Below are 71,338 nucleotides of genomic sequence, written 5' to 3' on the forward strand. Positions count from 1 at the left end.
GAGGACAAGGTATGGGGAGGGGAGGGACCTCAGTGGGGTATAATGCTATCCAAAGCAGCCGTTTCCTCCAGGGGCACTGATCTCTGTAGTCTGGAGGTCAGTTGTGATTCCAGGAGATCTCCAAGCCACACTGGCAGGTTGGCAACTTGATTCCTAGCTTAGACCTTGACCTATGCAGCCCTCTCTCCACCACCCTTTGGCACCTGTGCCCAGTTACAGCCACTGCAGAGGGAGGGGGGCTCTGACTCCAGCTCTTGCTTGCCACTCCTCATCTCAATGGCAAGGATTTCATTTGCAGTGGGTGCTGCCAGTTTTTGAACCCTAGTGAGGGAGAATCTTTGCCTTACAGACATTAATTGCTTGAGCCAATATCTAGTGCAGAGTTCCAAGAGCTTCTGGGGTGGGGTTTCTGATGGGGCCTCTGTCACTTTTCCCTAAGTCTGTACTCATTTCCAAGAGCCCTCGTGCTCTGTGTGTGCACTTCTCTCTTCTCTCCTCCAGAGGCCACTGTTGAGCCACTCTTTTGCCACCGCCCTGCTCTTCGCCTCCCTTGAGCTCCTCGGGCTGCTCTTCTCCTGGCAGCCTTCAGGGCCGGCTTGCAAGGCTGGAGAAACCACCGTAAGGGCAGAGCAGAGAGCTGCTCTTCACAGGGGCCTGCCGAAAGTTCAGACAGGAAAAATGTAGGGCGAATCCAAAATCACAATAGTGTGAACTCTCAGGTTTCACAGACCTCTGGATATGAACAGAAAAAACTGAAGGAGAACACCTCTGAAAACCAAGGGCAAGAAGTTCTAGTCCTGTTTTGTTACTTTCTTCAAAATTACCACAAATAACTTGCGGTAAGAATTCAGAAAGCTCCAAAAGTCTACCTGTTCTTTATCTTTGTTTGTTGTAATTTTCTCTTTCCTTGTATAATACTTCATTCAATTAACAAGTTTTATGTTTCATTTGATACAGATTTTTGTTTCATATTTTCTGTTTTCCTTCATAATTGGCTGATACAATTAGTAAGTGATATTTTTCTGTTAATGGTTTATCTTTGTGTTGTATGTTTTGACTTTTGTTTTTTACAGACCTACCACAACACTAGTACAAGGCCAGACTGCAAAAACAAACAATTCTGAAGAAGGTAACAAAACAGGACTTAATTAGGGGACAGCAAACTCTGAGGTGGAGCAGCTGCCGGGCCTTCTGGCAGTGTCCATAGCCATAGTCCTCCCCTGCCACCCTCTGCTCGCGAGCAGGCCTCCACAGCTTCGGGCTGAACATGCTGTCCAGTGCCACTAGCAAAGGGCCTGTAGGTGGTCCACAGTGGCAGGAGCCACGGAGACCCCTCCTTGGAGACCCCCACTTGGAGACCCCAGCCCACACTATCAGGGAGGGGCTGCGGCTGGTGGTGGGCAGAGAAGAGGAGGAGGGCTCGTGGGCCCTCTCTGCTCAGGGCCCCCCAAACCTGGCCCTGGCCGTGTCTAGTTTCTTCAGTGCATAGCACTATAACAAATTCAAAACATAAAAAAAGCTGGTCCTGCCATATTTAGACAAAAAATTAAGTTCAAAGGCATTCTGTGGGGTCCATTAAAAAAGGTAAAGGTAGTCCCCTGTGCAAGCACCAAGTCATTACTGACCCATGGGTGTGTGTGTGTGTCACATCACGTTTTCTTGGCAGACCTTTTGTTACAGGGTGGTTTGCCATTACCTTCCCCAGTCATCTACACTTTACCCCCAGGAAACTGGGTACTCATTTTACTGACCTCAGAAGGATGGAAGACCGAGTCAGCTTTTAGCCAGCTACTTGAACCCGGCTTCCGCCAGAATCAAACTCAGGTCGTGAGCAGAGCTTGGGCTGCAGTACTGCTGCTTACCACTCTGTGCCACGGGGCATTCTGTGGGGTCCATAACATTTATAAAATTGAAATGGAGGTCCTGAGGTTGCTAAAGTTTGAGCATTTCTGTTCTGTAGAATAGAACAGAATTCAGAGGGTGGTTTTGTCATATTTTCAGGCAAATTTATGAATTGTATTTCCTTGAATTCTTTGTTAGTCTGTATTCTGCAGAGTTGGACATTTTGTCCGTAACTTTCTTCTAAAAGCTCAACCACTCGGTGCCAGAGCCCGGCATGAGTATCGACCATAACTCTGTGCTCCTTATTTCTCAGTCTTCAGGAAGCAGCCAAAGGCCACCATCCTTGCCAGGTTCTTGCTTCTGGAGTAGGCAAAGGGCTCTACTACCCTTGGAATCGCGCACCACTTTGGAAGCAGGCACAGGTGCAGCTGGCTCAAGGCCTCTGGGGTCTCAGAATGGCTGACCCCTTTGGTGGAGGCAGAGAGGACAGAATGGTCCATGGAGAGGGGCAGGGGGTGACGATCTTTTCCTCATCTCCCTCTAAGCCCTTTTGGATCTTCAGTAGCTACCATCAGCTAAATAATTTTAATAAAAGGGCCTATTTTGTTTCTGGAGCACTAGGTTCAGAATTCAGCTTCTGGACAATTTTTTTTAGAATAAAAAAAGTTCTACACTTAAATCTGCAAAGAAATACTTAAGAGTATGCAGCAATACGTGTTGAAATCTTGAGAATTCTCAAAGTTTGCTGAGAAAAATTCATGTAGGGACATCCCTGCCTCTACAGCACTTCTTTCCCCTTCCCATAACTAGAAAAACAAAATAGATCATAGAAAGAAAGAGAAGTTATGTATACATGCTCAATTTTGCATAATTTATACAGGTTACTATTATTTTTATTAGACTGGCTCATACATACCCACTCACCCAAGGATATACTCTATTTTTTTAGGCCAATACCAATGTAATAACAATATACAGTATAGAAACATTCCTTAATCTTTTACAATATTAAGAAACTGGTAATTTGTGGGCTTGCCCTAAGATTACATAACCTCGGTTTGTTCTAGAGCAAAAGATGTTTGTGTTGCTTTTTTATATCACAGCTGGTGTCACGAATGTCCCTTTAGCCAATCTTAATAAGAGACAGATGCGGAGTCCTGCGGATGAAGCAATCTATAACCGTTTATTAAACGATGGAGGAACGATGGTTACACAGAGAGTAAAAGGTTTCCTTGTGCCCAACGCTCGTCAAAGCTAAAATAGCAGTACAAAGCAATTAATACCTTTTGGTTAATTATAATATTTGTTATTCTATTGGCTCAGAAAATACAGTGGCCCCCATTGGCTAAAGTGGGCGACCACCTCTCATGATACAAGTGTCTAAGGGTATTCTGACTGGAAGAAACAACTTAGGTTAACAGCATAGTTACAACATCACTTGATTGCCATTTCTTATCTTCTGTCCTTGGTTCTGTCTATGAAAGGAACATCTTTCTTCCTTTCCCACACATCTCTTCCATAGGCTTCTCATTCATGCCCATTCCTTTGGTCTATGTAACATTTAGTAAAGGTGCCCCGTTGTTGCTTCTGGCAACCTTGTGGGCTTCAAGCGGAGAATATTTCTCTGGGTTCCATGGGAGAGAAGCACTCTCTCTTCCCTAGGAATGTGCTTAAAGTTACATTCAGCACCCCTTGTCTGCTTTGTGGTTTTCTCTCAGCCTTGAAAGGTTTTGCTAATCTAGCTAGCTTTGTCGAAGGCTTTCACGGCCGGAGAACGATGGTTGTTGTGGGAAGCTAGCTTTCATTGCAACATTTTGCATAGGAAGTTTCACAAAAAGGTTTCTGTATCAAGTAAGGAACAGGTGTCAAGGAACAAGCAGGTGCTTATTAAGCGCAATCTACCTGGTAGCAAGCTTCGCAGTACTTTGATCTTACTTCTCACGGTGATTTACATATATAACATACATCCTGCTTTGCTCTTTTGTTTCAAGTCTCATTTTCTTGCAAGTTGCGTTACAAATACTACATTAGCTCCTGAGAATAGTAAAAGTGCATAACGGTAATAGAAGGCACATAAAGTTACATAAAATCTCTTTCATTAAATCCATTTCCTACAATATCAAAGTTGCTTTAAGCTGATCCCCATTGCAGTAATTTATCTGTGTACCCAGAAATGTTGCATGGTATCAGAAGTGGGGAATGGGGTTAATCTGAAAGTCCTTTCCTCACTGTATAGCTATAATCAGAAGACATTGGGAGAGTCAAAAAGCAAGAAAGCTTGTGTAACTACTGCCGAGTAATAGGAACATTAGTAAATATGGAAACCTTAAAACCACCACCAAGCTTGTTAAGAGACTTTTCTCCTGCTAAATGGAAAAAATTTAGAGAAAAAGTTTGATCTCTGAGTGGCAGCTATAATAGCAGAGGAGAATAATTATAAAAACAAATTCTCCATTTTCCTACATATTGCTAGAAAGGAGGCTAGAAACATTCCTAATATATTTGAGTTTGCATAAGGCAGAAATATGAAAATAAGGTAATAATTAGGCATGGGCACAAACAGCATTATGAACGCAAAAAATCCACAGCCCATTTGTCTGTTCGCGAACAAGCCGTTCGTGAGGCCCCATTATAAACGAACAAGTGGTCGTCACAAGCCTGGTCTGTTGTGTTCGTTGGCTGTTCATGAAGCCAGGCAGTCAGGCACCTTCAATCAATTCCCTTGGCAATGGAGGCAGGGACAGCCTGAACTCCGTCTGCACTCCTTCTGTCGCCCTGGAAACCCCAATCTAAGCCAATTAGCTTGATGGGCAGGTCTTCCTTCCAAGTGTGGAGCTCCCAATTGGTTACAATTGGTTACATGGGACCAGAGACAAGGGGGGAGGGAGGGGTGTTCTGTGGCCATGGGCACTCCAATCTTATCCCTGCAAACCCTGTTAGGCAGTTCTGACTGCCAACCACTGACCTCCTGCTTTTTTCTATGAGACCTCTGGTTATAAAAGGGCACTGTGCTCCCAGTTCTGGCTTTCAGTTTCAGCAGGCAGTTGTTGCTAGCGTTTTGGGAGAATGACAGGGAGAGTGCATTAGAGCTGGGATTTTTTCTGTGCGTAGTGGGTGGGATATGGATCTATTCCCTCTGGTTCCAGGGCTGCTGCCAGACCTTGGGGCCAAGCTCAGTGGGAACTTCAGCTGAGGGCTCACACTGATTATTATTACTATGAGTGCCTGATCGGGTCAGGTATCTGGGAGTGCTGGGCTAGGGCTCTAGCCCCTCCCTCCGGTTCCAGGGCTGCTGCCAGGCCCTGGGGCCAAGCTCAGTGGGCACCTTCTTTGAGGGCTCATAGTGTTCTCTCCTTTTCTTTCCTCCTTAATTCTTGTTTGCTGGAACAATAAGGCTTTGGCCGGGGGGGAGGGGGGTCATGGGGGGAAGGGAAAAGTCTGTCCTGGTTGCCCTGCAGGAAGCAGTACTGGGCAGGGCTCTGCGGCAGCAGAGACTCCTGCTCCCCAAAAATCACCAGAGGGGCTGTGGAGGAGGCCGAAGAGCTCTTGCCACCAGGGGAAGAGGAACTCTTTAAACTGTTTGAGAAGGAGGAGGGTGAGGGATCCATGGAGGAATGGTTGGGGTTCGATGAAATATGTAAACAAAGCAAAGGGACCTAGAAGACGCACGACAGCCTCTCAAGTCTGTCAGCCCCAGACCGTCCCCATCCCATACTCCTGGTGCTGTCCCTGCCTGCAGTCCACCCCTCACTTCGTCTTTCATTGCCAGCTCTGCAGCGCAGCCAGTAACCCTTCGTCCTCCCTCCCCTGCAACAGTTAGTGGGCCACGGTTCAAACTCTCTGTATGGAGGCCCTTCCGGGCCCTTCCAGATGACCCTCGTGTGGTGCGGTGCCGTGTCTGTGATGGCCTGGTGCACAGGGGCAATGACCTGAAGCACCTGTCATCGACGGTCCTGACTAGGCACCTGAAGATGCGCCACCTGAGCCTGTGGTCTCCGTTCTCAGACAGCGAAATATCCGGCGGGGGAAGACAGAGTGCTAACAGCTCCTCTGAGCGGGGATCAGTGGGAGGGTCACCGGAATCCACCCCAAGCAAGAAGCCTTGTCCCGAGGGTGCTGCTGATGGGCGTGCAACAGTCAGTCAGGCCGCCCTTGGGGAGGTTGTTCCCTCGGGGTCTGGGATACTGCCATTGAAAAGGGTGAAGTCAAGGGCTCAGGAGGCGGGCATTCATGTTGTGGCAGAGATGATTGCCCTGCAAGGATTCCCCCTATCCATAGTGGAGGGCGTGGGCTTCCAAAGGCTGCTTCAGCACTTTGCCCCATGGTTCTCCATGCCGTCACGGTGCACAGTTGGGCTTCGAGTCCTGCCTGCCCTCTACCAGTCTGTGTGAGACATGGTGCTCAGAAAGCTGTTGGCTGCCAAATGCTGTACAGTACACTTCACGGCTGACCTCTGGAGCGGCTGCCATCACAGGTACCTTGCCATCACCGCCCACTGTTAGCTACCATAGGACCTCCGCCACCCCAGGCCAAGAACTAGCACTCGAAAAAAGATGCCCTGCTTGACACCAGGCTACAGGGCAGTTCTTTTCCAGGCTCGGAGGATGGACGAGGTCCATACTGGGAAGAATATTGCCACCACCGTAAAGGTGTCACTAAGGGAGTGGACGGCCAGGGGGGAAGTGTTTGTTCATGGTTTCATGGTGACGGACACAGGAAGCAACATGTTGGCAGCCCTGAAAGAGGCATCCCTCCTGGGCCTGGTGTGCATGGCGCACAAGCTGCACCTGGTGATGAGGGATGTGCTCAGGCTGGGGAGCAAACCAAGGGACAGCTGGGATGAAGGAACGTTGTGGATGCACAATCTGCTGGACAGCTGCCTCCACATTGTTTCCCACTTCTCCCACAGTGTCAACTCTTCCCGTGAGCTGTTCCAGAGGCAGGGGGAGGGGGGACCCCAAGCACCAACTCTTTTAGCACCTGCCAACCCACTGGAACTCCTCCTACGACATGATATGTCATCTGGTGGAGCAGAAGGGCCTGTTGCAGGACATCCTGTCATTCACGGACATTCTGAGGAGGGGAGAGGAGCTGAGCCTCAGCTCCATGGAATGGAGAGTCCTTGCCCAGATTTCCCGGATGCTGAAACCCTTTAAGGAGGCCACCGAGCTCTTGTGCTCCTACAAGGCCAGTCTGGGTCAGGTCATCCCCCTGATCCACGGGCTAGACCAGTTCCTGGCCAAGGAGCTTGAGCACGAGAAAGAGCTGCTCCCCAGGGTCAGGGACTTTGTGAGGAGGATGCAGGCACGCGTGGCCGAGCACTTGCATCCTCTGCGCCATGAGGTGCCGTACCAAATGGCCTCCCTCTGTGACCCCCAGATCAAGGGCAGCATTGCCATGCAGGCGGATCAGATGCAGTGCTGGAAAAAGGAGCTCCGCACAGCAGTGCTCCATTTCCAGAAAGAGAAGGCAGGCCTGAGGGAACCGGGCAGGGGCGAGGGGTGGGTGGTGGAGATGGAGGGGGTGGAGTTGGGAAGAGAGCCACGCTAGGAGAGACCCATCCAAATGGTCTCACTTGATCTCTGGGCATCGTTGGTGGGCTGTGTGGTTGGCCGCAGCACAGTGGGCACATCTCTTGCAGTGGAGGACTCGGCAGGGGCTATGGTGCGAGAGTACCTTGTGGAGCCCCCCGAGCCCCCCATTCCTACCTATTGGAGTATTGGGCAAGTAAATCTGCTGTATGGCCAGACCTGTCCATCATGGCAACCAACATCCTGTCCTGCCCTCCCACCAGTGTGCAGAGCTAGCAGGTGTTCTCCCACCTGGGAGTCCTCTGTCCCTGCTGCGCACATCTGCACCCAGACCTGGTGGACATGTTGACCTTCATCAAGGTCAACCCCAACCTCCTTGGGTATCCCTCCTTGGACCTGGACCTACCTGGGCTCTGAGCCTCCCCAAGTCTACTGTGGTTCTAGGCTAAGCTCCTGTGCAGCAGGCTCCAGCCCTCCTCGGTTCTCGGGGCTGCTTCCATGGCTGGTATCTCATTGTCCTCCTCTCCCAGACAAATTCCTGGACCCTCTTTCAACCTCTCCCTCTCTGGATGGCGCCAATATGACCTTTCCCCATAACTTGTCCTGCCCATCATGTCCTCTCCCTGACAAGTTCCTGGATGATCCCTCTTTCATCTTCTCCTTCTGTGGATGGAACCAGAATAACCCTTCCCAAAAACCTCTCCTGTCCTGCCCCGCCTGTCCTGTCCACGAAGGCAGGAAGGTGGGTCATGTCAGCTGCTGCCGACTCTATGCATGGCAGTCTACCATGGCACTGCCACCACCTTTGGGCCTTCCCAGTCCCGCTCTGCAATGCAGCTGTAACAAACAACCCTTTGTCCTCCTCTCCCCGACAAGGTACTGGACGTTCCCTCTTTCAACTTCTCCCTCTCCGGAACCGCTCAGATGCCTCCCAACCTCTCCTGTCCTGCCCATCCCATCCTTTCCGTGATGGCAGGAAGGTAGGTGATGTCAGCTGCCGCTGCTTTTGGCCACAAGGGACAGCTCTTCTGCTGTTGCACATGTGGTTGTACGGTACTGCACGGTGCCCCTTATCCATGAAGCCTTCTGTCCATGCTGAGCAGGGGGGAATTTGTCCCACGCCGCGACTCACGTTCTTTCCACGAAGGCAGGAAGGTGTGTCATGTCGTCTGTTGCTCCGGTGGGTTTCTTGGCTCATGGCTTGCCAACAAAGGGGTCTTCCCCATCCTGCTCCGTGATGCAGCTGGCAGTAACCCTTTGTCCCTGTCTCCCTGGCATGTTCCCTGATGGTCCCTCTTTCAACCTCTCCCTCTCCGGAACCACTCAGATGCCTCCCAACCTCTCCTGTCCTGTCCATCCCGTCCTTTCCGCAAAGGCAGGAAGGTGGGTGATGTCAGCTGCCGCCGCTTTTGGCCACAAGAGACAGCTCTGCTGCTGTTGCTGCTGATAGGGTTGTACAGCACATGGCCCCCATCTATGGGCTCCTGCTGTCTCCTCTGAGCAGGGGGGAATGGGTCCTTCCCACCCTTTCCATGAAGGCAGGAAGGTGGGTGCTGTCTGCTGCCGCTGCTGCTTTTGGGCACGAGGGGCAGCTCAAGGGCTGTTGCACATATGGTTGTACAGCACAGGGCCCCCTATCCATGGACACCTGCTGTTGCCCCTGTGCATGGGGGGAATGGGTCCTGCGACTCACTTCTTTTCCGCGAAAGCAGGAAGGTGAGTGATGTTGGCGGCAGCCTCCAGTTCGACACAGGAGGGGCGGACAAGCCTCTCCAGCAGCAGCCTGCGCACTCCTTCAGGGTGGATGTTGGGGTCCTCCGTCCAGGTCCTGCTGCACAATGTGGCCAGCAAGCCTCTGTCCTCCACTCCCAGACAATTACCCGGTGCCTGTTCTCCCTCTCCCTCTCTGGAACCGCTCCGACTCCTCCCAACAACCTCTCCGGTCCTGTCCATCCCGTCCTTTCCACAAAGGCAGGAAAGTGAGTGATGCCGGCGACAGCCTCCACTGCAACACAGGAGGGGTGAACAAGCCTCTTCCGGAGCAGTCTGCGCAATCCGACACGGTGGATGTTGGGGTCCTCCTCGTCCTCTTCTCCCTGTCAAGCTCCCCATCCATATTTGAACCTCTCCCTCTCTGGAACCGCTCAGACCCTCCCCAACAACCTCTCCTGCCCTCTCCATCCTGTCCTTTCTATGAAGGCAGGATGGTGGGTGATGGCTGCATCTGCCGCTAAAAAGATCGGTGGGTTTCAAAAATGAAGGCTCACAACTGTTTGGGTGTTTCTTGGTCTTGTTCCGCAAGGTGGCTAGGGAGTGGTAACCCTCTGTCATTCTCTCCCTGACAAGTTCACCATCCCTCTTTGAAGCTCTCCCTCTCTGGAACACTCCAACCCCTCCAAACGATATCTCCTCTCCCTCCCTTCCTTTCCGCAAAAGCAGGAAGGTGGGTGATGTTAGCTGCCGTCGCTGAGTACCTCAGTGGGATCATTAGATGAGGCCTCGCAACTTTTGGGATCTTCTCAGTTCCCTTTCCCTCTTTTGACCTCTTCCCCTCTGGAACACTCTGACCCCTCCAAATGACATCTCCTCTCCCTCCTGTCCTTTCTGTGAAGGCAGGAAGGTGGGTGATGTCAGCTGTCAGCAGCCAGACCGCCCACCCTTAGCGGGGAGGTGGCCAGCTGCCACCTCCCCGAGCCCACCAGGCCCGGTGGCCTCACTCATCGCCCACGTCCCTGTCTGTGCAGGAAAGTGCAGTGCAGTACTCTGAGGCCTGGCGGGCGGGCTCATGGGGGGTGCTGCTCATGAGCAGCCAATCCCCCCGCCCTCTAGAAGGGAGGCAGCCTGCCATTGCCTCCCTGAGCCCACCAGGCTCAGCAGCCGCACTCATCACCCACGTCCCTGTCTACACAGGAAAGTACAGTGCAGTACTCTGAGGCCTGGCGGGTGGGTGGGCACATGGGGGGTGCCGCTGGTGAGCAGCTGAACTCCCCACCCCCTAGAGGAAAGGCGTCCCGACTTTGAGTCCTCCATTTGTAAATGGGGTCAAAGTCAATTGATGGCTCCAATTGTATTGAATGGGAGTTTCCTGGGGGCGTTGGTTTGGGAATCTTGACCAAACTTGAGTGATGGCTGGAGGGGAGGCTGCTGAACACTCCCTGTGAATATGGGCTCTCTAAGTCCAACAGGGGCCATTCTGGCCCCCACGAACGACAAACATGTTCGTTAATGGGACATGTTCATTACTGTTCGTCTGTTTGTGTTCGTCGACGGCAACAAACTATGAACAGCGTATTGTCGAAGGCTTTCACGGCCGGAGAACGATGGTTGTTGGGGGTTTTTCGGGCTGTATTGCCGTGGTCTTGGCATTGTAGTTCCTGACGTTTCGCCAGCAGCTGATCGGTACTTACACAAAAACTCCAATCACCACCCCCGACAGAAAAGAGGCATAATGAAAACATTAGTGGATCGTGCAAGACGGATATGTGAGCCGCGCTTTCTCAATGAGGAAATTAATCATCTAAACCACGCACTTCAGGCAAATGGCTACTCCAGAAATGAAATCCGAAGAGCAATCAAACCCAGGATGAATCAAACAACCAAGGAAAAACAGTCACCTACAGGAAAAGTGTTTTTGCCATATATCAAAGGAATTACTGATCGGATGGGAAAGCTTATGAAAAAGCATAACCTTCAAGCAGTATTCAGACCCACCCGAAAAATACAACAGATGCTACGATCAGCAAAAGACAGCAGAGACCCCCTCACCTCTGCAGGAGTATACCGTATACCCTGCAGCTGTGGACAAGTTTACATCGGGACCACAAAGCGTAGCATCCAGACAAGAATAAAAGAACATGAAAGACACTGCAGACTTGGACAGCCTGAAAAATCAGCAGTGGCTGAACATAGCCTAACTCAAACAGGGCACAGTATCTTATTCCAGGACACCAAAATACTGGACAACACTTCCAACTACTTTGTCAGACTGCACAGGGAAGCCATTGAAATTCACAAGCATAAGCAAAACTTCAACAGGAAAGAAGAAACCTTAAGAATGAACAGAGCATGGGCTCCAGTTCTGAAAAACACCAGGCCAACAAAACACTCCACACCCGACAATAGCCCTGCAGAGAAGATTAGCACATCAAGCACCAATCCATATGCAAAAGAACCTCCTCAGGATACAGTGAAGCCTCCCGCCATTAGCATTCCACACCCTGGGAAACTCTTACAGAATGACTCAGTGAAGCCTCCCGCCATTAGCATTCCACACCCTGGGAAACTCTTACAGAATGACTCAGCTCAACCCCACCCCTCCTGAGTAGATACAAATGACCTACATCTTTTCCACACTGTGACACTGAGAGATCTCTGTCTTTTGGTGCTACACCTCTGAAGATGCCAGCCACAGCTGCTGGCGAAACGTCAGGAACTACAATGCCAAGACCACGGCAATACAGCCCGGAAAACCCCCAACAACCATATGAACAGCGTGTTCGGTTTTTTTCTGTTTGTGCCCATGTCTAGTAATAATGGACAAGTATGAAGAATATTGTTTATTTCTGATCTCTGAAATTTTTGAAAAAAATGAATTGTTAACATTCATGCAAATATGAGCTCAGGCTACAAAAGGCAATACTCTTTATACAGGAAGTGATTAAAAGATTAAAATGAGTGCTTACATCCTCTGGGACGGAAACAGGCAGAGACAGAAAAGGGGATTCGACAGAGTCCTGGGGATACGTTTATCAGCGGCTACTAGCCATGGGGACTAAAGAGAACCTCCACATTCAAAGGCAGCCAACCTCTGACTCCCAGTGCCAGGAGGAAACCTTCAGGGAAGGCCTCAGCCTCTGTGCCCTGTTGTTGGTCCTCCAGATGAACTGGTCAGCCACTATGTGGAACAGGAGACTCGACTAGATGGAGAGCTGGTCTGATCCAGTGGGGCTCCTCTCATGTTCTTAATGTGCTACAGAATTAAGGTGTCTCAGTAAAAATTGTGCTTTGGTGGCTGGAAAATATCTCTGATACCACAGGCAGCTCTAACAGAGATTATGTCCTTAGAGAGTCAGTGGTACACAAGAGGGATTTACCTTCGGGGCTTACCACTAGAACAAAATAGCCTGGCTGGATGAGAAATGTATATAACGTGACACCCCAGCTGACAAAGAGACGCTCCCCCTTGTCCTCCCACAGGAGATAGGATCTCAGCTTCAGAGCAGTTTCTGAATTGTATGAGAGCTGGAATACACAGTAAGTTCTGTACTACAAAGAGGAGCACATCTGTGAGGGTCTAGGCTGACTACAGGTACGTACACCTGATTTGTTCTTACTCCACAGTCCTGGTTGGTTTTTTTTTCATGAGCTGGTGAGGAGAATAAAACATATTTAACTTTTTAATTCACATTCTGAATGTAGCTTCTGCTCTTGTCTGTATTTTTGTTTATCAGTGAAACATTTGTACGAGCAGCTTTAGGATCATGGTGTCCTTTCTGTGCTTATATTTCCTAGGTTTACCAGTAGCAGAAAGCATTTATGCAGGTGTTCAACTAGAGATGTCTTTAGAGAGGGACCTGGCAGGCACTGGGGATGAAAAAATGCAGAGAATGGACCTGGAATGCCCCATTAAATTGACAACCCACTAAGGTGCCTGTCCTTTTGTCTCTGTCAGTGAATTCTTTTTTTTTTCTTTAAGATTGGAGGCAAGCAAATGTCCCCATCTTCAAGAAGGGGAACAAGAAGAATTGTCAGCTTGATGTCCATACTTGGAAAGTTTAGAACAATTCATCAAACACTTCTTGAGCATTTGGAAAAGATTGCTGTCATTACTAAGAGCCAGCACAGGTTTCTCAAGAACAAGTCATGTCAGACTAACCTTCTCTCTCCTTTTTTTTAGAAAGTTACAGCCTTGCTGGATCAGGGAATGCTGTAGACATAGTTTATCTTGATTACAGTTAGGCTTTTGATCAAGTTCCACATGATATTCTTGTTGATGAGTTGGTAAAATGTGGTTCGGATCTTACTACTGTTAGGTAGATTTGTAACTGGTTGACAGACTGCATCCAAAAAGTGCTTGTAAATGGTTCCTCATTCTTGGAGAGGACAAGCGGAGTGCCTCAGGGATCTGTCTTGGGCCCTGTGTTGTTCACATCTTTATAAATGGCTTGGATGAAGGAATAGAGGGGATGCTCATTAAATTTGCAGATGATACTAAATTGGAAGGGGTAGCAAATATGGTCGAAGACAAGAGTAAGGATACAAGATGGTCTTGACAGGCTGGAAAACTGGGCTAAAACAAATAAAATGAATTTCAACAGAGATAAATGTAAAGTTCAATGACAACCAATAAGCTGCGTGGATGAGTGGAGTTAGAATTCGCATCCCCTCCACCTAAGTGCATCCATTTATACCATGCTGGCTTACAGAGCCAAGACTGTGGGGGGCTGAAGGGACAAGGGGCTTCTGTGGCTGTCATGATGAGGTCCGGAGAAAACTCAGACAGCGGTGATGGCTGAATAACTCACTAATAGTGCAGCCTGCTCCAGATAAGCAATAGAGTTAGGTACAATAAATGATAAACTTCTTTGTCCTTCTGCCATAGAGAGCCTTCAAGGGTGGAGCAGCTGGTCTTCCAAGGAGCACAACAAATGTGCGTAAGAAGCTCTGCAGCTGCCTGTCTCCCTGCTCAGGGGAAATTCTAACCAGTCCTTTGGGGGCTTCCTACCAACTAGCATAACTCTTTGTTTACCAGATGCCTCCTCAGCACAGCAATAGTCTCTGCTGAGATCTGCACTTCGACTGGAGCTTTCTTGGCTCAGTAAAGGAAGGGTCACCCAACACTGCTTCCCTGCATCCACTCCAGCACTAATTGTTTCTGTAGGCAAAGGAGGGGGTCATGAATATATAACTCTGTAGCATAAAAGCTAATTTCCTCTTAAGAAACCCCGTTCATGATTTTTTGAGTACAGGAGTATTTATTTTACAGGGGATTGAGGGTTAAGGAGGACAGAGCTCTCCTAAAATGCTTCCATTCCCTTTGGAATCAAAGCCATTTTTAATGTAACTTAAGGGGCTCTTATCCAGGCTAACCAATAATGAATACATCTTAGTGATATAACTCCTAAGTATTTCAGCAGTGAACAATTATTATTCATCTTTGTTCTTCTGTGCATCCCCACATGGGGACTGCGCATGAGCAGGCTGGCCGATGGAGAAACTTATTAGCTTCTTTAGCGCTCCGTTAGGAGCCGCTTCTCCCTGGTCACATAGACGAACCGTTTTTCCTACCAAAAATGGGTCCTGTGACCTAGGAGGAGCGACCCCCCCTCCCTCAGTTCTCTTAGCCATCACGAAGAGAGGAACTTTGCTTCGAGCTCGCTATTATTTCTTGTGCTTTATCGATTGTCTAATGGAAATTTTCAGACAAACTGATCTTTGGACTGGACTTGGATTTTGACTTATGAATTTTGACTCTGTTTTTGGTGACTTTGAACTGCTTGCCTTTCCCTTGAGTTTACCATGTTGAGGGCAGTTGTGGTGAGTTCTCCATGATGTCGGAGAAATTGTTATTTATAAGCAATGTACCCGGTGCAGTACTAAGATGACCAGGTCAGATCAACATGACCTGTGTCTCCTGTGTCTGAGAGAAGGGCATAAAGTGAGTGTGTGCTCCTTTTCCCAACAATTTGCCACCAAGGCTAGAATTGAAAGGGCCCAGCATCTTAAGGCCGCTTTGTGGAATAAAGTTTTTGCGAGAGCCGACCCTGTATCGGGTCAGAACTCGGGCTCTGAGGGGCACTCAGCTGGTTCTGCTAAGAGAGCTGACAAGCCCGTGGCCACTCTGGATTGGTGCTCCAAAGTGGGATCCGTGGCTTCTGTGCGGTCGGCTCCAAGGTTGGATCTGATGGTAGCAAAGATTTCGACTCCACCCACTTCCTCAGAACCGAGGCCCTCTTCGGAGCCACCTGCAAAGAGGCTTAAAAAGACAAAGCATTCATCAAAGCATTCGTCTAGTCGGAGCCGAGAACGGGCCCATGATCATCAAAGTCAATCCAGAGAGCAGCATTGGATTGGAAACATATATGGAATTCCCCTTCCAACAAATTTAGTTGTTGGAATATTAAACTCCAATTTTACAAGCTACTGTCCAATTGGTATTTAACACCACATAAATTGAATCAGATGAACAGGTTGTTGAGCCCTCTGTGTTGGAGATCTTGCAAGCAGGAAGGCACGACCCTACATATGTGGTGGGAAAGCCATTTTGTTCAGGAATTTTGGAGAGTGGTTCACAAAGAGATATTCAACATGATGGGTCTTTCGTTGCCATACTCCCCAGAATTTCTTCTATTGGATTTTTGGCCCAACTCTGTGTTAGATAGGAATACCAGAACTCTTGTCTCAATATTAGTTGCCTCTGCTCGTCCGGTCATTGCTGGGAATTGGAAATCCCTCGAAGGCCCATTGCTAATAAAATGGTATCATAAAATTTGGGAGCAATATCTGATGGATAGGATTATGCATAATCCGTTTTTTGGGAACTTGCATATGGCAGTCCCTTTATTTGAATACGATGAGATCTGGAAACCAATTTTAGATGTTTTAAATGCCAAAGAAGTAATTCCCCCCACGCAACAAAGCTAAAATGCTCATTTATTGTAATTCTTGGGTTTTTAAAAATTTGCCAAGAGTGGTTTTGATAATGTCTTTTATGGCTTAGTTTTAATCCCTTTCTTGTTTGTACAGTATGGTTTTATCATTTCTTGTATTAAAATTTAAAAAAAAATCCAGAGAGCAGCAGTCGGAGGACGATATCATCTGGCTTCCTCCACGGACTCTGTTTCCCCATCTTCATTACCCAGAGCACTTAGCATTGGAAGGGGAGTTGAGAGAACTGGATCTGACTCCAGTGATGATTAACTCTGGTTTGTGGACTGCTGAGCATGGCTTCGAGTCTACATCGTTTACAGAGCCAGCTCCAGTGGGTGAGTCATCAGGACAGGTCCAATAGAGAGATCCCCGACTCTGAGGGCGAAGCTACAAGTGACGAATGACACTTGAACAGCAAGTGTATTTCTCCCTGTTCACTTGCTCTCCACTCAATCCACTTGCCGTTCAAGTGTCATTCGTCACTTGTAGCTTGACCCTGAGTCGTCACAGTGAGCATGGATTCAAGCATGTTTGTGCTTCGAAGCTGAGAGGGTCGATTCAACGTTCATGTCACTTGCCTTGATGTATTCCTCCTCCTTACCACTGTAAGGAGGGGAGGGGACCCTCATGTTTTTGATGCATCGGTTCCGAGACCATCTACATCATCAGGAAAGGCTTGGCTCCCACTGCCGTCTCCTGCTCTGCTCCAGCACTCCTATGATTCTGATGAGGAAGGTGGCAATTACCTTCTGGAACCATCTGATCATGGTTCCAGATGAGAATGTGGCACCATCTTCGGGGTCTCCATACGAAGACCTGAGTTTATATGCTGATCAGATGGCCAGGAAGGCTCAAGCATTAGACCTAGACATCTCTTCGTCAGTGCCCAAGACATCTGGCAAGTTATTGGGTAGACTTTACAGTGATGCCCCAGCCACTGTTGGGTTCCCTATTGTGGAGGGATTGGATGAAGTGATTCTAAAGACTTGGGAGAAACCAGCTGAGCTCCCTGCCACCTCTAAGAGAGTTGGAGCCATGTATAAAGTGAAGCACGATACATGGCTCTCCCTTTTCAAGCATCCGGTTCCCCCGTCTCTAGTTACAGAGAAGTTTCAGAAACAGAGACAAGGCTCCCATTATGTCCCAGCAGACAAGGAAAGGAAGAAGATAGATGCTTATAGGAGAAGACAATACTTGATGTCAGCTCTGAACTTGCGGATCGGCAACCACCAAGTTATGGGTGGCTACCAATTATATCTGTGGGAGAAGCTTGCAGAATATGTCACTACTTTCCCAGAAGACAAGAAAGCAATGTTTGACCTGCTACAGACTGAGGCCATAAGAGTGTCAAAGCAGCAGATGAATGCTGGCCATCATGCAGTGGAAACATCAGCAAAGGGTATGTCTGGTGCCATATTAATCCAACACCACTCATGGCTCAGATCTATGGCCTTACCACCTGAGACCAGAACCAAGGTCAAAGAGATGCCCTTTGAAGAGTCAACCTTGAATAAACATATTGAGCAGAGGTACATCAGTGGCTATTAGCCACTGAAGGTATAGATGGAACTCTCTGTCTAAGGCAGTGATGCTCTGTATTCTTGGTGTTTGGGGGGGGGCAATCAGTGGGAGGGCTTCTAGTGTCCCTTCCCCACTTGCAGACCTCCTGAGGACACCTGGTTTTTGGCCACGGTTTGACACAGAGTGTTGGACTGGATGGGTCATTGGCCTGATCCAACATGGCTTCTCTTATGTTCTTAACCTTGTTTGCTGTGGCCACTGATGAGACATAGCTGCTTCCACACATGTTGGATAATGCACTTTCAGTGCTCTTTAGTGATCATTTGGAACAAGGTTTTCATGTGTGAAAGGATTGCTAAAGTGCATTGAAACTGCATTATTCAACGTGTGTGGAAACAACCCATCTCAAAAGAAGAAAAATGGCTAAACAGCAAAGTCTCTCGGTGTGTTACAAGAAGGGCTTTTTTTGAGGGGGAACGCTCCGGAACAGCGTTCTGGCAGCTCTAGAATCTGCCCACATGATTCCTTCCTCCTTTGGCCCCGCAGGCTCTGCAGAGGAGGCTAAGTTGCTTTGAGTTCATCCTGCTTTCTTTTCATTCCTCGGTGAGAGAGAGAGAGAGAGAGAGAGAGAGAGAGAGAGAGAGAGAGAGAGAGCAGCTGCTGCTTTGAGTTCATTCTGCTTTTTTATTCCTCAGTGAGTGAGTGAGTGAGTGAGAGAGAGAGAGAGCAAGCTGGGGCCCAGCGCAGGCTCTGCAGAGGAGGGTTAAGCTGCTTTGAGTTCATTCTGCTTTCATTCAGGGGTTTCTGTGTATGTGTTTGCTGCTTTGAGTTCATTCTGTTTTATTTTCATTCCGGGGTGGGTGGGTGAGGCTGTGTGTGTATGTATGCTGTTTTGAGTTCATTCTGCTTTCTTTTCATGAGGGGTGGGAGCTGTGTGTGTGTGCTGCTTTGAGTTCATTCTGCTTTCCTTTCATGGGGCTGTGGGGGGCTGTGTGTGTGTGCTGCTTTGAGCTCATTCTGCTTTCTTTTCACAGGGGTGGGTGGGACTGTGCATATATGTTTGTGTGTGTGTGTGTGTTGCTTTCATTCTTTTGTTGACTGTTATGGTTCCCCCAGCTTTTGAATGCAGATTAGTTCTGTGTTAGTTAAGTATCAGTTATGGTTATTTGTATTAGTTAAAATATCAGTTATGGTTATTCCAGTTTTATGCTAGGAATGGATAGCTGTGTCCAAGTCACAGAAGGCTTTCATCAATATATTCATCAGCATAAAGGTGTTCTTATATCTTAACAGCTGTAACTCAAATGGTTCTCCCCACCCTCAGCTGATTAACATCACTGAAATTGCAGTGGACATATGGGTGTTAAGGAAGTTTTTATGAATATTGTTTGTCTGGGACATTGGAATATTTATGAGCATTTCACAATGTCACAACAGCTTAGCCATTAGTAAGGTAGTGTCAGGGCTTGCTGCGGCTTGTGCTGGGTGGGGCGCCAGCATGCCTGGCACTGACAACAAAGGGGTGTCAGGGATACTGCAGGACCCTGCTCTGTGGAAGGAGCGGTGGTATACCTCACCCAGACTCCCTCTCAGTCCTCATGCTGGCCTGCTCAACCTGATCCAGTCCTCCTCCTTGATCTCCTCCTTCATCTACTTTCCTCCTCACCTCCTCTCACTCCATTCCAACTCCACTCCATCACTCCTACTCAACCCACCACACCCTGTGGGTGGACTTCCCTTTTATCCCTTCAGCCTTGCCATGCTCCACCTGCCAACCATGCCCTTCTGCTGCCTTCTAACCATGGCCCTAGCTGGCCTAGGCAGCTGCACCTGTGCTCGTTTGGCTGGAAGCACTGGGCTGGTCCACCTGTGCCTCCTTGGCTGGCTGCCCCTCTTCTCCCACAGAATGCCTCAGGCAGCTCCACCTGGAGTTGCTTAGCTGCTGGCATCCCCTGGGCTAGGTTATTGCTTTCAAGCTGGGCTGCAGGCTGGGGCGTGGCTCTGAGCTGCTGAGGCTGCTTCTCCTCCTTGGCTGGTAAGGCTTCAGTTTGGCCAGTTGCTGTCTGTCCCCACTGTTTTTGCCCTCCCCATCTGCTCTGGTCCCCTCTGGGTTGCCCCCACTCTCTCTGCTTGGCCCCCTGGACTCCCACTGGAGGGTGGGGCTAGCTGGCCTCCACTTCCCCCTTCTAACCCTCTGAGGCTTGGGTGTCTCTTCCCTTCCTTCTGTGGCTGGCTGGTTCTGGGTCTGGCTGTCTGCTGGGAATGCTGGGCCACTGTTTCCCAGAGGTCTCCCGTCCTCTTCTCCAGGTAAGTCTGGGGGCTGGGCTGCGGACCCCAGACAGGTAGATTTGGCAGGCAACAAAAAAAGCCATTTTAAACTAAGTATAAATCTAATGCAGCTAAAGGTGTGTATCTAATTATTTTTTTTTATAAAATTTTTTATTGGAATTAGAAATATTTGGTCATTTATAACAATCAAAATACTCTAATATTCCAGTTCTAACCCCCTCCCTTCCCCCCCCCGTTTGTTGACTTCCAACAGTTTTCCAACCCTTTGTCTATTCTTCCCCTACTCATTTCAACTTATTTTGTCAATTAAACATATACTTTCACACTCTTCTAAGCTAATCTATTATAACACAGTGCTAAGTCAATTTCCCTTCACTTATCAACTAACTAATATATTCCTGGCATATTATTCAATAGTAATAATACTGGTAATATTCTCAATATCCTGTACTCTAACTTATTCATTCTAATGTCATCAATATGGGACAAACAATTTATCCCTCCCTATACATAACTTGAGTACTCATAAGTGATGAATACATTTATAAGTCAACCAATTTAACTTATACTCTATATGTTACTCTTTACTTCCTCTTATATCTCTTATCTTTATAACATAAAGTCAATCAATTTGACTCGTATTCTACACATTTCTAAATATAACTATAAACACAATATACATTCAACATAAGTCCATCAATTTGACCCATGTTCTGCACATTTCTAAATATCGCTATAACCAAAAATACCTTCAGCATAAGTCAATCAATTTAACCTATATTCTATATGCTACTTCTCATTCCCTCCCTTCTTGTATTCATGAATTTTAATTCTGTTAATTCTCAATTACACCCCTATCTGCCAGCAACATAATTAATTAATTGATTTCTATTCTTATATATCACATAATAACTATTACTCAATACTGTATAGAATAATCAAATAGAATAATTGCTTAGTAATTCTTCTTTAACTCTCCTCCCCCCGGTATAGTCACTTCTCTCTTCTTTTGTTTTTCTTCAATAATTTTCAAACTGCCACAGTTCTCCTCCCATCTCCCATTTTTTCACCAAATATTGTTTCAGCTTCTCCCAATCTGTGTTAAACTGTCCTGGATCAAGGTCTCTTAGTTTTCTTGTCAGTTTATCCATCTCCGCCATGTACAGCAATTTGTAAATCCAGTCCTCGATAGTTGGCACTTCTTGTACTTTCCACTTTTGCGCATACAAAAGTCTAGCCGCTGCTGTCATGTAAAAAAGCAATGTCCTATGTTGTGCTGGAATATCTTCCATTCCCAAGTTCAGTAGCAGGAGTTCTGGGTTCTTATTAACATGAAACTGTAAAATCTCACTTATTACTCTTATTATTTCCCCCCAGTACTGCCTGACTACCTCACAAGTCCACCACATATGATACAAAGATCCTTCATGCTTTTTACATTTCCAGCATTTATTAGACGTGTTCACATTCCCTAGCGCAATTTTCTTTGGTGTCAGGTACCAACGATAGATCATTTTATAGACATTCTCTTTAACGTTAGTGCATGTCGTAATCTTCAAAGTATTTTTCCACAAGTGTTCCCACGCCTCCATTGTTATTTCTTTATTAAAATTTATAGCCCACTTCACCATTTGCACCTTAACTACCTCTTCTTCAGTATACCATTTTAACAACACTTTATAGACCTTTGAAATTTCCTTTTTGTCTTCTTGTAAAATTACTTCCTCCAAGTCCGAGTTCTCCATTCTTATCCCTCCCTTGGCACAATCCGATTTATAAAGGTCTCTGAGCTGTCTATATTGAAACCAGTCATAGTTTGGAGACAACTCTTCTTGCGTCTTTATTCTTAATTTAGAAAATTCTATTTGTGTTATCTCCTTATACGTTAAACACTGTTGTTCATTATCAACAGTTCTCGGATCTATCACTTCATAAGGAACCACCCAGGAGGGAATTCCTTCTTGTAGGTAATCTCTGTACTTTTTCCATATTGTGAAGAGGCTTCTCCGAATGTAATGGTGTAAAAACATAGAGTCCGCTTTTACTTTATCATACCATAAATATGCATGCCATCCAAATATTTTTTTATATCCCTCTAAGGCCAGCAATTTGCAATTTTTAAGCATCATCCAGTCCTTCAGCCAAACCAAGCAGATTGCCTCATAGTAAAGTCTTAGGTTGGGCAGTTGCATTCCGCCTCTCTCTTTCGCATCCTGTAACACTTTCATTTTCACTCGAGGCTTTTTGCCTGCCCAAACAAAGTCCGATATCTTTATCTGCCATTTCTCAAACTGCTTGGAGTCCCGAATAACTGGTATTGTCTGTAACAAAAACATCACTCTTGGCAGCACATTCAGCTTGACTGCTGCAATTCTTCCCAACCATGACAAATTCAATCTATTCCATTTAATCAGGTCTCACTCTATTTGAGTCCACAATTTCTCATAGTTATTCTTGAATAGATCTATATTCTTTGCAGTCAGTTCAGTTCCCAAGTATTTCACCTTGTTTGTTACTTCACAGTCTGTTATTTCCATAAGTTGCTGTTGTTTTTGTTTAATCATATTTTTACACAGTATCTTTGACTTCTTTTTATTTACAAAAAAACCTGCCAAATCTCCAAATTCTGTGATTTTTTCTATTACCCTTGGCATGTTTTCAATTGGATCTTCCACAATTAACATTATATCATCTGCAAATGCTCTGACCTTATAGGAAAAGTCTTTTATCTTTATTCCACGGATTGCATTATCTTCTCGGATTTGTATCATCAAAATTTCCAAAACCATTATAAACAACAGTGGAGACAACGGGCAACCTTGTCTTGTACCTTTGCCTATAGTCAATTTCTTAGTCACCTCGTCATTCACCACAATTGCTGCACTCTGGTCTCTGTAGATTTCTTTTACTGCTCTGATAAATCTTTCTCCCAACTGTAGCTGTTCCATAGTGGCGAACATAAAATCCCAGTTCAAATTGTCAAAAGCTTTTTCAGCGTCCACAAAGAAGAACCCAACCTCCTTATCACAACGCCTATCATAATATTCAATAGCATTTATAACTGTCCTTAAATTGTCTCTAATTTGTCTATTTGGTAAAAAACCAGCTTGTTCTTCCCCAATAACTTCGGATAGCCATCCCTTTACTCTTTCCGCTAAGATCTTCGCAAAGATCTTATAGTCATTGTTAAGTAAGGAAATAGGTCTGTAATTTTTGACGTTAGTCAAGTCCTGTCCTTCTTTAGGGATCAATGATATGTTAGCTTCACTCCAAGTATCTGGAATTCTTTGGTCTCTCATAACACCATTGATCACTTCTTTTAGGAATGACACCAGTTCATTAACCATTACCTTGTAAAATTTAGCTGTGAGTCCATCAGGCCCTGGCGCCTTACCCAGATTTGTTGACTGTATTGCCTTCCTTATCTCTTCCTCTGTCACTTCACTATTCAATTTATTTCTCCAATCTTCCGAGATCACTGGGAGCCTCATTTTCCCCAGATATGTCGCTATTGAATCTTTATTCACCTCTTTTTTATTATACAATTTAGCGTAAAATTTGTAAAAGGCTCTACTAATAGCAGTCTGTTCCAGATATACTTTAGTATCCTCACATATTTTATTTATTGTCTTCTTCTCCTTTCTCTTCTTCAATTGCCATGCCAAATATTTCCCAGGTTTATTTGCTCCTTCAAACGACTTTTGATTCATTCTCTTCAGATTCCATTCCAGTTCTTTTTTTTTTTTTTTGAAAAATTTTTATTGGGTTAGAATCCATTATTTCCACATTTACATTCAATTTTCCCCAATTTTTTCATCTCTAACCCCCTCCCTTTCCCCCCCTTTTTGTTGACTTCCAACAGCTTTCCAACCCTTTGTCCCCTTTCCCTTACTTTTATTAGCTTCCTCTATCTAAAACAAATATATATTCTCCATTATTCTAAGCAGTACATCCTTAACTATTTTTAACATTATATGCCCAAACTGTAAGTCTTTGTTTCCATCTTAGATAAACAATTTATCCCAATTTTTCAATTTCAGATATTTCTATATATCATAAACCATATAGATCATACATTCGTTTATATCAAACAATTTGACTTATTCTCTATATATATTACTCATTCTATCTTTTTATAATAGTTCTATATATCTCTCCTCACGTAGTCAATCAATTTGACCCATCTATATCTTCAGACATTCAGTTTGGTACAAAACTTATCAGAAAAAAAGAAAATATTGTTAGTTAATCGCTCCTTATATTTAGTCCTTATAATTAATTATTTTCTCTATGTTCTGTTTGTTAACCTATATATATCTATATATATGTCAATCTATTAATCTGACTGCTTATTAATTCACATTTATCTCTTCTCCCCCCGGTAAAGTCTCCCCCCTCTACTTCAATACTTCAGTAGTTCTCAAACTGCCACAGTTTTCCTCCCACCTCCCATTTCTTCTCCAGGTATTGTTTCAGCTTCTCCCAGTCTGTGTTGAACTGCCCTGAGTCCAGATCTCTCAGTTTTCTTGTCATCTTGTCCATTTCAGCCATATACAGCAATTTGTAAGTCCAATCTTCAATAGTTGGCACTTCTTGTACTTTCCATTTTTGCGCATACAAAAGTCTAGCTGCTGCTGTCATATAAAATATCAACGTCCTGTGTTGGGCTGGAATTCCCTCCATTCCCAAGTTCAGTAGCAGGAGTTCTGGGTTCTTATTAATTTGAAATTGTAAAATTTCACTCATTTCTCTTATTATTTCCCCCCAGTACTGCCTAGCTACCTCACACGACCACCACATATGATAGAGGGAACCCTCATGCTTCTTACATTTCCAGCATTTATTAGAAGTATTCAAATTCCCTAGCGCAATCTTCTTTGGTGTCATGTACCAACGATAGATCATTTTGTAAATGTTCTCTTTGATATTAATACATGTCGTTGTCTTCATTGTAGTTTTCCACAAGTATTCCCATGCCTCCATTGTTATTTCTTTATTAAAGTTTATAGCCCATTTCACCATTTGTGTTTTAACTATCTCATCCTCGGTATACCACTTCAACAGTACTTGGTATACCTTGGATATTCTTTTCTTATCTTCTTTAAGAAGGGTCTGCTCTAGTTCCGAATTCTCTATTCGTATACCTCCCTTTACAGAGTCCGAATTATATAAGTCTCTGATCTGTCTATACTGGAACCAATCGTAGTTAGGTGATAGTTCCTCTTGTGTCTTTATTCTAAGTTTGGATGCTTCAGTTTTAGTTATTTCTTTATACGTTAAACATTGTTGTTCATTATCAACAGCTCTCGGGTCTATCACCTCATATGGAACCACCCACAAAGGGGTTCCTTCTTGTAGATAAATTCTGTACTTCTTCCAGATTATGTATAGACTTCTTCGAACAAAGTGATGCAGGAACATCGAGTTGACCTTTACTTTGTCATGCCATAAATATGCGTGCCATCCAAATATTTTTTTATATCCCTCTAGGGCTAATAGTTTCTTGTTCTTTAATGTCATCCATTCTTTCAACCAAACTAGGCAGATTGCATCATGATAAAGTCTCAGATTGGGCAGTTGCATTCCGCCTCTTTCCTTTGCATCTTGTAAAACTTTCACTTTCACTCGAGGCTTCTTGCCTGCCCAAACAAAATCTGATATTTTCCTCTGCCATTTTTCAAATTGTTTGGAGTCTCTGATGATTGGTATTGTCTGTAGCAAAAACATTACTCTTGGTAACACATTCATCTTAACTGCTGCAATCCTGCCCAACCATGACAAATTCAATCTATTCCATTTAATCAAGTCTCTCTCTATCTGAGTCCATAGTTTTTCATAATTGTTTTTGAATAGATCTATGTTCTTTGCAGTTAATTCGACTCCCAAATATTTCACTTTACTTGTTACTTCACAATCCGTTGTTTCCATTAACAATTGTTGTTTCTGCTTAGTCATATTTTTGCATAATATCTTTGACTTCTTTTTGTTAATGAAGAAACCTGCCAAGTCTCCAAACTCCTTGATCTTATCTATCACTCTTGGCATGTTCTCCAATGGGTCCTCTACAATTAACATTATGTCATCCGCAAATGCTCTGACCTTGTATGAATAGTCCTTTATTTTTATTCCACGAATTTCATCATCTTGACGTATTTGTATCATCAGAATCTCCAATACTAAAATGAACAACAATGGAGATAACGGGCAACCTTGTCTTGTTCCTTTACTTATCGTCAATTTCTTGGTCAATTCATCATTCACCACGATTGCTGCAGTCTGGTCTCTATAAATTTCCTTAATTGCTCTGATGAATCTTTCTCCCAATTGTAGCTTTTCCATAGTGGCAAACATAAAGTCCCAGTTTAAATTGTCAAACGCTTTTTCAGCGTCTACAAAGAAGAAACCAACCTCTTTGTCACAACGCTTGTCATAATATTCAATAGCATTGATCACTGTCCTTAAGTTGTCTCTTATTTGTCTGTCTGGCAAAAAGCCTGCTTGTTCCTCCTCTATGACTTCCGAGAGCCACCCCTTCAATCTCTCCGCCAATATCTTCGCAAAAATTTTATAGTCATTGTTGAGTAGCGATATAGGTCTATAATTTTTCACATTAGTCAGGTCTTGGCCCTCTTTTGGGATCAATGATATATTCGCTTCACTCCAAGTTTCTGGAATCCTTTGATCCCTTAAAACCCCATTCATCACCTCTTTTAGGAATGGTGCCAGTTCATTAGCCATTGTCTTATAGAATTTAGCCGTAAGTCCATCTGGCCCTGGCGCCTTTCCTAGATTTGCAGATTGTATTGCCTTACTTATTTCCTCGTCAGTTACTTCACTATTCAACTTATTTCTCCAAGCTTCCGAGATTTCTGGAAGTTTGGTTTTCTCCAAATATGACGCTATTGATTCTTTGTTTACTTCTTTTTTATTATACAGCTTAGCGTAAAATTTATAAAAGGCTCTACTAATGGTAGCCTGCTCCAAATACGTTTTGTTATCTTCGCAAATTTTATTTATTATCTTCTTTTCCCTTTTCTTCTTCAATTGCCATGCCAGGTACTTCCCAGGTTTATTAGCACCCTCAAACGCTTTTTGATTCAGTCTTTTGAGATTCCACTCCAATTCTTTATTGCTCATTGCTGTTAGCTGTTCTTGAAGTATTTTAATTTCCTGGTATACCTTCTTTTTCCCTGGTCTCTTTTTTAGCTGTATTTCTTTGGCTTTTATTTTCTCCTCAATCTCTTGTCTTTTCTCCTCTTTCTTCTTTCTTGCTCTACCATTTAAGTCCATTAGTATGCCCCTTACAACCGCCTTGTAAGCATCCCAAACTTTATTGGTTGGTACTTCTTTATTCACGTTGTATTGTATAAAAAACTTTGTCTCTCTTCTCAATATTTCCATATTCTCTCTTTCCTGTAACAAGTCCTCATTTATTCTCCATGCTTTCCTTTTTCTCTTTTTTCCAAATTTCCACATAATTGGGTTGTGATCTGAGCCTACCATAGGCATTATTTCTACCTCCTTAGTCCATAATGCTAAGTCTTTTGAGGCCCAGATCATATCAATTCTTGATAATGTAGAATGCCTTGCAGAATAAAAAGTAAACTGTCTGCTTTTAGGATATTCTCTCCTCCATACATCTTCAAGAGTCTCTTGTTGAATCAACTCAAAAAAAAGCTTTGGTAATAGTCCTCTTTTCTTTTGTGCCGTTGTAGTCTTTTTGTCTAGTTCCAAGTCTGTCACTCCATTGAAGTCTCCAGCAAGAATTATCTGGTCATATGCAAGATCGTCTAAATGCTTCCTTAAATCCTCAAAGAAGCTTTCTTTTGCACCGTTAGGTGCATAAAGTCCGACTACCAACACTCTCTTTAAATTCCAAATACATTCCACTGCTACAAATCTAGCTTCCACATCTCTCATAACAAATTTTGGCTGTAGCTCCTCTTTTATGTACAACACCACTCCTCTTTTTTTCTTGTTGGAGGCCGCTACAAATTCTTTGCCCAGTTTTCCAGATTTTAAATATTTTATATCCTGCTTTCTGATATGGGTCTCTTGCAAACAAACAATGTCACATTTTTGTTTTAGTAGCCAGTGAAAAGTATTTTTCCTCTTATTCGGTGAGTTTAGTCCATTTACATTCCAAGATAATACTTTACACTCCATACTCATGATCTTGTTGGTAAGTCTTTTTCATTGTCCTTAATAAATCGCTCCATCTCTCGCTCAGATCTGATGCGTTTTTTGGCCCCTCCAAACTCAAAGGACACTCCTTCCGGTAACTCCCATCTGTACCTGATTTTCATGTCCTTCAAAATCTGAATTAGCACTTTATATTTTTTCCGGTCCAGTAACACTGATCTGGGCAGTTCCTTCATTATAATAATCGTCTTGCCATCAATCTCCAATGGATCTTGAAACTGTTTTGTCACAATCCTCTCTTTCATATTTCGTGTTGTAAACTGCACAATCACATCTCTTGGTAGTTTCCTCTGGGTTGCTATTCTCGAATTCACACGGTATGCCACATCTAGGATAGCCACAACTTCCTCCTCCTCCTTCCCCAGGTACTCAGCCAACACCTCAGTCATCTGTTCTTGCGCTGACTTTCCTTCCACTTCTGGCAAGCCACGAAAACGTAGCTGCTTCTCCATATGTTTAGTTTCTGCAACTGACATTCTCCCCTTCACCAATCTCATCTCTGTTTGTTGCGTGTCTGCTAAATTCTCCATCGCGTCTTCTACTGTTTTAACTCTCTGCTGCGTTCCTTGTAATTCACTTCGTATTGTTTCCATACCTTTTTTCACTTCTGACAGCTCCGATTTTACTGTCTGTGTAACCTCTTTAACCTCTTTTATCAGCTCCAATTTCGTGTCCTTAAGTTCTTTAATCATATCTAAAAGTTTTTTGTCCAGGTTTTTATCCAGGTTTTCTATTGCCGATTGCCACTCTTTTTTTGACATCGTGGGGCTTGCTTTAGCTCGCTCCCACGAATCCGCTCTCTTCCTTAACTCCGTGGCGTAAAATTTAACGTTTTTCTATTTTAAATATCCCGGTCTTCTTATAGAAATTAAATTTTAAAGAGTCCAAAATGTCGGGCGTCTTTTCTCTATGGTTTCTCTATGATTTTGTAATCCAAGATGGCCTACTTCCTCTTCCGCTGAAGCCGCGACCCTTCCCCTTTCAAAAATGGCAATTCCCTACTTCCTGCCCTCCAGCAAGGGCCGCTTCTCTCCAGCCACTCTATTGTTATTACGCACTTCCTGTCTCCCGTCTTCCCACAGCAGATCTCGCGATGGTGTCTTTTTCTCACAGCTCCAAAGCCACAGGTATTCAAAACAATAGTCCCATTTCTTTAATAACTTCTTTAAACTTAGTCTCTTTTTAAATTCAATTCCTGCCGAGTCTTCCCCTCCTTTTCACTAGTCTGTTGCAGTTTAAAAATCTACTTTTTTTCCTCTCTGTTTTTATCAATCTGTCCCGTCTCAGAAGATAATGATCTTTACCTTCTCTTCACTTTTCTCGGGTTGTAATCGCTGTTTCGATTTTAAGTTCTCCTCTCAGCTTCTTCCCCCAATCGAAGCTTGGGTATGTAGGTCTTATGCCAGCCGAATTGGCCCCAAAACTGCCGCAGAGATTATAGCCGACCCGTCGCAAGGTGGGACCTCAAGGATCGGGAGTGGACCCGTTGTGTAGAGCCCCCCCTCGTCCGAGATCTAGCTCACCCTAGGGTCTTGAGCGTTCTTTGCCTGCTCCCCGCCTGAGAGCAGTCGGCCGCGGGCTATTTTCACCCCGCCGGCCGGTTAAAACGGCAGTCCGGTCAGCTCCGCAAGTGGAGCTGCGTTAGACCTCCATGGATCCCAAACAGGAAGTCCAGATTCCATTCCAGTTCTTTATTATTCATTGCTGTCAACTGTTCTTGTAAAATTTTAATGTCTTGGTAAATTTTCTTCTTCCCTGGTCTTTTCTTTAATAGTATTTCTTTGGCTTTTATTTTCTCTGTAATCTCCTGTCTCTTCTCCTCTTGTTTTTTCCTGGCTCTTCCGTTTAAGTCCATTAGTATGCCTCTAATTACTGCCTTATAGGTATCCCATACCTTGTTGGGTGGTACTTCTCGATTCATGTTGTATTGTATGAAGAACTTAGTTTCCCTTCTCAACGTCTCCAAGTTTTCTCCCTCTTGCAACAAGTCCTCATTTATTCTCCATCCTTTCCTCTTAGTTCTTTTCCCAAACTTCCACATAATTGGATTGTGATCTGAGCCTACCATAGGCATTATTTCCACCTCTTTAGTCCATAACACTAAGTCCTTTGAGGCCCAGATCATGTCAATTCGTGATAAAGTAGAGTGTCTTGCGGAAAAAAATGTGAATTGTCTGCTCTTGGGATTCTGTATTCTCCATACATCTTCCAAAGTTTCCTGCTGCATTAATGCAAAAAATTTTTTTGGTAGTAGTCCTCTTTTCTTTTGTGCAGTTGCTGATTTCTTATCCTGCTCCAAATTTGTAACTCCATTGAAGTCTCCTGCAAGAATTATCTGGTCGTAAGAAAGTTCATCTAATTGCTTCCTCAAATCCTCAAAGAAGCTTTCTTTTGCTCCATTAGGTGCATAGATTCCAATCACCAGCACTTTCTTTGAATTCCATGTACATTCCACCGCTAAAAATCTGGCTTCTGGGTCCTTAAACACTAACTTTGGCTGCAGCTCCTCTCTAATATACAGGACCACTCCCCTTTTTTTCTTTTTTGTGGCTGTTGCAAAATGAGTGCCCAATTTGCTCAGTTTTAGATATTTTACATCCTGTTTTCTAATATGAGTCTCTTGTAAACAAACAATATCACATTTCTGTTTTAATAGCCAGTGAAAAGTACTTTTTCTCTTATTGGGTGAATTAAGTCCATTTACATTCCAAGATATAACCTTACATTCCATATTCATAGCCTTGTTGCTGGTAAGTCCTTTTCATTGTCCCTCATAAACTTTTCCATTTCAAATTCAGATCTGATGCGCTTTTTCACTCCTCCAAACTCAAATGCCAGTCCTTCCGGTAATTCCCATCTATACCTTATTTTCATGTCCTTCAAAATTTGGACTAAGGCTTTATATTTTTTCCGATCAAGCAACACCGATCTTGGTAACTCCTTCATAATAATCACCGTCTTGCCATCAACCTCCAATGGGTCTTGGAATTGCTTGCTCACAATCATTTCTTTCATATTTCTGGTTGTAAATTGCACAATCACGTCTCTTGGTAACTTCCTCTGGGTCGCAAATCTTGAGTTTATACGATACACCACATCTAGGATAGCCACGATTTCTTCTTCTTCCTTCCCCAGGTATCCAGCTAACACTTCAGCAACTTGCTCTTGAGCTGTCTTTCCCTCCATCTCCGGCAAACCGCGAAACCTTAGCTGCTTTTCCATATACTTGCTCTCCGCAATAGCCATTCTGCCCCTCATCGTCTTCATATCTGTCCGTTGCGTGTCTGAGAGAATCTCCATCGCCTTCTCCACCACGTTAACTTTTTGCTGTGTTACTTCCATTCCCTTTTTCATTTCTGCCAATTCACTTTTAACTGTCTCTTTAACTTCTTTGATCTCTTTCACCAGCTCCTGCTGGACCTTTAACATTTCCGAAAATCTTTTGTCTAAATTTTCCATAGCCGTCTGCCACTCTTTTTTCGACATCGTGGGGCTTGACTTGCCTCGCTCCCACGAATCTGCTCGTTTCCTTAACTCCGTGGCGCTTGGCTAAGTGTCCCTTTAATTTAATTTAATTCAAATGTCCCGGTTTCAAAAGGAAAAAAAAGAAGCACTTACAAGATCCAAAATGCCGGGCGTCTTTTCTCTATGGTTTTTCTATATTTTTGTAATCCAATATGGCATACTTCCTCTTCTGCTGAAGCCCGTGCCCTTCCCTCTTCCTGTCTGCCTTAGGGCCGTCTCTCTCCAGCAGCTCTATCACAATTACGTACTTCCTGTTTCCCGTCTCCTCACAGCAGCTCTCGCGATGGTAGAAGCTTTCTCCCAGTCTGTTATCTCCTCACAACCACAGGTATGAACAACAATCCTCCGATTTCTCTAATTACTTCTTTTAGCTTAGTCCTTTTACTAATCTGTTTCTTGCCGAGTCTTCCTCTACTTTTAATCAAACTGTTGCAGTTTAAAAGTCCCCTTTAATGCTTCTTTGCTTTAAGTAATTCGTCCCGTTTCAAGAGATAGTGATCTTTACCTTTTCAAACGTCTTTCTGGGTTGTAATCACTGCTTCAAAGGTGTGTATCTAATTTTGAATTGCTCCAGTAAAGCAAAGCCTCCCTGATAAATTGAAAATTCAATATTCATTAGACTAGGAATTTTAGACTCTGTAGAATTTTGAGAAAGAATTTTGGATCTTGTTTTCTATGCTGGCAGAAGGAATCTGTTAGAATTTATATTTGTGAGATGGGTTTTGGATTTTTAGAGGCCCCCTCCTTCTTGCATATTTTAAAATATGATTCCAAAGAAATGAAATGTTTGGGAAAAGGAATGGAAGATTTCACTTTTTGTAGAGGATACAGAAATGGAAAAAACCCTTTCTCATGATAGTGTAATTTCCCAAGCTTACTCACATTTATCTCATCATAATGCATTGTGCTGGGTTCCAGGAAGTGGCATCACTTCCGGGACGTGGTGTCACTTCCGGGAGTGACGTCATCACACATTTCTGGGAGCGCACACACATGTGATAATAGAGAGTTCCACCATCTCTTTTCCCAGAAAAAATGACCTGGTTACAAGAGTAGTAGACAGAAGAACTCGATGAACAATAGTTACACGTATGTACAACCCTGTTTTCTCAATCTCTAATGTGCCACCAGAGATCTGTTTTATTTTTTTGCTACAATACACTAACACAACTCCTTCTCTGGGCTGAAATGATCCTTCTAAACACATGCACACACTTGCCATCTCCTTCTCTCTTCCGGGATTGTGACCCCAGGAGGTCCTGTGTTGCCCTTTTCTAGAGCTCAAACAATTTTGTGGGTGTGTGTCTCACCCTCCACTCTTCCCAGTATGAGTCACATGCTAGGTAGGGACAGCTTAGGCTAGTAATGTGTGTGTGGGGGGGAGGGGGAGTTATTTATTTATTTCAAAATTTATGCCCTGTTATTTCATTGTGTAATGTCTAACAACATTAAAATATACCCAGTGAATTCAAGGAGGTTTAGGAGACTAAGCACTGTGCTTCCCTCATGGTGCCCACCCCCGTGCAGCCCCCTTCTGGTAGCTTTTCTGGTCCAGCCATGCTGGTGGTGGGTTCCCGCCTAGGTAGTATCCATAGGGTGCCATCTGTCAGACTATGGCATTCCAGTTGGCTAGAGTCTGCCTTCCTCCCTTCTGCAAGAAGACAAGGTCTTTTGATTTCAAAAGGTTTTATTTGAAAGACAGCATTCAGGCCCAGATGTCCACATTCCAGGACCAAGCAGATCCTGGCTGAGCAAAGCTTTGTTAGGAATGAGATACAGAACGAAAGTTGTTACACATCAAACCCTCAGAGCCCAGCCTCCCCCCAGAGTTCACATAGCAGGAAACTTCTCGGTGAGAATGCTGGCCAGCCAAGGTCGGCTGAGAACAGGTAAGATGCAGTATCCTCTCCCATGGAATCGGCTCCTGGCATCCAACGGGGCCTAGAGAGAGAGGAAGACTAAACAACTACAGAAATAAGTATGGCGTTACTCAGGTTGCATTTCTCTAGGATAACAGACTCTGACACCATCTCTGCTGGCCATCGGGGGCCTTTCCTCTGGCCAGGAGGCCTTAGAGGACAGAGCGTTACTTTGAGGCTTCGCAGGATGCTGGACAGGGTTCCACTGTGAGTGCTGGCAGACTTCAGGCTACTGCTACTGTATGACTGTATGAATAGTCTCAGTTCAGCTCTGGCTGGCGGTGTTTGCTCTCCCTCCTTGTGAGAAACGGCTGCCTGACCCGGGCTGACTACTGCTTTGTTAGACCCGCCAAGGGTTCTGTTGCTGGCCGTTCTACTGCACCCACTGCACTCGGAGTGGAAGATTCTCAGTCTGAACTTGGGTACATCTTGCATTCTGATCCATTTCCTGATGTCTCAGTGGGTGACCTGCTTCCTCTCTCAGCTACTGAAACCTTGTTTATAACTGAAGCAACTGATGCACGTGGCAAAATCCCTGGAACTTGATGTTTTGGGCTTGGAGCTAATCCTCAAAGCTGTTCAGTCTGATGCTCTGGGACCTATAGCCATCCCAAGTGTTACAGGGACTCCTGGATATTGCTTTAGGACTCTGATCCAAACTTACTCTGGGCCCCTTTTGGTATAGAAGGCTGAGACCCTATACAAGGTGCACCAAGACAGCCATAGTTTCCTTTTTACCACTCAAATCATGCAATCAAAGCCGGAGTTTAGCTCTCACTGCGCCCCTTCCGACGGAGAGGGGGACAGCTAGATGGTCTACCCCTCTGGGGGGGGCATGGCTTTCTGGGTGGCCAACTATCAAGCCATCATGGGATGCGAGAAGACAAGAAATAAGATGGCCATAGTCATTCAAGCATAAGGTTCACTAAACAACAAATGAATTCTGCTAGATAGACTGTTAACCAAAGAAAAGCCGTCCAGTAACTGGATTGTTCCAATTCCTCTTTAGCATCCCAGGTGTCATGTCTGGCTCAGATCAACCACTTTAGCCAACAAGACCAGGTCAAAGATAGAGGTGCTACCATCTTACAGTGAGGACTTATTTAGTAGCCAAACTGATTACACCCTAGATGGGTTAGGCAAAAAGAAAACCACAGCCCAGTCTTTGAGTGCAGGCCCAGCAGCCTCCAAGCCCAGGTAAGTTCCCAGGCATAAATTTCAGTTTCAGTACCGAAGATTTTAACAGGTACCAACCTCTTCTTCTTAGTGGCTACTAGCCATGGTGACTGAAGGGAACCTCAACCAACCTCTGAATGCCCATGCCAGGAGGCCACTTCAGGGGACGGCCTCAGCCTCTTGGCCCACTTGTCCCCCCGCCCCCAGTAGCTGGCTGGCCAAAGTGTGAGACAGGAGGCTGGACTGGATGGGCCACTGGTCTGATCCAGCAGGGCTCCTCTTCTTATGTTATTATTATTAGCAGGGGTTTTTTTCTGGGAAAAGAGGTGGCAGAACACTCAAGAGGGAAATGAGGAAGAAACACACAGGATTCTTTGAAATCATATTAGTTTCAAGCGCTATTGCCGAGTGTTTTCAAAAGGTGCTGGAACTCCGTTCCCCCGCGTTCCCCCTGAAAAAAAGCCCTGATTATTAGTATTTTTCATGCCCCAATATCAGTTTCTGCATACTGCACACTCTACACATGAAAAGAGCACTATTCTTTACTTTAAACAGGACAAGATAATTTTGTAAGGATACACATTGATTTTGTCTGTTTTCAGGGTTCCAGAAAAGGTCTGTGAGACTCAGCCTTGTCCATTCCTTGATGGGGCCTCTCTGCTATCAAGTATGCGTATGAACGGGCGGCTGTCAGTTCCTGCGGCTTCCACCAGGGCCCGGGCTTTGTCTGCCGCCGTCCGCAGGGGGGGTCTCCATGCCCAGCATGACCCACTACCTTCATCAAGCATTACTCCATAGATGTGAACTCCAGGAGGAAGGTGGCTGAGGGGAGGGTTGTCTATAGGCTTCCCAGGTGCCCGCTGGTGGCAGGCAAACTCCTGGGGACTTGCCCCCTCACCCACCCAAGGGGACATGCTCTTGGAGGTTGCCCACCACCCGCAGGGACATCAGGAGCATGTGCCAAGCACGCGCTCCCAACTGGCACAGTGATGTCACTTCCAGAAGTGATGTTGTTGCGCCACCTGCAGGAGCATTTCCACGCTTTGTTGGGGGCCGATTTGGTAAGTGCAAGGTACTCCAGCCCCCCGACGGGAGGTGAGGGGTACCTGGCAACCCTGGGTGTCCGACATAGTCTCTTTCATTGAGAGCCTCACACCCACCTCCAGAGTAAGTGAGCTTGCTGATCTCCCAATGCGGGACTGCACAGAATCCACAACGCTGAAAAGAGGGTGGCATGACCTGTAACTGTTGTTCATCAAGTGATCTCCTGTGCAGGATATTACCAAGACTCCCCTCAGCAGTAATTAGTCTGGTGATAAGGAAAAAATGGCAAGTGCTGGAGTCCCCCCACCCCTTTACATCACCATATTTTTCTTCCTGCCCAAGTCCAATTTATTGCACCTAATCTTTGTATTGATTTTGTTAGGCAGGGTGTATCCCTTGAGCAACTCGTCAAAGTAACCCATGCTGAGCTCTAGTTTTGAAAGGCTGACTTATGTTGGAATAGACTTTAAATTGTTAAAGCAGCTATTGTGAAGTTTTCTCCTGCTGGTGGCAAAAGAGCACCAGTATGGCAGCACCATCCGTTGCTCTCCTAAGTTCTATGAGGAGCGCCTCCAGCCCGCTTACGAAGATCGCTGAGCTGGCCCTGTTAAGGAGCTCATGCATGCTTCCTTCTGCAGGGAGATGTTGCTTTGGTTTGGCACCCAAAATGGAGCCGGGGGGGGGGGAGCTTCTTGGAGCACCTGTAGGAGCTTGTCACCCTAACCATCCACTTTCGGGGTTCTCCTACTTCTGTTTTGAGCTTTCTGAGACCTGGTTAAGGCTCCTTCACGTGCCATGGGAATTTTTGAAGGCTCCATTCACATTTCCTTACCTCCATCCTCCGCAGCTGCCCCCTCGAGCTTTGAATGTTTTTTTTTAAAGAAGTGGCAAGTTCTGTAGCATGGCCATATTACAACATGGGCTCTCCATGTGGTAGTGTCAGAGTGGCAATGCCTGCCCTTCCTTTCTTACACATCCCTGTGCATTGTGCTGTCAAAGATGTGGCTGTTTGCAGACTGCATGTGTGTGTGTTGTCTAAGAAGGTCCAGAGCCTCATCTACAGGGATCCCTGCAGTGTGTCAGCAGTGGGGCACGTCCTGGGCATGGCACAGTTTCCCATACTGGTGAGAGCACTGAGGACTTTTTGCATCTTCCAGGGTTTACGTCTTGTCTCTGTAGTGAGGTCGGATGGGGGCACAGAGATGTCCCAACACCTCTGAGTGGAGCGGGGGGTGGGGGTGCTCCTCAGTGCTTTCCTGCCAGGCCATCACGTGACCAGGACAGGGAGCGTTATTCCCTCAGTTCTCTTTTTGCCACCACAGAGAGAGGATATCTACTGCTGTGCCCCATGTTTCCCCCTCACCTCATTCTTGAGGCTGAGGAGACTTACTTATCTTAAAGATTTTTTAAAACATCAATAGTCATTCTAGTTCTTACATACCTGCATATGACACCTTGACAGAATTTGGTCTTTGGTTTAAGTTTTCACTCTTCAAGAGACACTTGACACGTCCCTTCCTCCTGTCCCCCTGTTGACTCTCTAGAACCTTCGTTTCGGGGGGGGGGGGCGCGGGGATGGCACCCTTGCTCTTGGTTGTGTGATGGTTTGGGTCGGGGGATGCTGGGAGGAGGAGAGGGCACTCCTATCCTTTCGGAGGGCGCTGGGGATCTTTTCCATAGTTGGCCTGCGCAGTCTCAATATGTGCCTATACAGAAGACCACTTGATGAACAACAGTTAAGAGTGTAGCCCTGTTTTACAAAGGAACCTTAAATGCTGAGGAGCCCTGTCTGGGTCTCCTTAGCATCTGTATTAACAACTTAGGCTCAGGTTTAACAACTCCCAGTATGGGAAAAATGCATAACCTTGAGGAGCGGAACTGCAACCCAGTTGTACGTTTCTTCTTACTGTTGCACACCTCTGAGTGGGTGGCAATGGGGAGGCACAGTTGGATTTTTTTGTTTGCCACGATTGGGAGATACTGGCAAAATTATCACAGGTGGTGAGGGATGCTTGCTGTGTTTGCTGTTGTTTAAAGTGACTTCCCCCCCTTTCCATCTTGCTGCTGCGTGCGCTGCCGATGCAGTTGCGGAGCTTGAGGACCGTTCTGGATGGCTTTTCTTTGGTTAACACTGTGTGACCTGACTGATATACTGCTGAGTAGTAGTACTATAGGTTTACACTGAGTAGTAGTTTGAGCTGCTGGCAGTTTTCCTGAAGACTCCGGTGGGGCTGCAGGCTGTAAGCAAGAGCCCTGGGCAAGGGCTGAAGTCAGCTGATCGATATAGAGCATTATCGTCTTTAGACCCAGCTGAGCAGCCCCCACATTTTCAACCCTTCTCCTGTCAATGTTGCTCTAGTAATATAGTAATGACAACTGTCTCAGAAAATCCTATAGAATGTATTTAGAGATCAGATGAGAGTAAAAGAAAAGGAAACCTTACTACTTTTCCTTCTTTCTCCCTGCAGAATGGAGGAGGCAGACAGTGTCTTTAGGCGGCCGTTGGTGAATGTCCATGGGGTCCCCCTGTTTTGGAGCATTGCTGAGGAATGGGCCCAGGTGGAGACCTTCCAAGCCAGGCCAGATGACCTTCTCATTGCCACTTACCCCAAATCAGGTGCCTGTGACAAATGTGCTTTCTAGATTAATTTGTTCATACATCCAGTGCAAACTTGTTATCTCTTTGTTGCAATTGATCTGGAATACAGATGCTCGAACTCCTACAGTTTCAACTCTCCTCCTCCACCAGTGGGGATCAGGCAGCCAATTAATCACCAGGCTGTTTGCAACCTGTTTGTGTGTCTTTGCAGAAATAGGTTACTGGCCGCCATTAGAAATCAATTCCCAGCTGGAGGAGTCAGCAGGGCATTGACTTCTGATCTCTTGTTGGGGAAATTTTGCTTTATGCTCAGCAAAGTTTGTTAAGGGGGAAGGCAAAATCAGGCGCTGACTTGCAGATGATCACAGGGATCAGCTGGAAGTCAGGTTCTTCTGATCTCTCACACTGGAGACTTCACTGTGTCTCAGACTTGCAGAGATGCAGCAAATGTGGTGGAGAGGATACGAAACCGAGCTGCTCCTCCTCTTCTCCCCATCCAAAGCTTATTTGGGTTGTAGAGGAAAAGGAGGAGCTCACTCTTGTTCTCTTTTTAATAAAATTTTTATTGGATTAGAATCATTTAATTTCACATTACAATCAATTCCCCCATTTCCCAATTTCTAACCCCCTCCCTTTCCCCCCCTTTTTGTAGACTTCCAACAGTTTTCCAACCCTTTGTCCCTTTTCCCTTACTCATTTTAAATTCATCTATCTAACAAACATATACTTTCCCTTTATTCTAAGCAATAATTCTTTGACTATTTTTAATACTCTGTACCCTATCTTTAATTCCCTTCTTCCATATTGGACAAACAATTTGTCCCATTTTTTCATAATTTCAAATATTTCTGTAAACCATATAAACCATACATTCATATAAGTCAACCAATTTAACTTATACTCTATATGTTACTTTTTCTGCATATCTTATCTTCATTCTGCTTTAGTTATATTTAATTATATTATTATTTTTATTCTACTTTGATTATACATCTATATAACTATCATCAAAAGTTATCAATCAATTTAGCCCATATATATCTTCAGGTAGACTTATTCAATTTAGTACATTATACAATTTTTACCCAAAATAATATTAGTTAGTCAGTCCTTATAGTTAATTATTTTCTATCAATATTCTATATATTATTCTATATATAACAATCTAACAAGGTAGCTGCTTAGAAATTCTCATTTGCCTCTCCACCCCCCGGTAAAGTCATCCCCTCTGCATTTTATTATGTTTCAATAGTTCTCAAACTGCCATTGTTCTCCACAACCCAAGTTCTTAGCTGGGGTGGGGGGAGAGATCATGTCTCCTCTCCTAACTTGAAGAGGAGAGATATCTCCTTCCGTTCTTCCTTTTGCAATGAGAAGATAAGAAGCATTGATTCTGTTCCCATCTCTCAGCTTGGATCAGGGGAGACAAACAATCTCTTTCTTCTCTCTCTTTGGCAAAGGGGAGATCAGAAGTTGATAACTTCTGGTCTCCAACTTCACTGGGTAGCAATTTTCCTGAGGGGAAGGGGTAACACAGAAGTCCATTCTCAGCTGGGACTTGGCTTCTGTTCACCCTTGAAGCTTTCCTGTGACCCTCCACCACAAAGCTAGGGCACAGGAAGTGCTGGGAAATCAGAACCCGATTCCCAACCAATCCCCAAATCAGCTGTGAATTGGCTTCTGACCCATAGGCAACTTCAGACTTGTTCAGCAACTGTTTGAATTGATCAGTGCAAACTGGATACATCCTTTATTGGCTCGCATGCTGATTGTGAGTGTCGAATAGCTGATGTTCAACTGTCAAACAAAATTGCAAAATTCATGGCACCCCTAATCTGGATATCTTGTGTTTTGGTTCTCTCACCTACCGAGGTACAATATTGTCTTTCTTTCCCCCCTTTTTTATTCAAAAGCATTTTATTGAAAAGGCTTTACAAAAAATTCAGTTATCACGTTACAGAGCATGTAAAGATTATGACATCAGGAAATGGGCAGGGCAAACCATTCAGAAAGGCAGGTTTCTAACATCTACATCAGCAACTGCCTTCTCTAGCCAGGCCCCTCAACAGGACTTTTCTAAATAGTCTGGCACTGTAACTGCATTTAAAGTCAGAAGACCAATTCTAAGGCACCATCAGGTCTTGTCAGGTATTTCCCCCCAAGCACTTCACTGCATCACTCAGCAGTCTCTGCTGGAACTTCCAGGCCACATTCTCAAGCCTGCCTGGAAATGATAACCAAAACACCTGTAAGATAAGCAGCTATCAACCATTCATCAAAACAGGTTTCCCTCTGCATGTTCTCACCCCTGCTCTCACCCTGAGTGCCTATGAATGGCATGGCTCTGCCCACAAACCCCTGAGCAATCTTGAAGAGGGAGGCTCCCGTGGAGGTGTGTATGCTATTGTTTTAACAATATTCGGCAAAAACCAGAAAGTCAAAGATCAAAAGAGTTTATTGTCTATAGCCATAGGCCGTCACAATTCACCAAACATTGACTAATAAACAATTAACACTGAGAGATCTCTGTCTTTTGGTGCTACACCTCTGAAGATGCCAGTCATAGCTGCTGGTGAAACAGGAACTACAATGCCAAGACCACGGCTATACAGCCCGGAAAATCCACAACAACCATCATTCTCCGGCCGTGAAAGCCTTCGACAATTCATCAATAAACAATTAAGTCCCATATCACAGTTTATATAAGTTACTAAAATTAATTAAAATGATACAGTATGCCAAACTATCCCAGGGATCACGAAGCAGCCTCATTCACTACCACCCAGTCATTCTGCTGATAATTAATGTAGCACCTTAGAAATTGTTCCAACACCTGATTAACCCTTTCTGTTTGTCCATTGGTCTTGGGATGATGAGCGGAGCTTAACCCTTGCTCTATCCACGCCACCTGCAACAACTCCCTCCAGAATTTGGCCATGAACTGTGCCCCCCTGTCGGAGATTACCTTCTCAGGAAACGAGTGCAAACGGACCACATGCTGCATAAACAAAGCAGTCAACTTTTTGGCCGTCAGTAGTTTGGAACATGGTATAAAATGGCCTGTTTTGAAAATAAGTTTCAGCACACTACCTGGTGTTAACCTATATACAGTTGTATTCTGAGAAAATTAATCGAGAATTACATGTATTAAATCAAACTTCATCCATTCCAATGGAATTTAGCAAGGTAAGTCCAAAGTAATGTCCAAAAATTCATAAATGGTATAGTTCATATTTCTTTTCTTCCTTTTTGTCTTTTTTTCAGGTGGATGCTGATATAGTTCCGGTGCTGACCGAGGTGGCCTTGCGCTCCTGTCGGTTGGCAACGAGCCCGCCAGCTTGTGTTCTTGCTCGTTTTGAGAACTCTTTGTCACAGCCAATTTTCTCTTTCTATAAACATACCGCAACAACTGTTGCGGCACGCACCCAACAGGAAATTGGAGTGCTACTATGTGGTATGGAATTGATGGTCTAAAGGAATATTGTAAGTCCGACATTGAAAAATGCAAAAATGTTTTATTTATGTTTGTACTGAGAATGCTTATGAATGGAATTATGTTTATAGAAAGAGAAAATTGGCTGTGACAAAGAGTTCTCGAAACGAGCAAGAACATAAGCTGGCGTGCTCGTTGCCCACCAACAGGAGTGCAAGGCCACCTCGGTCAGCACTGGAACTATATCAGCATCCACCTGAAAAAAAGACAAAAAGGAAGAAAAGAAATATGAACTATACCATTTATGAATTTTTGAATTTTTGGACATTACTTTGGACTTACCTTGTTAAATTCCATTGGAATAATTTATATCTACTCAGGAAGGTGGGGTTGGGCTGAGTCATCCTGTAAGAGTTTCCCAGGGTGTGGAATGCTAATAAATCAAACAACCAAGGAAAAACAAGTCTCCCACAGGAAAAGTGTTTTTGCCATATATCAAAGGAATCACTGATCAGATGGGAAAGTTTATGAAAAAGCGCAACCTTCAAGCAGTATTCAGACCCGCCAGAAAAATACAACAGAAGCTACAATCAGCAAAAGACAGTAGAGACCCCCTCACCGCTGCAGGAGTATACCGCATTCCCTGCAGCTGTGGACAAATTTACATCGGGACCACACAGCGTAGTATTCAGACAAGAATAAAAGAACATGAAAGACACTGCAGACTTGGCCATCCGGAAAAATCAGCAGTGGCTGAACATAGCCTAACAAACAGGACACAGTATCCTATTCCAGGACACTAAAATACTGGACAACACTTCCAACTACTTCGTCAGATTGCACAGGGAAGCCATTGAAATTCACAAGCATAAGCACAATTTCAACAGGAAAGAAGAGACTTTAAGAATGAATAGAGCATGGTTTCCAGTCCTGAAAAACACCAGGCTAACAAAATACTCTATACTCTACAATAGCCCTGCAGAGAAGATTAGCACATCAAGCACCAATCCATATGCAAAAGAACCTCCTCAGGATACAGTGAAGCCTCCCTCCATTAGCATTCCACACCCTGGGAAACTCTTACAGGATGACTCAGCCCAACCCTACCTTCCTGAGTAGATATAAATTACCTGCCAACTTCTTTTCCACACTGTGACACTGAGAGATCTCTGTCTTTTGGTGCTACACCACTGAAATGCCAGTCACAGCTGCTGGCGAAACGTCAGAAACTACAATGACAAAACCACGGCTATACAGCCCGGAAAATCCACAACAACCATCGTTCTCTGGCCGTGAAAGCCGACAATACATCAAAAAGGTGGAAGTTTTCTTCTAAACCAGAAAGATGAAAACTTGAACCTTATGGAATCTCTGGGAATGCAGAATGCCACAGGAATAGACACACCAATGGAACAAGCTTATCCCAACCTCACTGATGGAATGCAACTTGAAAACAACCTGAACAGCTGGGCAAGCCAAAGGCAATTGCTCCAAGTCTGCCTCTAAGCTGAATGCATCTCTGAAGCACAAGTCTGCAACGAGCTGGAATTGATCATCCATCTACTCAAGGACTTTGGCATAGATAAACTGATTTCTCTATTTCGCAGATACCTTTATCAAACCATTTGAGAAGGAGAAGCTTGAACAGCTAAGCAAGATGATGAACCTTCATGACTTCTGACACTTGAGAAGGGGTTGTTGGGATTTTTGTATGTGTCCTACATTCAGTCATGAAAGAGTTAAATTGTTATTATGTTTGTTTAGTCAGTTAGCATAGGACCACTTAGGCCTTGAGTAAAAGTTCCTGTCATGGAAAGGGGAGCCTTTAGTCTTAATGAAGGAATCTAGGATTGTCTATTGGATGAGCCAGGGGGCAATTAGCTAGCAACAGATACTAAAGTTTTATAGTTCTTTGTTCACTCTCAGTCTTCGCTCAATCTTTGTCTCTAAGTTTCTCTCTCTAAGCTCCAAGTTTAGCCATCAAGATGTAGTTAGTTATCTATTCTTTATTTTCTTATCAAATTTACCCTTTTTCCTTGTTATGTAGTAAAGTCTTTTTATAGAGCTAAAACTACAGAAGTCGTCTACTTATTTCCAATGCGCGAATATCAAACTCTGCTACCTCACTTATCTCTTTTTTTAATCTCACCCACCGATTCTGGATTGTGTTTCTGGCCCTTATTCAGATTCTGGAATTTTGGGACCATTCTTTCCTATGGCAGAATTAAGTTGGGGGCCTGGAGTGGCTGTTTTTTGACCAAATGGAACCAAATTTGCAGAGATCAAGTTCCTCCCTTTCCTCTAAAGACCCACCACATTTGAAGGGAATTGGACAAAAGGGTCCCATTTTACAGACCTCTGAAGAACCCTTGCCATTCTTGTCTCCGCTGTTTTCTATTGAGGAAAAGGCATCCTCCAGCGCAAAGAAGCAGGCGGCTCAACAGAACCAAGGCCCAACTTGGCAACATATACAGGCACATGCTCAAGGCCTCAGAAAGCAAGAAGATGGGGTCTTTGGCGGCCTCTGAGTCCTCCTCTCCCTGTGGCCTGCTGTCTTCTGGCTTTTGCAGCAGCCCTTTGTCACTAGTACCCCTTGAAGTTGTGACATTACAGGTACAGTCACCCCAACCACCACCCACAGCTGCCAGTGCACTCATAAGGACTGTAACTGTATTAGAGAAATATCTCAAGGCAAAATGAAATCACTTACGATTCTCTGTCGGTGTTTTTGTTTGGATATTTTCTTTTAACACCCATCAAAGTTTGCTACTTTTCTAACATCTTGCATAAGAGACAGGCCTGGCCACTGTCCCATAGCACAAAAGGACAGCTGTCAGGCAACTTGTATGGCTCATGAGGCAGTCCTCTGCCACGGCCTCCAGCTCGTCTTATCTCCTGAGTTTCACGTTCCCACTGCTGCCGATTGCCAGTCCCATAGCCTGCAACCACACAGTCATCCCAGCTGCAGCTGGGGGAAGTCTGGCCAGAAGGGCCTCTCCTCCTTTTCTGGTGCCAGTGTGCCTGCAAGCACCACACTGGCCAGGAGAGCTTGTCTCGCCAGCAAGGGAGTGTGTTGGCATGGAGGGCTGTACTGCCCTGAGGCCAGGGGTCACACATGGTCACCAGCATGGAGACCACCTTTCTCGAGAGGTTGCGGTTGGTCCTCGATGCCCCTTTGCAACCTCTGAACCAAGGCTCTCTACACCGGAACAAGCTGTGCTCGGTTCACCTCCCCTGAAGCACCAGCACCACTGAAGGGGCCTGGCCAAGCTGCCTACGCCACAGCAAAGTTTCTCAACAAACACTCTCTGGGGGAGTCAGCCTCTAGTCACTGCTGAGCAGTCTCTCCCCCTGCCCTGGGAGGGCATCGAAGGCTGCCAAGGGAAAGGGGCTCTTCTGCTGCACTAGGCGCTCCAGCAGGGTGTAGGTGGCGTCCCAGTGGGCAGAGTCATCACGGAACAGGCGGGGCTCTGTCATGCCGATCTGCACCTGCTACTCACACAGCCATGTTGTGGGAGAGATTTCCTGGGATCTTTGCTGCGGCTACTGACATCTTGGGTCACAGCTAGGATTCTCTGAGGAACCCATGCTGAGAGCGTTCATCTCTAGTAGGTGAAGGAGGCGGGCCTTGCAGTAAATGTTTCTGAGGTCCGGGGCCTTCACTGCTGCCCTAACGTCGGTGCCGCCACCTGTCACCATGCTGGCCATGGGGCATCTCTGCATGCCCAGGCCCTGACTGCTTCTGGACAGCAGCAGAGAGCCTGGCTGCCTTGTGTGACACATTCATTACCTGGATGTGGGGCAAAGACCGATGGTAGCCAGCCTGGTGGCTGCCTTCCCCCGCCTAACAATGCTTGCACCATCCCTGCCCAGAATCTCCCCAGGTTGCCACTAGTTTGTGTCAGCAGAAGTCCCAGCGCTGCGACTGGGAGCAGGTCCATTTAAAGGCAACCTTCTGTGAAGGAGCAAAATGGGAAGGATGAGAAGGTAAAATCGTTGGTCCCCTCTGCGTCCTCACTCCCACCAGCACCACAGAAGGGGGGACAAAAAGGCTCTTCCCCACAATATTATAGGTACTCCATATTCTGATAGGAATGAGGAGAGATACCTATCTATCTAGTCTAAGGATGGGGAAGGATTGCAGGACAAGTCCTGCGTCCCTGGTGGAAGATGGAGAGGAGAGAGAGTTGTGTGACAAAGAGAGGAAGAAGAAGAAGAAGGAGTCACGAGGAGAAAGTCCTGAGATTAGCAATCTACACCTCAAAGGATAGTTCAGGGCAGTAAAGAGTAGAGAGTGAACAAATCAGTTACCTGTCAATTCAATGTCAGTTACCGTGCTCAGTTCAAGGTATTGGTTATTACATAGAAAGCTCTTCATGGCCTTGGCCTGACATACTTACGGGACTGCCTCCCTCCCTATGTACCTCCACGGCAGCTTTGCTCATCCGAACAGGGTCTCTTGCAGGTGCCAGCCTGCACCTGGGTGAAATCATCAGCAGCCTGTACACAGGCTTTCTCTGTGGTGGCCCCCACCCTATGGAATTGCCTGCTTGAGGAGGTCAGGAGGAGAGCTCCCACACACTTGGCTTTCTGCAAACAATGAAAAACCAAATTATTCAAAAAGATTTTTACTCAGATAGGAGGGCGATATCGTAGGGAGGGGGTCTCAGATGTTTCACTGATGAGTTAGGAACCATAGACTTCACCATTATGCTGCCTTACATATTATCTGTTGCTTTAAATATGTACTCCCATATACTACCTGTGCTTCATGTTGTTTAATTTCAGTCCTAGAACTGAATATGTTCTGTTTCAGTAATTCTTCAACCCAATTGGATCCTTGCTAATGCTATGTCTTTGTAAACTTGTATTAATTTACCTTATGACATTGTTTATGGAAATGTGCTTGACACTGTATGGAAATGCCTGCCCTTGTCCTTGCTACTTGTGCTGTTAGCCACAGCTTAGAAGCTTGTATTAGCTCTATCAGAAATGTGTGTTGCCTCTTTAAGGCTTTGAATGATGGGAATTGTAGTTTATGCTGCCACCAACAGGGCGAGGGATATTTGAATCCTTAATGACCTTGTTCCTGTGTTTTGTTCACAACTTCTCTTCCTCCCTTTGTCTGTACTGAGCATCTCCCACGAGGAAGGGGAAAGATGACTGCTTTTACCTCACCTTAAATAAACTACTGCTATGATACACAGGAAGCGTCCTTCTCTTGGCTGAGCTGGAAGTTGGTTCGGGGTCATTTGTAATGGAATCCCTTGGGTCAGCAGGTAGCTAAAGAGGAGTGGTAACCTGGAAGTCCAGGAAACTACGGTTTGTACTAATCTCACACTATGTAATCTGCCTTGAGTCTCAGTGAGAAAGGCAGACGTATAAATGACATAAATAAATGCCCTGACCTCTCTATCTTTCAAACTTTATGGTTGTTCCCCTCTGAAACCTGAGGAAAGGGACAACGTTGGTCCTCCTCTTCTAACAAAAAGTGGATTGGCGTTCTTGCAGCCTGAGTGCGAAGAAAGCAAGCGATTTACTATGCTATACCGAATGGTTCTGGGGTTTCTATCTAATCACATGTCTATGCTGTTTTCAGGCACTACTTGGATTAGTGAAATTGTGGACATGATCTATAATGATGGGGATGTGGAGAAGTGTCAACGGGATGCCATTTTCAATCGTGTCCCTTTCATGGAATTGATCATTCCTGGCATGTCAAATGGTAAAGTATTTGCCATGGGTGCAAACGACAAAGAAAATCATGTTTCCTCCCCTTGTTGACTAGTTTTTTTGTTGTTTTTTTAACGAAGGGGATGTATACATCATCCTCTGAAATGTAAACCGGTCTTTTCACAATCAGCTCAAGAACCTTGAACAGAGATACCCTTGCAACTGCGCAGGGATGCAACTCATCCTGCCCTCTGGAGGGAGTCCTGCTTTGGGGCACGGGTGCTGCTCCTGGGATGATGCCTCAGCACCACCTGTCTGTTTCACGCAGGCCGCCGGGCAGGATCCTGGTGCCTCTCCAGTTGGGAGGGAGCCTCCTTTCTTGTGGGGCCCCGGGGGTCGAGACTGCAGGTGCCGGTCAAGGTGTGCTTGAGCTCGGCCGATTGCGCACACTCCGACTTGGGGAGTCACTCCCATGGACAAAATCCGCGTTGGGTGGGACCATGCTGGTTCTTTTACGAGGGAGAAACTGATTAGACATCACATCAGCTAGTTTTTGACCATTCCAGTTGTTCAAGGTATCTTGGCATCTTCTAACTCCTAAATCTGAACCTTTACAGTCTCAGGAACAGACAATTAGCTGTGAGGCCTTTGGAAAGTTTTTTGCTGCTAAAATAGCACAAATGCACTTTGACCTGGATGCCAGCTGTAATATCCCATATCTTATATCCCACCTAGGTCTTAGAGTCAATAGGCTGTTTGGCCAGAAAAAGACAGCAATATAACTAAAAAATTACTGCTGTTCAATATTCATTAAAAACAATGTTTAATTGCAGCAGCTGTATATTTACACACATTTCATATTATATTAAAATCCAGGTCTGCTAACACAGTCATAAAATGATAGTTAGGAGAGCAAACAGGCTTCTTATTCACATGAGGATCCAGACATTTTCTTCTCAGATCTGAATAAATTACACAGAAAAAGAAGAAATGCTCAATAGTTTCTACTGAAGACTTATCACAGATACAAACTCTAGATCCCCTTTCTTAGTCTAGAAATTGTCCGTGTAAGACAGCAATTGGAAGTGAATTCATTCTAGCAAGAAAAAAAAATCTCTGATAACATGGTACTGTAATATTACAGAAGTAATATGGTAACTGGTATTGATTAAAATATGAATATCCAAAATACATGAGCGAATATCTGTGCCGCTTCCATTCCTGGAGACCTCGCTATTCTTCCTCCAAAAGGTGGCTACTAGCCAAAGCAAATCAGAAGGAATCTGCTGGATTCTGGAAAGTCCTCAAGTTTGGTTTCACCAGGAATGGAACTAGAAATCCATGCAGAATGTGGCTGTCTGAGCATTTGCTGGCATCTCTAAATCGGGCTAGAAGAAAATGATGTTTGTTTCCACTGCCTCATTTTTCCCCCTTGCTTTCTCTCTCTCTCTCTCTCTCTCTCTCTCAGGTGTAGCACGGCTGGCCGAAAGACCTTCTCCTCGATTAGTGAAGACTCACCTCCCAGTGCAGCTCCTCCCTGAGTCCTTTTGGGAAAACAACTGCAAGGTAAACAATTTGGCCCCTATTAGGATCCACCATTGAAGTGAGAGACTTTTTTTGCTTCAGCTGGTGCCTAAGAGGGAATCTCTGAACTTGCTTCAACTATTTTCCCTCAACAATCAAGAAAAAAGTAAAAGTGCATTTAAAGAGTCAAGAGCAAGAAAGTCTCAAAGTTTCTGCTTAATTCTTTCATCACTGGGCATGGTCCATATTAATTCTAGATGGGAAGCAAAAATTAGCAGGTGTCCAGCAGCCCCTGAGAGACTACCCAAAATACCTATGCTGTAATGAAATATGTTCATCTCTGTGATGCCACTGGGCTCCTGTTTCAGCCGTCTCTAGGGATGGGAACAACATCAATGGGGGCCCATCTCGTCCAGCGTTCCGTCTCACCAGTTACTCTGGAGGCCCCACAACAGGGCACAGAGCCTGGGGCCTTCCCTGATGTTGCTTCTTGGGGCCAGGATTTGGCAGCTTATCACCCCTGAATGCAACATTTCCCTGCACACTACATAGGTAGATGTGAAGAGCTCCTTTCTCCCCGATCAAGAGATCTGTTGGCTGTATCCCAGCATTCCAGTACTTCAGAAATGTGAATATAAGGGGAGAACACCAACCTGGCCACTGTGAAAAAGACACCAGCACAAGTGGGGAACATTGGTGGACTTTGGATGTAGCACTTCAAAAAATACATAGGGCTTCAAGAAAACAGAGGCCACGGTCCCAGAATCCAAATCGCTCCTGCCGGCACCACGAACGCAGCCAGTGGTTCACCTCCATAATCTTCTGTCCCCGTTTCATTTATCTTTCTCTGATGTGCAGGATCAAAGAGAATACCACTTGTGCCCCCGTTCTTTTCAGTTGCCTCCTGTGGGCTTCATAGTCAGCCTTTATGTGCCCAGTGGTGTTCACGGCCATGTCATTTGTTCGCACGTGGACCATCACAAATGACTCGCTTGGCCATCTGGTCTGTGATATCCTTGATCTTTGCCCTGGCAAGCAACACACTTCTCGGGCCATAGGATCAGGCTGGGACCCCCAATGCTTCATGCCCCTCAGCAACCAGTCACCAAGACTTTCCTTTCCTTTTGCATGTTATTTGCTTGCAGCTCCATGGCGCCCCTACTAGTTCTTTCTGGTCCTTGTTGTTGTACGTCTGCGAGTAATTCTGTCAAAGGCTTGGGATCCAGCGGCCCCCGTGCCATCGGGTGCTGTCTCGCTCTGTGCCTTCGGGCTCCTGCTGCTGATCTCTGAAGAGATTCATTAGGAAAATATTCTGTTCTATTGCCCCTCCCACCATTCTCCCCATAGCTTGGCAGGGCTTGAAGAAGTATGTTGATGAAATCCATTTCTTCTTCGATCTTGTCATGGGCTGGGCCCACCCAAGCTGGTAGCCCAGGTACTAACACGAAGCCAAGGAGTGTTCAAGAGTCACAAGCTGAGTCCAGTCTGTAGTCAGACCCCAAGGTAAACGCCAGGGGTGTGTCCAAGATCCACAAAGCCAAGCCAAGTCCAGTCCGTAGGTCAGAGCATGAGGGTATCAAGGCAAGGTGCAGGCAAGAGTGAGATGCAAGGTACTAGGAAGTGGTTGCAGGCAATAGACACGTTGCTTCCACGCCCGGCAGTTCCTCCAGACTGGCTCTTATAGCCAGGCGTGGTTTTCAGCCAGCTGCTGGGGCTTCATCCTGACGTTACTCATCGTCACTCTCCAGCAGCTGGCATTGGCTCAAGAGGTGAGCCCTGCGCCGTCTCTCCTTCAGTTCCAGTCTCTGGCGCTGCCTGCGGCGTTCCTTGGGCGTGGGTGAACCTGGGGGGGTGGAGGCTCTTGGCTGCGCTGCACCTATAGAAGTCCCTGGCTGAGCTTCCTCTGTGGTATTGGAGCAAGAGGGTGCTGGTGCCTCAGCTGCTGGCTGCAAGCTCTGATCAGCCGGCTTCTGCTGAATCAGGGCTAGGGCTGGCTACACAGGGCTCCTCTTCTCCTGAGGAGTCCTGGCTGGCTACACGAGGCTCCTCTCCTCCAGAGGAGACCTCACTCTCAGACAGGGCCATGACAGATCTCTTGAAGGGTGCCGACCTGTTCTTCCAGGCTCCTCGCTTTTTCTTCTAGTATCACTACCAGCTTGCAGTTATGGCAAGTACATCATTTGGGTTTTACTCAATCAACATTTCATTCTGAATTTTCAAGCTGAAAGGAGCAATTAGATGTAGAGTTCATAGAACTTGTTCCTTTTTCCAATCATCTTTTAAAATGTCAAATCTTCCAAAGAATAACTGACATCCAAATAGGGTTATAATAATAGTAATAATAACATTCAATTTAATAATAATAACATTTTATTTATATTTTGCCCTTCAGGACGTTAATGCCCACTCAGAGTGGCTTACAAAGTATGTCATTATTATCCCCACAACAATTAACACCCTGTGAGGTGGGTGGGGCTGAGAGAGCTCTGGGAGAGCTGTGACTAGCCCAAGATCACCCAGCTGGCTTCAAGCGGAGGAGTGGGGAATCAAACCGGGCTCTCCAGATTAGAGTCCCGCGCTCTTAACCACTACACCAAACTGGCTCTGGTTGCCCGACTGCTTAAGAAAAAAAAGTGTCAGTTTAGGAGGTTTTGTGCATGAGCACAGCACGCATGTGCTGCTGGGACAGGTGTGATGACGTCACTTCCGGAAGTAACCTTGTCTGCCACTCCCACCACCCGGGCAGCTTGGCAGGGCGAGGGCTGGAGCCGCAGAGCAAGGCTGTCTCAGGTCGTGGGGGCACCTCCGTCTGTTGCCTGACCAGTCTCGCTGCTGGGCCAGACCAGGTGCCTGGTACTTTAATCCCATTTCCCTCAGTCCAAAAGAATACCAGGCTGTCCAGGTGAATACGAGACGCCTCACAACTCTCCTTTCAAATGTATATTTTCCATATCTGCTCTTTGGACTTACTGAGCTGCCGCATCAATGAAGGCAAACCCTCCAATTCCTTCCCTGTAGATAATCTACGTGGCCAGGAATGCTAAGGACGTGGCCGTCTCTTATTACTACTTCCACCAGATGGCAAAGATACACCCTGAACCTGGCACCTGGCAGGAGTTCCTGGAGAGATTTGTGGCTGGGGAAGGTAAGGCCTTGGGGAAAGGAAGTCACCCCTGAGCAGAGGCCACAGTTTTTCCTAATCTCTTCTCACTAATGCTCCTGACATTAATTCTCACTAACGTGATCTGATTTCTACGGGGACTTTGAATTGTGTGTGTGTGTGCGCGCGTGCGTGCGCGCGTGCGCATATCTGTGCTTGTTGTGCTTTACCCGTCTCCCTTCCCTGATACTGAGAGGGAATTGTGGGGACGGAGAGAGGATTTTTAAAGCAGAATACGGAGGGAAAGGGGCGCGTGCGGCCTACGTGACAAGCGGCAGTTGCACGTGCCCAGCTGAGCTCTGTGTGTGCAGGCAGAGGCGATGGCTGGAGAAGCGTGGAGGTGAGCTTGATGCTCCTCCTGAGTAGGACATGGCCATTCATGGCCTTTCAGAAGCCCTGGGGAAAACGTGGCCAGGGCATATGAAAACAGGAGAAGACATTTAAATCAAAGATGAGTAAACCTTCCACAAAACTGATCGTCTACTCACAGTCTGTGCAGAAATACTCTGCACCCTAGAATTTCACATAAGAAAGTCAATGACTAAACTGAGGCTATCATACTCTGGTCACATCATGAGAAGAAAAGACTCTCTTGAAAAGACTCCTCACCCCCATCAAAAGATTTTTAAAAATCTTTTGGTAAATTGCTAGGAAAAGCTGAAGGCAAGAATGCTAGGGAAAGGGGAAGATCTAACCTGAGATGGGTTGCCTCAGTAAAGGAAGCTACAGGGATTTCCTTTGATATGGTCTGTGGTGGCGGTGACTGTTTGGAGAGATGGATTCAAGGGGAGTAGAGAAAGGGGAGCGAGCAGGGCAGAGATCCCATTGGCTATGCAGCTTTCCCTCCCTTACAGGGCGGCTCTTGCAAGGGCTGGTTCTCCACACAATTGGCCAGAATCCGAAGTGCAGCGAGGGAAGTGGGGTCTTGCAGGAGTCCACAATACAACCTCAACTTGGGAGTCAGCATCTGGACTAGCAAAATCAAAAAGAGTCCAGTAGCACCTTTAAGACTAACCAATTTTATTGTAGCATAAGCTTTCGAGAATCAAGTTCTCTTCGTCAGACTGTGGACAATAAATGGGTTGTGGCCTGAATGCCATCCCACGTTGTTCCCAATCCTAAACTAAATATGAGTCTCAAGCTTAGAAGAGTTTGCATGCCTTGGCATTGGTCCAAAACAAGGGCGCCTGATGGCAATCAGAAGCGGATTGGTGATTTAGCTGACAAGTAGTCAAGTCAAGTCAAGTTAGCCTTTATTGGCATATAGCAGCAATTCAAGTTATCCACTTACAAAAGGAAAGAACAAAGTTAAAAGATTGCTGTATTACAAATACAAAAATACATTTAGAGCTTAACTCCGTGATATCCTTTGACGCAACTTCAAGGCAGAATGGAGAAACTCAGCCACCTTCTCGGTTACATCATGAAGGGAATCGTTCAACAGTCTATAGACTTTGAGCGAGTCAGAACAATCCATCATACTACTTAAGACAGCTTTTAAGTATGTTTGACGTATACCAGCGTACAAATGACAGTGCAAAAGGACATGAGTAACTGACTCAACACATTTTTGTTCACATAGACAGCATCTAGCTGAATAGTCTATCCTGTTAAATCTGCCATGTAGAATGGCCGAAGGCAGAGCATTGCACCTGGCCAAAGAAAAGGCTCTACGAAGTTGGGGCACCTGCAGGGAGGATAAATATGGAGCCATCCTCCCTACAGTGAGGGGAACTTCAAAGCTCAGGGGAGAGCAGGTTTTAGTAGCCAAGCTATATAACTTCTGGCGCTCGATATCTAGCAACCTACTCTTAATTTGATGAAATGCCGCATTTGATGTTAACATAGACAGTGAGTCCACAGATATACCCATGCCTTCCATTTTTTCCATGATATACGCTGACCAGTTTGACACATTGGACTCTGAAAGCATTTGATATGTAAAGCTCCCAGGGTCAGAATTATAATGTAACCGTAGCCAGTATTTAAATGTCATAAGCCATGCCCTCGTTTCCACTAAAATTAAGCCAGTTTCTAAGCAAATGACTGCATATGGAACACACTTCGGTAGGCCCAGGATTTTTCTCAGAAATTTAGATTGGACACGTTCAATGACACGGTCAAAGGCCCTAATCCAAATCGGAATGCCATACAATAGTTGTGGAATCACTTTGGACTTAAAAATTTTGGAAGCAGCTGGTACAAATTGATTACCTCTGGTGAAAAAAAAAACGTGCTATAGCTGAAGTACTAATGTCTAGCTGACAAGTATATTTCCCAGTGGGCCACTGGGCTCCGATATTCAGGAGCAAGCAGAGCCAAGCCTCAGCAACTCTTCCAGTGCCTCAGGGCGGGGGCGGGGGGCAGTGGCTCAGACCCTCCACTGGCCACGGTAATTGGCGTCAGCTCTCCAGCGATGCCCACCCACACCGCTGCCCGGTTCTGTGAGGAAGCTCTGTGTGAACTGTTGCCCATTGCTGAGAATCCCTCCAATGCTGGCTTGTGCCACCGCAGGGGCAACTGGGCTTGGCTTGCTCCAGGGCCACCCTCACTTCCCAAACCACTCTTGGATGACGAGTTCTAGAGAACGTGAAAGCTTGGTGTTGTTTTGTGTTGTTTGGGTTGGTCCTAATAAAAAGTGTAACAGATTTTTGGACAGCCTCGAGGCAATATGCCCAGCAATACCCCTCTTCTGCTGCAAGCTAGAGCCAAAAAAAGGCATCCAGATGCAGAAGACCCTGGTTCAGTTTCACCTCAGTCACTTGGCAACACATAGAGATTCAGATTGTCCTGTCTTACAGCGTTGTTGTAGTGAATGTGCAATGTACACCAAGCAGCCCTTCCTCCTAATCTGGTCTGGATCATTTATTTTTGAATGGCATATCAGTTCTTTTATTTTTACATTTTTTGCAATCTTTATTTGAAAAGTGTATCTACCTGTCTCTCTCTCTCTCTCTCTCTCTGTGCAGTGGCCTTTGGATCCTGGTTTCACCACGTCAAAGGCTGGTGGGAGAAGAAAAAGGACCACCCTGTTCTGTATCTCTTCTATGAAGACATGAAAGAGGTGTGGGAAAAGAACACTCCATGCCCTTGGCCTTTACTTGAGGGAAAGGCGCTTGACATACTGAGAGGCAGGACGTAGAGGGGGTAGGCTGACTGTGATGGGGGACCCAGGTTTGAATCCCCACAGCCATTGACTTAGCTTCACCTACCTCACAGGAATGTTTTGCAGGTAAAGCAGCGGGGGGTACGACGTGCTATCTTGAGCTCTGTGCAGTGGGATAAATAAAATAACAATACTTAGAGAGCTTTTCTCTATTACTATCAGAGAGAGAGAGAGAGAGAGAGAGAGAGAGAGAGAGAGAGAATACTCAGTTTCTTTGAGTTCACTTGATTCTCCTCTCCTGGGAACCGACATGTGGTAGGGAAGGGATTGGGGAACTTGAAGCCACTAACATTCAGGTGTCTGAATCCATTCCCTCTTCCTCTTCCTCCTCCTCCTCACCTGGTGAGCAGGTTCTATAGCAGCCCCCCCCCCCAGCATTTTTCTCTAGTTCCCACTTCCCCCCGTTTCCTTTTCATGGGAAGCTTTTCCAGGCAAACTGGAGGCTTCTGTCAGGAACTCTTCTTGGCCTATCCAACCTGGCAGTAATTATTTGGGGTGTAAAGCATTTGAGGGAAGGACAGTGGAATGTCTGAGGCACCTTTTGATACTGTTACTGATCACAAGAGGAAAATATCAGCCCTAAAACCCTCTTATGGGCTCCAGGCTCTCGGGCCCCAAGGTTGCTCTGAGTACATCCTGGTTGCCAGGGCTTTTCTTCAGCTGGAACGCGGTGGAATGGAGTTCCGGCACCCTTTGAAAATGGTCACATGGCTGGTGGCCAGCAGCGCGGAGGGCAATCTAAACTCCCCTCTGTCTGGAGATCAGGGGGAGGGGCCACCGGCCATGTGACCATTTTTGCAGAGAGTGATATAAACTTTAAAAAACTCTCTCCTTGTTCCAGCTGACCCAAAGTGATGTCATTGTGTGGTCCTGGGAGTGTGCGCGCACTTGCACCAGGAGTTGCCCCCTGTGCTGGCAACCCACTGAGTTCCACCTCCTCTTTTCCCAGAAAAAAAGCCCTGCTGGTTGCTAAATTTGTCTTAATTGGTAATAAGGAATGAGGACTGTGCAAATCCTAATTAAGATTTTATTTTGAATTGTGAATTTTGTAGGTTTAATAGTGCACGCCATTCTTATGCATGCATGCTTCACTTTTGAGACTAGTGATGGTTTAATGCTAAAAGCAGCATGAACACCCCCCCCCCAGAAATAAAATAGTTCAAAATGGTTCACAGGGTGCATCTCCCTTGGGGATTCGCCTCAAGTTACAGCCCTTCCGCAAAGATGTGGCTAGAATGAAAGTGTTCCCATGAAACAAAACCTTTTCAGAAGTCTAACATGTGGCACCAATTTATTTATTATTTATTTGCTTCATTTATGCTCTACCTTCCCCCCCCCCACCCCAAAGTGGTTTACATCATTTATTTATTTATTTATTTATTTATTTATTTATCTCATATTTGTATTCCGCCCTCCCTGCAAGCGGGCTCAGGGCGGATCATCCTCGCCTCTATTTTATCCTCATAACTACCCTGGGAGGCAGGTTGGGCCAAGTGAGTGCAAGTGGTTCAAGGTCACACAGGGAACTTTCCTAGCAGAGTGGAGATTTGAACACGGGTCACAGATGGTTGTTGTGGGTTTTCCGGGCTGTATTGCCGTGCTGTATCTTCAGAGGTGTAGCACCAAAAGACAGACTTCTGAAGATGCCAGCCACAGCTGCTGGCGAAACGTCAGGAACTACAATGCCAAGACCATGGCAATACAGCCCGGAAAACCCACAACAACCATCGTTCTCCGGCCGCGAAAGCCTTTGACAATATAACAGGTCACAGAGATCCTGATCTGACACTTAAGCACCACACCACCCTGGCTTTGCACTTTGCCCCTTTCGTTGCCCCCTGTACAGTTTTGTGGTGCCATCCTGGCAAATGAACCCCTACGGGACGGGCACATGCCTCACTCCCCTTTCTGTCTTCATTGTGGGGCAGAGAAAGTAACCAATAATCTCAAAAGAAACCATTTTCATCTTATTGTGCAAAGCAATGCAAGTTTGTTTATGGAAATGTCCTTGACATTTGATACTGATTGTACTAATCTCACACTATGTAATCCGCCTTGAGTCTCCATGAGAAAGGTGAACTATAAATGACAAAAGCAGGGCTTTTTTTCAGCTGGAACGGGGTGGAATGGAGTTCTGGAACCTCTTGAAAATGGTCACATGGCTGGTGGCCCCACCCCCTGATCTCCAGACAGAGGGGAGTTTAGAGCGGCGTGGAGGGCAATCTGAACTCCCCTCTGTCTGGAGATCAGGGGGCGGGGCCACCCGCCATGTGAACATTTTCACCTAGGGCGATTTAAACTTTAAAAAACTCCCCCTTTGTTCCAGCTGACCCAAAGTGATGTCATTGTGTGGTCCTGGGAGTGTGCACTTTGCGTGCATGCACATGGCCCCAGACAATCTGGCCACAGCTTTGGAGGCTGTGATGGCATGGATGAAACAAAGCAGGCTGAAATTGAACCCAGTGAAGACGGAGGTCCTGCAGCTGGGACAGGGGCTGCCAGATGTTGGGATCCAGCTCCCTGCCCTGGAAGGGACACCACTAGCAACTTTGCCAGTGGTAAAGAGTCTGGGTGTGCTCCTGGATGCCTCCCTATCGATGGAGGCCCAGGTCACGGCGGTTGCCAAGTCTGCATTTTTCCATCTTCGTCAGATCAGGCAACTTGCCCCCTACCTGACGCCCCAGGACCTGGCTACAGTGATCCATGCAACGGTCACCTCCAGGCTAGATTACTGTAACTCACTCTACGCTGGGCTACCCCTGGGCCTGATCCGGAAACTACAACTGGTCCAGAATGCGGCGGCATGGGTCCTGACTGGTATACCTTACCAGTTACACATCACACCTGTCCTGCGCCAGCTGCACTGGCTTCCGGTTGAATTCCGAATCAGGTTCAAAGTGTTGGTTCTTACCTTTAAAGCCCTGAGTGGGTTGGGACCGGCATATCTTCGGGACCGCCTCTCCCTGTACGTTCCCCGGAGATCGCTCCGATCAGCGAATAAATATTTACTTGTGGTCCCCGGCCCTAAGGAAGCCCGCCTCGCTTCAACCAGGGCCAGGGCCTTTTCAGTCCTGGCCCCAGCCTGGTGGAACGCTCTGTCAATGGAAACCCGGGCCCAGCGGGACATATTATCGTTCCGCCGGGCCTGTAAGACAGAGCTGTTCCGCCAGGCATTCGGTGATTGAAGGGGGCGGTGCCATGTCGGCCTCCCACCTTTGGGGTGGGGAAGGGTTCTCCCCACCACTGCACTTTGTTAATTCGTTTTATTGTTTGTATATTGATTTTAGTTCTTGTTTTTATCGACTTTAACTGTTCACTGCCCAGAGCCCCTGGGATGGGCGGTATATAAATTGAAATATAAAATAAAAATAAAAATAAAAAAATGTGGTACCGGGGCACCACCTTCCACCAAGAGTTGCCCCCTGTGCTGGCAACCCACTGAGTTCCACCACCTCTTTTCCCAGAAAAAAAGCCCTGGACATAAGTAAGTAAGTAAGTTCAGGCCTGATTGCGTTTCTTTGTTGCTTTGAAGAACCCCAGCCGTGAGCTGCAGAAAGTGACCCAATTTCTGGGAAAGGAAGTGACCGAGGAAGCACAGAAGAGGATTCTGCACCACACCGCCTTCCGGGAGATGCAGAAGAATCCCACCTCCAACTACAGGATGCTGTCAACTGCTGAAATGGACCACAGCGTGTCGCCCTTCATGAGAAAGGGTCGGGGGCTTTTATACATCCTGGTCTTGCTGTGTCCAGCCTTTGAAAAACCTTGGGTTTGACACAATAAGCACCATAATAGTGGGTTACAAATCAGGAATTTTAAAACTTACAATATTCTGTATGCTTTAGTTTTATTTCTGGACTCCTGCTCGGCATCCTTTATTCTTTCCCCAGCCGTGGATCATATTGACTTCCACTGTGGGATGGATCCACTTTGAGTTTCAATGAAAAAGGGGGCCTATAAATAAAATCAAATAAATAAAAACAACCACAAAGGTCTGCAAATTACTAGTATGAATGAAAATCAGAAAAATTTTACTTTTACTGAAGCAATTGCACTTTTTCCGAAAACAAAGCCAGAGCATGCACCCACAGCTTCCTAAGCTATGCCCCCCACCTCAGTTTTTCTTTTTTAAAAAAATTGTCAGTTTTTTCTCAAGAAGCGACAATAATTCGTAGGAGTTCATGGGCCAAACTGCAGGCCGGCTTGGGTGGGTTGGGGGGGCGGGGGGGCGAGACTGTGGCCTTCGTGGTCTCTGCAGAACTGACCTCCCCTCCGGTTTGCCTCTCTATAGGGATCGCAGGCGACTGGAAGAACCACTTCACCGTTGCTCAAAATGAGAGATTTGACGAGGCGTACACGGAGAAAATGAAGGAATCTACCCTGCAGTTCCGAATGCAGATCTGAGGACCAAGCACACATTTGAAATGCTACAAGGCCGGAGCTGCTGGGGAGAGGCAGTCACTAAAAGCAGAGAAATAGCTGGAGGCAGGGCTTTTTTTCAGCTGGAACGCAGTGGAATGGAGTTCCGTCACCTCTTGAAAATGGTCACATGGCCGGTGACCCGCTTTGGCTGACCCAAAGTGACATCATTGTGCGGTCCTGAGTTCCACCACTGAGTTCCACCACCTCTTTTCCCAGAAAAAAAGCCCTGGATGGAGGAAAGGGGTTAAGTATCTTCCTCGCTGCTTCTCTGCTCTAAACAACTTCTTCCCAAAGTGGCTTTTCAGCCTGGCAAAGGGCTCTGTGAATGACATGTGGTTTATCCTCGAGGAGAATTTCCTGCTTCTTCCACAGACCAAATACAGTTTATCTATTTATTTACTTTTTATTTATGTCATTTATAGTCTGCCTTTCTCACTGAGACTCAAAGGCAGATTACACAGTAGGAGATTAGTACAATCCGTATCAAGTACATTTCCATACAGTATCAAGGGCATTTCCATAAACAATGCCGTAGGTTAAATAGATACAAGTTTTAAAAGACATGGCGTTAGCAAGAATCCAATACAAAGTAGATGATGTTTTAAATGGAGGGGAGTGGGGAAGAATACATGTGAGCCATTCAGCCTCGATAGACACAAACCCTCATTCCCACAGTGGACTGAGCACTGGAGCAGTGACAGGGCAGGGTGCTGCTGCCTAGAGGTGCAGCCCTTATCGGGCTCTCCCTCCCAGTGCGCTGCAGTTGCGACGCCACTCCTCCTCCCCTCCCCTGCCCCTCCCATCGCCTCACCAAACACACTGATGGGCGGAATGAATACACCACAATTTATTTATTTATGTTTTTAGTCCTCTCCCCCCGCAAGCGGGCTCAGAGCAGAGCACAACACAGTAATATACATAACAAAATAAAACAATGGTAGCAATTACATTATATTTAAAAAATCATTAATACAGCAAGGCAAGGGAGAATTTCTTCCTTGCACACAAAACTAACAACTTCAAAGCAGCAGAAATTCTGAAAGAGGACCCTGGTTCCTGCAAAAACAGTCTTCCAAAATCAGACACATGGGAGAGGGTCAGAATCCAGACAAGGGCTGCAGCCTACAAAAGAGTGGGGAAGGGAACGCAGAGCACCACCAGAGATCCAGCCTACAAAGAGAGCAGAATCTTATGGTGCTCCAAACCGGGCAGACTAAGGGGAGACTGTTAGTTGATCTTAGGAAAAGTTTTATGCTGCTGCTCTTTGAATTATTGCTAATGGATCAAGGAATACTGCTCTGGATTTTTTTTCTGTGTATGTCTTTTGGAGAATACTGAGTTTAGCAATTCAGAAGGGGAACTCTAGAACTGGAGGAGGGCAGGGCTTTTTTTCTGGGAAAAGAGGTGGTGGAACTCAGTGGTGGAACTCAGGACCACACAATGATGTCATTTTGGGTCAGCTGGAACAAGGGGGGAGTTTTTTAAAGTTTAAATCGTGGCGCGGAGGGCAATCTAAACTCCTCTCTGTCTGGAGATCAGGGGGTGGGGCCACCGGCCATGTGACCATTTTTAAGAGGTGCCGGAACTCCGTTCCCCCGCATTCCTGCTGAAAAAAAGCCCTGGAGGAGGGTAACCTTCTGCCATATGCCATCCAAAGTTGGGTCTAAATGGGAAAGCATGTCTTCCATTCACTACCTAATGCCACCTGCATCCTCCTACATGGGCTAAATAGCAGCTTCAAGGGGGAACTTTAAATTGGGAAAATAAAATAGGGAGGGGGTGTTAAGCCCCCTCCCTGAACTAAGGCTCCCATCCGATCTTGAGCTCCTATGGCTTCTTTTTAAAAAAAATGCAGTTCTGATTATAGATAGTTCACTCCAGAGGGGTAGCCCTGTCGGTCAGTAGCTGCACAAAAAAAACGGATCTTATCACTTAGTTTGTGTTTTGCGCATTCCTGTACTGTGCATGCTCCCATGTACTGCCCAGCATTCTGCATGCCTGATGATTTTGTGGGGCGTGGAGAAGTTTATTAGTTTAACCAAGACTGGATTCTTGTGTATTCTTCTCTATTACCTAGTTTTCCACTGCTACCATTTCACTTTAAAAGTAAAATTTTTTTTCTACTTATTCCTTGTTAGCTTGGTCGATACCACTGCAAATAGGTGTAGGAGAGCCACTGAGACCACTCGATCTGGCCCATTGAATGATGAAAATTACAAAAACGGCCCCAAGTGAAGCATAAAGGGACAACACTACTGTGAGCAATCATAGGACAGACCAAAGTACAGCATGAAATATGAAAAAGTTTATTAAATAACTAACTATTGTAAAAGGGTGCTCTGAATATTTAGCTGGACATTAAGCAGGTCAGGTGTATCTTCTGATTTTTCTCTTTAACATTACCATAACTAAGGAAGATGGTTATGCTCAGCACCGGCGCCAGGGTTACTGGTGCCTGAGGCCATCCTCACGCACACACACAGAGTGCGAGCTCCCGGACTGTGTGATGATACAGCCATTGGCTGGCGGGTGGCTGGGGCAGCGTGAGGAGGCCGCCCGCGCTTCGCACACCACCCCGGCCGCCTGCCGTCCCTGGCCCACGGCTGTTGCGCCTGCCCGTGGGCATGTGGTGGCGGCAGTGGTGGCGTGGGGCTGGCTGGCAGCAGCGCGGCATGCGCCTCCGCCTCCAGCACCCGCTCCGGCACCCCCTCCGGCCCCACAGTGCCTGCAGCCCCCGCCTCACCACCTCAATGGTGCCGCCAGCCCTGGTTATGCTGATCCCTGTGTTAGTTCTCCTTCCTAACAGCCCATTTCACTTTCTTTAGCCCCTGCGCCGCAGGTCCCTGGAAGAGCCCCATGGTGCAGAGTGGTAAGCTGCAGTACTGCAGCCCAAGCTCTGCTTACGACCTGAGTTCAATCCCGGGTTCAGGTAGCCGGCTCGAGGTTGATTCAGCCTTCCATCTTTCCGAGGTCAGTAAAATGAGTACCCAGTTTCCTGGGGGTAAAGTGTAGATGACTGGGGAAGGCAATGGAAAACCACCCCATAAAAACTCTGCCAAGAAAACATCGTGATGCGATGTCCCCCCCATGGGTCAGTAATGACTCGGTGCTTGCACAGGGGACTACCTTTACCTTTTTACCTAGCCTCTACACCAAGACAGCACTCACAGAGCTTTGTTTGCCTTGCTCTGAAGCCTTCCTTCAGGCCAGCTCTTCCTTGGCTTGTTCTGCATCGTGAAGGCACTGGCAGTCCGATTGAGCCAGCAATTGCCCCCGGTCAGGAGGACTGCTCATGGCAGATGCTGCAGGAATGACTGAAAGATCCTCTGGGAGGCGGCTCCTCTTGATAATAATAATAACAACAACATTCGATTTATATACCACCCTTCAGGACAACTTAATGCCTACTCAGAGTGGTTGACAAAGTATGCCATTATTATCCCCACAACAAAACACCCTGTGTGGTGGGTGGGGCTGAGAGAGCTCTGAGAGAGCTGTGACTGAACCAAGGTCACCCAGCTGGCTTCAAGCGCAGGAGTGGGGAATCAAACCCAGTTCTCCAGATTAGAGTCCTGCCGCTCTTCACCCCTACACCAAACTGGTCCCTCAGAGTCCTCTTCCTCCAGCTTCTGCCTTCCTCTTAGTGCCCCCCTCAAATCATAGGTTTCTTCTGTCAAACGGCTTCTCCTTTGGTGCCCTCTCCTCCAGTGGTATATACGGCAGAATACTGTGATTCTAAGGAGTCTAGTGGGGTGCCACAGTCCCTCCATCTTGTGGCTAGATTGCTCTGCAGACCAGTCCTGGGCTTCCCTTTTTAGCAGTGTAATATGTTTTTCACTCCAAGATCTTCATTGTCACTCGGTCTATTTATCTAATCCTGGTGTCATATTATTACTGTGTAGGAGTACAGTCATTTAAACTAGGCACTGAGTATGAGAATTTTAGGGAATGCCCCTCACCTTGGACTCTGGCCAGACGTCCTGCTTATCATTGGCCTTGAATACTTCATCTCTTTCTAAAGACAGTAAAGGGAAAACAAATGCCATGTGCAACTATGTGTGTAACTTAGCCTCTATATAAGTCTCAGAGAAGCCCTACACAGCAGAATCTCAGCTGGGGCTGAACCACAGACAGTGCTGCAAAAGTCCTGGGGTCTGCCCATTGTCATCTCCAGGGTTTCCTGACAGCAAAGTAAGTAGTATCTGTTCTCTGCTTTGTACTTACTCATTTATTTCATGTAAATTACTGGAGGAATTTAATAAATCTGCTTTCCTTCCACATTTGTGTGTTTATTGTCATCGTATCCAGAAGAACATCCAGTGCTTTTATTGCCCCCCCTCCACAGCTGCTGAATCTTCACATTCCTGAATCTTCACATTCCTTCTCCACATTCCTTTAGTGACTCTTATTTGGGGACGGGGGGGGGGTGCTGAGGCTGGCCTTTATTCTCTTCCACCAGACCCTTCAGCCACTGAACAAGTCTCAGGACCACCATACTTTAAAGTAGCTACAAATTAGGAGTAATGCCAACACCAGGTTGTAGCACTTGCCCTTTTGTAAGAATTCAGTTTTAAAATTGAACCGCTTCCTGGTAGAGAAAAATGTCGTTGTAGATTCATTACAGATCTTCACAGCAAACCTGTGAGCTGGGTTAGGCTGAAAGTGTGTAAGTGGCCCATGGTCACTCTCCAGGATAAGGGCCCAAGGGGCTGCCTCCCGCCTGCCGTTTCAAGTGCTGCTTACAGCCACTCAAAGCCCTCGCAGGCCTCCTGGAAGAAGAGCCCTTAGCCCTCCCGTTGAGACTCACCGGTCTCCGGGTTCTTTTCCAACCTGGGGGACTCTGCACACCCTTGGTCAGACACTCACGGACACAAGGCTTACATAAAGGGTGTTTATTACTTCAGAAGAATGTATGCAAGTAGCAGGAACCACTCTACTAAGGCACAAGCAAAAGGCATTTTAAACAAAAGCGTGTCAATTGTAACTATAGCTGACTAACTAAAACATAAAGCTGGCTAACTTAGCATTTCTCTGAGGAAAGCTTGAGGCTCATATTCACAAACATATTCCTTAAACTATACCAGGCAGGTCTGGTCGTCAGGCCTGGCATAGAGCAAAAATCTCTCTCATGCTGATGGAAAAGTAGCATGAAGCAATCCTTCCCTCCTTCTTGGAGCTTGTTGGAAGTTCTTCAAGCTAGTTTGAGCTAGTTACGGAGGGCCGAGAGGAGCCATCTTCTTTTTCGATTGATAGCCAATCAGAGGTGCCGTCAGTCCGCGTTGCTAGGCGGGAACTGAGACAAGACTCCCTTGTTTCTCAAGGCCCCCCCCCTCTCGGCAACAGCTTGCAGGTGCAGTTAATTAGCTGAGCCAGACATTCTGCTCCCAGGAAGTTAAGCTTGAACTGGGCCTGTGGAAACTTGGAAGCCTGAACCAATACAGGCAATGGGCTTAAAGGGGCTCTGCTAGACAGTCACCCAGTGAATTTCCATGTGGAGATTTGAGCCTATGAATCCCAGGTCCTAGTCTAAAACTCTAACCACTACACAACACTGACTTCTGTAATAATATCAATAACAGTGTGCTTATATACCACCCTTCTGGACAGATTAGTGCCCACTCAGAGTGGAGAACAAAATCAGTATACTTATCCCCACAATACAACTGAGGAGCTGGGGCTGAGAGGAGTGGGGCTAACCCAAGGCCACCTGCTGAGCTTATGGCAGGAGTGGGAGTTGAACCAGCAGAGTTCTGGCTCACAGCCCAGCCACTTAACCACTAAGCTGAAACAGCTGTGATGGCTCTTTTAGCATATTAGCAGGCAACCTGGTTGAGTCATACAAAATCTCATGCAAATCTCAGATTTGCTCTCACCCCTTTCTGTGGAAATTTTAGCCTGTTACCTTCAGGGTTACTTAACTGTAGTCAGATTTTAGCTGAAGATTCAAACTGTACCAAACTTTGTGTATAAGATCAGTCACTTAGTATCGGGTGCTACCTGGGATTATTATCCTTAGGTTGGCTCCTGTAATGAATTGATGGCATTTAATCTTCAATGAGGCAGTTTGCCATATACTCTGTTTTATAGCGGTCTGAGTCCTGCCTGGGAGGTCAGTCTCCGGGGGGGGGGGTGCGGGGGGATTCCTGCTCGGCCCCTTGGCCATTGGCCTGTGGGGTTCTGCAAGGCTCAAACCCTCCCCCCCCCCGCTTGCTATTTAATATCTATATAAAGCCGCTGGGAGAGGTGAGGTGATCAGGAGATTTGGGCTGCAGTGCCAGCTCTGCCTTTCTTTCCCACCTAATTCCAGGGATACTGTTTAATGTATGAGGGAGAACAAGCTGAAACTGAATCCTGACAAGACAGGATTTCTCTGGGTTATTAGAAAAGAACTTGAGATCTCACCTGACTTGGACAGCGTTATACTTTCCCTTGAAAAACCAGGGTTTGCAGCATACGGCTGTGGTGGTTTGGTGTGCTTTCCCCCGGCTTCGGCTGTTGTGCCAGCTGCACCCCTTCCTGGCTCCATCAGATCTAGCCAGAGCGATCCATGCCTCAGTTACATCTAGACGGGACTGTTCCAATGAGCTCTACGTGGGGCGCAGATTGCCCACGTGGCAGACCGCAAGGGTTGTGTGTACTTAATAATGTACAGCTGTAATAGGCTGTATGTGGGTAGCACCATCAGACCAACTAGAACATGTATTCTGGAACATCTACCCAGAATTAAGAATAGAGTACTTGAAGCCCCGTTAGTTGAACACTTCGTTAACTCACATACCAGAGAAACCAAGTTCAGTCCACAGTACTGTACATGCCCAATAGAAGTCCTTATAATAACACACACCGAGAATTGCTTCAGAAGGAAGTTCATTGGATATACTACCTCAATTGTTTACATCCTGAGGGCTTAAACAATGAATTGAACTATGCATGGTTTTTGTAAGGTGTGATTTATTTACTGTGCCTTTAATTTCTCCTTGCCTGTTCCAGCACATCTGTTACATTGAAGCGGGTGTGTGTGTGTGTGTGAATCATGTTAGCCATATCTATCAGGAACGCCGAGAGAATATATTGAGTGTATTGTTAAAAGACATCGTGGTAAGCTTTTTTATGTGATTATGATGGTCACAGGTACACAGTTTATTTAAAAGTTTATTCGCTTTACCATATACTGTTTGTATTTTCTTTACAGTTTATGGATGGAATGACTGTATTAGCCTCGGATGATGTACTTGGTATGAAACAAGTTGGAATATCTAGCCGGCCACTTGTCGGGCTTTGGGTCCCTCAGCATCCATTCTTGTCTCCACCTGCGAAGTCAAGAGAAGATATTTCATTAGAAAGTTTGATTGTTTTGAGAGTCTTACCTGCATAACATTTACTTTTGGGACACGCGAGTCTCTTCCATCCTGGTACCATCTTCACCTACAGCAATAATAAAATATGTGTGTATGGATAAATGTGAGATTGACCTGTGGAATTTCTACCTAGTTCCATACAGGAAGTTCTTTGTATCCTTCCTTCAAGCCTGAGAATACTTTACTTTGGAATACACTTCAGAATACTTACCTGTGACATTCCAGTTGGATTGCTGTCGTCTTCTTCTCAGCTTTAGCTACGTAAGATAAAGGAAAAGACATTTACTTAACGTAAGAGAATCTGTGGACTTTATTTATATGGCTGATACCAGTTTTGTGTGTCTTTAATAATAATATTTATACCTATTTTGTACATTGTAACATTTTGTATGGATATTTATTAGAAATATATAAGTATATAAGCACTAGTCACTTTGCACTTGAATACACTTTATATTTATAGAGATTGATTTTTGGATTCTTGTATTTCCCTCCAGTTGTGGTTTTCCACTGAGTTGTTTGTTTCTAGATATTGGGGGTGCCTTCAGTTTGGTGAGATGGCTGGTCAGAGCCAGCTATCTCAAGCATGTGGCCCCGATATTACAATGACGACACTGGCTACCAATTCACTCCCGAGAGCAGTTCAAGGTGTTGGTTTTGGCCTTTAAAGCTGTACATGGCTTTGAGGGACTGTATTCTCCCGTGTGTCCACGCCTTGGGATTTCGATCAGAGGGAGAGTTCCTTTTGACTGTCCTAACTGCTCTTTAGCTCACCTGGTGGGTACTCAGGAGGGGGCCTTTTCGGTGACAGTCCCACGATTATGGAGCAGCACCCCCAGGGAGGTGCGCCTGGCCCCCTCACTGCTGATATTCAGGAGGCAACTGAAGACATTTTTATTTAGGATTGCTTTGAATTTACCTGGTGCTTTTGCTCCTTGGCAGCCCTAAACTGAGTTTTAAAACTTTATTTTTGTTCATTTTATTATTGTTATTTTATTTATATTGTAAACCACCTTGAGTTCCTGCAAGGAAGAAAGGCAGTTAATAAATGTTTAAAATAAATGTGTGTCTTGAGCAGAGGTGGGGTCTGGCCATTCATTCATTCCATTCATTTATTTGATTTATAGCCCACTGTCCCCGTGAGCAGGCTCGGGGCAGGTTACAACAAATTTTAAGAAGAACAATCAAAGCAGTTAACAAATATAAGCATAAACATCCTATAACGTACAAGTCTTAATTAATCATAAATAAGCAAAACAGTACTAGCATTTCTATTACAGGTGGCAACTGAGAAAAAAAATGCTTTGCCTCCTCAAACACAAGGTAGAGTTGCAGTCCCTTTCAAGGGCGGAGCAGGCAGGGGTGGGGCTGGCAGGTGGAAATGCTCAGCCTTCCTAGCCATTCTCCCCAGGCAGCCATCAGAAAGTAAGTGGCAGGAGCTTTTGCCAGGCCACACAGCGTCGTTGTAACAAGTGTCCCAGGCCACGGAGCAGGGCCTGTGATACGGGGGACGTCTCTTCCAAGTAGTGTCCATTCAGCAAGTACAGTCTACGACAGATGGAAAGGAGGGATAGTGACAGAAAATACACAGCCGTTTGCACCGTGTCTTTGAAGGCCTAAGAAGGCAGACCTTTCCCAAACACCAGAGTGGAAAGTTCAAGGCTTGGCCTATGATTCCTGCCGCCCATCCCTTCCTCCTTTGAACACGGTTTTCTCCCTCCCCCACTTAAAAATCATTCTGCTCATTACCTTCTCTCCCTTCTGACTTTCAGCCTGTATTCCCAGGCCCCTCCTTCCTCTGCAGTACACCAAGTTCAGGCAGCTGGGACCTTTGGTTTCCTTGGCCGCGTTCCTGAGAGTTTCTTGTTTGCTTCCGCTTGCATAAAAAAGCTCCCCAGTCCCTGACCTAGGAGGCTGCACTGTCTTGCGAACACCTTTCTGTTTTCATCACTAAAGCAGAGGAAAGGTAAGCCGTGGTTTTCTTCTTTTCAATTTAAATAATACTGATACTTTTATAAAGCAGTGTGTTTTCTTTCTAGCAAGGCTTGTAACTTTTCTGTGATTATGTCTACAAAGCAGGAGATGTTAATTGCTTGGTGTTAGTTATACTAACATGGAAGAGTTTGGAAGCAGGTCTAGAAGCTGTGGCAGGGAAGGGGACGGAGCTGCCTCTGCCCAGAACTTCCCCAGAAAAGCCCTGGGCGCCAGCTGGACGGGGCTGGCTTGAAGCCTTGGGCTGCATTTTCTAGGCTGATGCCCAACGATGAGGATAAGGCCTGGATCCTTTCCAGACTTTGGGTCTTGGGGAATGACCAATGGTATGAATGTGGCAGGTCGGGACACCGATACTCAGGAGTCCCGTCAAACATCACAGATTTTGCAAAAAGCAGGGCTGGGGGATAACCTCCCAGTCTCCAAATGCCGTCTCTGAGTTGTGTAACGGTACAGTCGTGCAGTTGTAGCTCCCCTTCCATAGTTAATAAATACTTTACTTTTTGGTAAAACCCAGCTTGGAGAAATACCCTCCACCTGAGAATCCACGCCAATGTTTAAATCATTGTGCTGCTCTCTGGCTATTTGTCGAAACCCGGCTAACCCACAGCTGGCAGGAAGGAGAGGCCTGGCGGGTGCGAGCCATCCCACTTTAGTGCTTACAGATGCAAATGGCTCTGGCCAAAGTAGAACAAAAGGGTCTACCATCTCGCACGTTGCTAGAACGCCTGTCAGAAAGTCAGTTCTCAAGCCACAGCTATGCCATGTTCTCCTGTTATAATCTATAGTTATTTAGCTCTCTCCCTCCAGGCCCAGGTGCTACCTATATCCATGGGAACAAAGAATTCTTATCAGCCCGGCCGACCTTGATGTCCTTGCCTTCCCAGGCCTTCTAGACAGGACTAAGGCGGGAGGATGGGAAGGGGTGTTTGAAGTGTTGTTACTTCCATTTTACAGATAAATATCACATTATACCAGAAACCCACAGACCGATACTCATATCTACATGCCTCCAGCTACCACCCTAAACATACCACTTGGTCAATTGTCTACAGCCAAGCCTTACGTTACAACTGTATCTGCTCCAATGCTCTTGATCGGGACTCCCACTTAAGAGATTTACAACAAGCATTTTTGGGGCTACAGTACCCACCAAATGAAGTGAGGAAACAAATCAACAGGGCCAGACTAGTACCCAGAAACAGCCTGCTCCAGGACAAACCTAAAGGAACTAACAACAGAACACCACTGGTTGTCACCTATAGTTCCCAGCTCAAACCCATCCAACGTATCATCAGTGAGCTACAACCCATCCTGGAAAATGATACCTCTCTCTCAGAAGCCCTGGGTGGAAGACCTCTCCTTGCCTACAGACAGCCCCCCCAACCTTAAACAACTTCTCACTTACAATCATGAATCGGCTAGCAGAGTCACCAGCACAGGTACTAGGCCCTACAACAGACCCAGATGCCAGCTCTGCCCTTATATCTACCCAGGGAATACAATTACAGGACCCAATGGCATCAACTACACTGTCTCTGGCTCTTACAGCTGCTCATCCTCCAATCTGATATATGCCCTCATGTGCCAACAATGTCCATCTGCTCTGTACATGGGACAAACCATCCAACCTCTACACAAAAGAATAAATGGACACAAATCTGACATTAGAAATGGCAACATCCAGAAACCAGTGGGAGAACACTTCAATCTACTAGGACGTTCCATCAAAGACTTAAAGGTCACTGTAGTTCAACAGAAACCTTTCAAAAACAAAATCCAACGGGAAGCTGCTGAATTGGAATTCATATGTAAATTTGACTCTGTCGAGCTGGGACTGAATAGGGACTATGAATGGTTATCTCATTATCAGAGGTAACTGATTTCCTTAACAGAAGCAAACTGATCTCCATATCAGAAGGAGCTGTTTGCATCTCCATATCAGAAGGAGCTGTTTGCATCTACTCCGCCCTCCCCTCTCCTCCTCTATATCTGACCAGTTTCTTTTTGCCCTCCATGCATCTGATGAAGAGAACTGTGATTCTCGAAAGCTTACGCTACAATAAAATTGGTTAGTCTTAAAGGTGCTACTGGACTCTTTTTGATTTTGCTATTACAGACTAACACGGCTAACTCCTCTGGATCTATTCTCAACAAAGCTTCCGTTCAGGCAAGGCCTACAAATCCTTGAAATATGGATACTTGTATCTTGAGCATTGTCTTTCAATAAACCTTTTGGAATCAAGGAACTTTGTGCTTCTTGCAGAAGGGGGGAGACGAACTCTAGATAACTGGGATTCCATAGTCTGACAA

General features: G+C 45.8%; 2 protein-coding genes and 1 long non-coding RNA gene across 4 annotated transcripts in view; 2 read left to right on the forward strand and 1 right to left on the reverse strand.

Annotated features, from left to right (window-relative positions):
- Positions 1–750: 750 nt before the first annotated feature.
- Positions 751–59,758, forward strand: LOC129337730 (sulfotransferase 1 family member D1-like). 2 transcript variants are annotated; one of them, XM_054991662.1, is made up of 8 exons: positions 751–839; positions 38,167–38,315; positions 47,330–47,455; positions 48,872–48,969; positions 51,946–52,072; positions 55,057–55,151; positions 58,786–58,966; positions 59,545–59,758. In XM_054991662.1, exons 2-8 carry the CDS (start codon positions 38,168–38,170, stop codon positions 59,655–59,657), a joined length of 888 nt encoding a protein of 295 aa, XP_054847637.1. In that variant the 5' UTR covers positions 751–839; position 38,167; the 3' UTR covers positions 59,658–59,758. The 2 variants fall into 2 exon arrangements, with proteins under 2 accessions (XP_054847637.1, XP_054847636.1); XM_054991661.1 differs by lacking the exon at positions 751–839 and adding an exon at positions 31,825–31,887.
- Positions 59,759–68,114: 8,356 nt separating this feature from the next.
- On the reverse strand, positions 68,115–68,867 carry LOC129337590 (uncharacterized). The gene is made up of 2 exons (XR_008597835.1): positions 68,783–68,867; positions 68,115–68,581 (listed from the first exon to the last, which is right to left on the reverse strand). It is a non-coding gene; the product is annotated as an uncharacterized LOC129337590 (long non-coding RNA).
- A 34-nt stretch (positions 68,868–68,901) lies between these two features.
- Positions 68,902–71,338, forward strand: part of LOC129337589 (sulfotransferase 1B1-like) — a 20,169-nt gene continuing 17,732 nt past the window's right edge. Inside the window, exon 1 of the mRNA XM_054991418.1 lies at positions 68,902–68,999. The gene's annotated coding sequence lies outside the window, so the exon portion shown is untranslated. The remainder of the gene's footprint in view (positions 69,000–71,338) is intronic.

Source organism: Eublepharis macularius, chromosome 11 (assembly GCF_028583425.1).
Source record: "Eublepharis macularius isolate TG4126 chromosome 11, MPM_Emac_v1.0, whole genome shotgun sequence".
Taxonomy (NCBI): Eukaryota; Metazoa; Chordata; class Lepidosauria; order Squamata; family Eublepharidae; genus Eublepharis; species Eublepharis macularius.

What these genes read in the sequence shown, in the direction of transcription:
- LOC129337730 (XM_054991662.1), top strand. Translation starts at nt 38,168, where the DNA reads ATGGAGGAGGCAGACAGTGTCTTTAGGCGGCCGTTGGTGAATGTCCAT. An exon ending in CATTCCTGGCATGTCAAATG is followed by an intron (nt 47,456 to 48,871) that starts GTAAAGTATTTG and finishes TCTCTCTCTCAG; the next exon opens with GTGTAGCACGGCTGGCCGAA. An exon ending in TCTATGAAGACATGAAAGAG is followed by an intron (nt 55,152 to 58,785) that starts GTGTGGGAAAAG and finishes GTTGCTTTGAAG; the next exon opens with AACCCCAGCCGTGAGCTGCA.